Here is a 55,257-nt window from a genome sequence, read left to right as displayed (position 1 = left end):
TGTTGTATTCTTAGCTTACCTACATTTTTAATTAAAATTATCGGCAAAACAAATTAATATAGTGCCAAAAAAAAAAAATAATAATAATATTAATTTATAAAACAAGCCATGTTTGCTGGTTGATATGTGAAAAAATGTGCCAAATACAAAAATTATATATATATATAAATATATATATATAATATTATAAGATGTAGCAATAATAAATAATATATTTTATGAAAATTATGAATTAATGACCTTACTGGCATTAGTGCATATATTATATAGCGATAAATATAATATTTTCCAATAGATCAATTTTGTTTAGAAGCTTTAAACATAAACGCTATTTAAATATATATCTCTTAGACGCACTCTATTTATTAGCAATTAGCATTACGCTAAATATAAATATAAACGTTTTGTTTTTTATATATTATTTTTTAAAACAAGTTTATATAGACACCAAAGTCTTACCAATATGAGGTACATAAACTGTACACTGTGTTAAAATTCAAAGGACAAAGGCGAAAGGGTATGCCACCGGGGGCAAATAAAAGGTTAGTGAAAATGATTACAAACTTATCGTCAATATAATATGTTCTTGGCGCGCACAATTTTTTTTATCTTCAACACAAGTTATGTTTTATTTTATTTTTCATTCAAATTATATAAATGTAGTTAATTAAAAATATTTTTTGTAACGTATTCTTGTAGTTTAATATATATTTTTTTTTTTCATAAACTAAATAAAAACAAATAAAGTGTGATATAATAATTAGTCAGGGACGCATAAACTTTGGTATCTTGACCCATAGTTCAACAAACGAAATGCAGCACATATTATATTTTAATAGATTTTCATACAGAATAATTTGGACAACATTGTAGCATAAATAGCATGACATTTCTAATAATCGTAATAAACGTTAAAAAAATTTAAATAATTTAATCTAATTTTTAAAATTTAGAATAATGTAACAATAATAATAATATCGTTTATTATCATAAACATTAGAGACAATCATGAATTTTTATTTTAGATATTACTCTAATTTTTTTTAGCCACATAGAAAATTTAAAAACATTTTTAATTCGCAATATTTAATGAAAAACTGATTTACGATCAACAACATTTTTGGGTGTAAACAATAAATTGTCATCTGAACAGTAACCGTTGATAAAATATACATAAATGCATAATTTTTTTTTAAATTTTTTTTTTAAATGTTTATGTACAAGATAATATATGCATTTTATATTTATAAACATTTATAAACTATTTAAAGTAAATTAAGCGCGTGCTAAAAAAAAATAATAATAATAATAATAAAAATTTTTGTGAAACACAAAAAGGGTAAGAATTGTTTTTATAATATGTATAAATAGATGTATACATATTTGTTTTGTTTGATCTCATTAAATTAATTACAAAAAAAAAAAACAATATTCACACAGAAATGTAAGAGAACTTATTATTTTATAATTATTAGTTTTGTTATTATTAATCTTGATTTCAACAAAATAAAATAAAACCATATTTGAGAATTTAACATATCCCAAACAGAACCCAACTGAGTGATGACCATTATCACGAATAAATAGCATATCGCGTATACCAGCATATCCATTTTCCGCACACGACCATATCATGACGAATCGAGTGAGTTTGTTTTTTTCTAATTTGTTTTGTGCCCTAATCTGATCAATCTGCCGCTATCTTTAGTGGTGTTTAGGAATCTAAAATAAAATGTTAAAACTTACAGATCACTGTTATACCTAATGCCAGCAGCTAACAATACGATGGTATATAGGATTATTGTAAACCAAATTATTTTATCACCAAAACATTATTTATTATTGTATTATTATTATTATTATTATTATTATTATTATTATTAGTCGTAGCATTGTTAACCACCTATTAACCATAATTATTAGATTATATTGATTGTATACCTAGTTATTTTAGTTAGATACTTAAGTTTTACTGTTTTAAGGATATTTACGTTAATCCAGTAGTCTAAGTATTATTGTCATTGTAACTCCTAGAATTTGGTTTTTCTAACCTTTTGTAAAACTTTCTCTCTCTCCTCTCTTTCCTTAACCCCCTCTCTCTTACTCTTTCTCTCTCTCTCTCTCTCTCTCTCTCTCTCTCTCTCTCTCTATCTCTCTCTATCTCTCTCTCTCCCTCATTCTCTCTTAAAATTACGATATGAATATACCTTAAAACTAATTTACACGTCTTACATTTAAAAAAAAAATATATTTATTATTAAATATTGTGAATTACGATTTCAATATTGTCACTACTATTATAATATTATAGTATTTAGTCTCTAGTCAAGTTTACCATTTAATCCGTAGTATTTTGACAATGCTAAAATATAAGCTATTGTATTTTAACTTTGTTTGTTCGATATTGTATATCGCAGGGTTTAAAAAAAATAACAATTATTATGCTTACACAGTTGTATTTAAATACATATTATATATTATATCCTTGATTGTGTTATTAATCATTTACCTATATATAATATATACCTACATCACAAAATCACAAACTGTTTTAAATACGTAGGTACCTACCATTGTATATTGTGTTACCTGCAAGCTGCAACAAAGTTGCATCTACATCATAGACGTAATTTGAAATGTCATTACATTTTATAACTGCAGTAAAACCACGAAAGATCGTTATCGTTAGCTGCAAGCTTTTAAGTTACAAAACACTTCACGGCGCTATCAATTATACACAATTTTTTCTTTCACTAGCGCATCTTTCATTGTCTTACCAAGATAGCGTGACCAAGATACTTCAATATTTTATATTATTTTTTTAAATACCTAGATGTACCTACTTAAACTAATTATTTAAGATTAAGGCATTATTGACTAGCCAGCTGACCAACAGACATTAGACGATAGTCATGCGTAGAGTCACGTCCAAGATTAACAATTATGACGGGATCGCTTTTAATTAGGTACCTACATGCTTCACATACAAATTTATTTATTTTTAACAATTTTTTTCAATTTATCGCATAGTTGCGTATTAATAACAAAACCTATTTATAACTAAATAATAAAGGATGATTTTTTTACAATAATAATAATAAAATTATAATATAAAATACAGCGTGTTCAACAATTAAATAAAGGTAACACGAAATATTTCGAACACATGACCCTAATTTTTTAACTATATACATAATATTATAAAGGAATAGTAGATATACTTATACATTTTTTTTAAAAATGTCCACGCACGCGAAGCCAACCAATTTTTTTCTTTCTCTTTTAAATTTAAATTTAATTAATTTTTAAAACAATTTATACTTACAGACTTGAGAATGTGTTTTTAAAGTGAAAATGAAATTTCAATTTATGAATGTTGTATTTATCTTCTTTTTTTTATAGATAATTCAAAATGTTACAAAGTTTCATGTGACTTTTTATGACTTTATTGAAAAATTAGGGGTATTGTTGTAAGTACGAAATCGTATGAAACTTTGTAAAGTTGTAGGTTTTGTTAAAATTACTATAAATATAACATTCATATTTCGTAAATCAAAACTTTATCTCTATCAATTTTTAAGATGACAAAAAAAAAACGCCATGTAAAAGTAATTTAAAAAAATGTATTTATTTCAAATTTAAACACATAAATGGAGAAAATAAATGTAAAATAAAATCCTTTATACAGTTAAATAAACCAGCATTCAATTCAGCCAATTCAGGCCTCGTGGTCACGCATTCGAAATATTTTCTGTTACCTTTATCATTGACCATACTGTAGGTATATTCAATCCAAGAGGCGATAATATATTATGTATTTATGTTTTATTCCATGGTTATTGGTTATAACTTTAATACATTTTGAAAACTACGTAGTTTACCATGCATTTTATAATTATTAATATTAATGATTGACAGAACTGTTTGGACATCGTAAATTCGCAAATCAAAATTCAAACTTATATAAGAACATGCTTACTTTTGCATCACAGGAATACAGGAGGACAAACAAACATTAGAATTGAATTCTCAATATTTAATTTTAACGTTTTTAGATGTGATTGAATAGTTAATCTATTATAATATTGATTTCGAATAGTTAATTCACAATTACCAGTATGGATGTGTATGAGAAGACCAAAATTATTCAAGATAATTATTTTAATAATTTACAAACATCTTTTCCGAGTGAATATTATTGTGTCCAGTTTAGAAAACATTTAAGAAATTTACGTATAGAAAACAAAATGTAAATTGAATTTAAATCATGTAATATTTATCAAAGAAAATGACTCGACTAAGATATACCTATCCATTTATTATTATTGCTTTAAGAATGATTTTATATTTTTATGTAAATATTAAATCACCAAGCAGTTATAATTTGTTTTAGGTATCAAAAATCTTTTTCAACTTTTAAAAGAATCAAAAATATTTGATCGTGTATTCGTATATTGGAAGGTAGATTACGACCGATCTTAGTGGGCAATGGCAAATGGCATTGTTGAATATCGAAGCAGATTTAACAATATCATTTAAAAACTATAATGATACTACCTATAAAATTTTAATCATTGGAACAATCAAGAAAAAAATGTAAAATTTTTATATATATTATATTCTATGTACTTATAACAATTAACTAATAAATTTTAATTAATAATTATAATAATAATGATCAACTCTAAAATTTATGTGTGCAATAAGGGTTTAACATTTTTAAAAAGAAAAAACACTAATGGCGGCTGGGAGGTATCAAAATTGTCTTCTCCAAAGGACGAAAATCTTAAACGTACCCGTCAATATATCATCTATAATACAACGAGTGCTAATAGCGAATGTTCAAATTACAACTAGCTAAATAGATACATAAATACATTGTATTAGTGTATTACAATTGGTTTTATTTTGATATTTAGCTCGTATCATTTGTTATAATTAACATTTTACTAAAAATACAACAATTATTTGATGTCAGAAAAAAAAGTCAGGACGAGTCAGTTACTGAGGTTGTACATTAGATATAAGTGGCCTGCGAATGTAAGGATAAAACATATTTAAAAATATAATTTTTTTAATAAAAACGTTGTTTTTTTAACAACTTATGAAACTGTGTAAAAAAATGTTTTCAAAAACATGAATACTTTTTGAAATAATGAGTAAATAAGTGTTTTATGATAAAAGAATCACCCTGTATTAGTATTACCGTAAAACCAAATAAATACTGAATAGGTTCATACTTTTATAGGTAGTAGAAATAGATATTATTTATAATATCTTAAAATTAATTAACATATTTTAAAAATATCTTGTGTAAGTATAGTAAAATTCAAAATATACCTTTTTATTTATAATAAAATAATTAATATCTATAAAATATTATATAGGTAGGTTAGGCACTACCTATAGGCTATAGCTATACAATCTTGAATCTAATATGTATAATATTATATCTAAATATATACATTATAATACATATTCATAATTAAAAGCTATTCATATTTCATAGTACAAAATCTCATACGACGGCTGAAGAAAAATAACTTTTAAACCTTAACAAAATTGTGTGCGAACATTACGACAAAATGATATATAAAAGGTACTGTTGTACAACCTAAATATTTCAGACTATCTAAGAATTAGGAGCATATTCTTGCACTCAGACTTCAGAGATAATGCCTATGACCAGGTACCCAAACATAGGTAAGTATTAAAACTTACCTTGTTATAAACGCAACAGTATAGTTTTATTTAAAGACTATTGAAAGTATTACCTACAGATTTAATTATTGATGTAATTTGCATCAATATTTATTTCTATAGAATACCATAAATATTATTGTGATTATTGTGTTCATAAATATTATATTGAGTTTGATCCTGTGTCTCAAGGGTGATTTACAAAAAAAAAGACTCTACACAAAACTCTAATTTTTCATGGTAGTCATTACATTTTTATTTAATTAGGTTATTACTAATCTACTGATACTAAGATAAGTTACAGTAGTAGCAGTCATCCATTTTTTTTAATGGGTATTGGGTGAGTGGGGTATGCATGTTATGTACCTAAATGGTATGCAATAATTTTGTATTGGTCATTGAATTCAAATTTAGCCCATCCATTACAATGACCTACTCATTGAAGAGATACAATTAAAACTTTGTTTATTTTTAGGTATTGCTGAGGTTACAAGTATACAAGTAAACAAAATAAAAATTGCATTTTAATTATATAAAAAAAAAAACTAACTGTATTTAAAATAAATGTTAATACACTTAAATGTTTAATAAAAATAATTATAAACATGTTGAATTAATAAAAAAAAACAACATTAAGGTTAGTAAATAAAAAAAATATTTTAAAACATTTATACAGAATGATTGTTTTTACAAAATATCAACTAGTGTTAAGACTTGATAATTTATTAAAATTACTAAATGCTAAACGTCTTTGTTTACAATCATTTTCAAATTCATCAAGTGCTTGTTGAATTTCATTTTCTCTATGTGTCAAAAGCTCATCAGTTTTGGTTTTAAGTTCATCCAGGAAACGAACACAGTTTATCAATAATTCATTGTAAATAAGATGTTGTTTTTGGTTGGCATGTTTATAACCCAATGCAGCGTGTTTCACTTTTGTATACTTTGCCTGTAACTTTTCCAACTCGGATACTGTTGAAGATAATTTATCTTTCATCTGACGCATCTAATTAAGACATAATATAATACAATAATTAACAGAATTCTCCAAAATATAATTTTAATATATTTAAAAGCTTATGATATAAATCATAAACATAATATTGTAAACTATAAAGTATAAAGTACACTATTTTATTATTCTTTATAGCTGAAGTTACCTCTTGAGACCAATTGGTCATTATTTGTGCAAATTTTGACCTTTCTTCTTCAATTTGTTGTTTGAGCATATTTATGTTTGATGAACTAGTATGCATTTCCTTAAACTGTTCATACTGACGAATCTTATTTGAAAATTCTGTTTTGGCATTTTCTAATTTAATTTCAAGTTCTTTAATCTATTTCATAGAAGATATATAAAAAATACAGAGGTAAAAAAATAAATATTAAGCAAATGTATTCTCACATGATTATTTTTTAATGTTATAATCTCTTTAGCTTTTTCAAACTGCTGTTTATGATGAGCAACTATTTGTATAATTTCCTGTTTTGCATATTCATCTGCATTCTGTTTTGCCACAGTGTTCAATGTTTCTATCTCAATCTTATGTTTGCTTTTAAGCTCTTCAATTAATTTACCACAAGCAACTTTTTCCTCATCTAAACAGTGATAAAACAATTTGATACTTTTAGTTTAAATACCTAAATAATTTTTGAATTTTTTACATACTAAATTTTTTATTATAAATCATCTCCAATTCATCTAATTCATTTTTGTATTTGAATGACATTTCATTCATTGCAAGTTTATGTTTCCTTTCTATATTAGACAATGCATTTTCATAATCCAATAATTTTGATTTCAAAGTTTTTTCATCATCAATTACTTTTGAAGAAGTTTGTAAATCAGAATTGGTTAACTTATAAATTATATCTTTTGCTTGTTTTAATTCATTAACCTAAATAATTTACAACATATATATCACTTAAAATTTTAAAATTCAAACATAATAAATATATAAAGCATAAATGTTGACTTTATTTTGTTTACCTTTTCTTCATACTCTATTTTTAATTTTTCTAATTGATCAATATAAGTAGCGACTTTAGAATCACACTCAAATTGTAATCGCTGTTCCAAAGACAATACTCTTTCTTTAGATTGAATCAAATCAATTTTTAATTTAGCAATCATCTCTTTTTGACGTTTATGCAATATTAACTCATTTTTTAAATCTTCAATTTCTTTTATCAACTTAAAAAAAATAAAACCATTTGATTGTTAAATAATAAAAATGTGCATATACTATATACATTACTATTGATAAATAGCAATAGAATTTAACATTTTCTGTTTAATCAAACTAATAAATTTAAAAACTTACTGATTGTTTTTGAAAAGAATCTTGATCAGCACTTATTTCTTTTTTTAAACCAATTAAAGTAATTGCTAATTCTTCTTTTTCTATAAAAATTAAAAATTAAAAATTGTTATTTTATTCAATTTATGATTAATATACCTTTCACTACAGTGCCGTATTGTTTATCTAGTGTTTCAAATTGAGAAGACAATTCATCAAAACGTTTTTCTAATCTTTCTTTTTCATTTAAATTATTCTCCTTCTCTGAACACACTTTAACATAGAGTTGTTTTAGTTCATCAATTTCTTTAATATATTCTTCCATTCGATTTCTAGTACATTTAAATTATAAACATAATAAAAATTATTTTTAATTATTTTCATAACACTCTGAAACATACTTAAGTTTTTCTATTTCCTCGTCTTTTTGTTTTGAAATATTTTCTAATGATGACTGATGATAATGCATATATTCCTCAATTGAATTATTGTTTACTATCTTATCATTTTCAATCATTTGTTTTGAAACTGTAGACATTTCTTCTGTTCGAATTAGCTTGCACATGGTATCTTCTAATTGCAATTCTAAAGCATTACGTAGTGTTTCACAATGATTAGAATGATCGCCGATTTGGCTTTTATCACAAGAATATTTCTCTAATTCTAACTGAAATATTAATTAATATCATTATAAATAATATATATACATTTTAATTTTTAATAAGATAATCTACCTGGGACAACTGTAATATAAAGTATATATTTACCTGTATTTTACGTATACAATGTTGGTATGTAATTTCTTTCTTTTCCAATTCAGCAATGCTTCTATTTTTGACACTTAACATTTCTGTTAAATTTTTTACATCATCTCTTTGTTTTTGCAACAATTCTAAACTTTTCTGATAATCTTCCTCTAAGTTACTTCCATCATTAACATTTTGCAAATTATTACCAACATGTGAATCATTCAAATTAGTATGAAGTTTTTCGTTTTCAACCTAAACATAAAAACTAAAGGATAAATTTAATATTATTAACTAATACTTAAAAACTTATTTTTACTAACTGTTAGCCTTTGCAATGTATTATTTAGCTGTTCATTTTGTTTGGAACATTCAATAAGTTGACTGTTTAAATTTAAAATATGATCATAGTTATTGGAAACTGATAGTTTATTATTTTGTGCTGCATTTAATTCTTTTTTTAGATTATTAATCAAACCATTATTTTCTGATATAATACGATGGTGTTCTTGTTGCAGTTTTTTTAGCTCATTTGTTAACAATGTACAATTACGATCCTATAAAAAATATACTAAATAAAACAATACATTTTAAACTAAACAACCAACCATACTTTAAAATGTAATTGTTCTATAACACTTTTGTATTGATTCTGTAAATTAATAACTTCTTGACTATGCTTTTTTTTCAAATCATTTACAATACAGTCCACATTTGTATCATATTGCCTTGAACCATTATTACGTGAGAGATTGGTAAGTGATTCTTCGAGAGTTTTCATATTAATGCGAATTGTTTCTAGTTCTTTAGTTAGCTATAATCAATATTGAACAATTTTAAACAAAACTATAAATAATATATAATCAATTTATAAATTTTATTTAAATAATCAACCTTAGAATTCATTTTATCTTTTGTTTCTACATTAAGTTTCAAAGCTAAATTTTGATTTTCCAAATGTTCAATATTTTCTTTAAGATTCTCTAAAACAACATAAAAGTATAATATTATTTATTGCAAGATAATAGTAGATTTAAAATTTTAAAAAATTCATAAAAATCATAAAAATTCACAAATTATTTTGTTGCTACAAATTTATAACAAGTTCAATTTTTATAACTAAGATTATCTCCATGCAAATACATTTTTTTTTTGTATGCCATGATTTATAATAGAATTCAAAGTTGTTACATTCATTACACTGACCTACTCAATGACAGGGTCACTCTATATTTACAATTTAGTAGAGCGAGCTCTCTAAATTTTATCTTTTTTCATACCAGTACAAATACACATTAATTATATAAAAACAATTTATTTTATGCAAGAGTTTTAAATTAAATAAAATATACTTTTTTTATGTATATTTATTTATGAATTTCAATTAACTATTCTAAAAGAAGTACAATAAATAATAATTTTTACACTTATATTAAATATCATGGTTATCAACAATATAAGATTCCGTAATAAAAATTGTTTCTATAATGATTTATAAATTATTACCACATTGATGCTGATACTCCAAGACTGTCCTTTGACCTTCAGATTCATTGATTAACAATTTTTTTCGCAAATTATCAATTTCTGCTTCAGCTTGCATTTTAAATTCAGATAATTCTTTTTCTAATCTATTTACTTCACCACGCCTCATTTCATACAGAGCTTGCAATGTTTCATAATTAGCTTCATTTGAAATTCCTAAAAAAATATGAATATTAAAAAAAAATTTAATTAAATACCTAATGTTTGATATTTTATTTAAATCTAAGATTTTAAACAAAGCTAGTAATGCATTAGTTTTACTAATAATTTTTTTTTATGATTCCTGTCTTGGATAAAGGAACAGTTGTTTCAAAAATAGGTTGAGACTTTGAATTAATAACTTTTTCTTTTACTCAGTATTTTTGTAAAGCATTATGATAAACTGTTGATATTGTTAGATAATGTTAAAGAAATATCAATGAATAATGATTTAACAAAGCTTTACTCAAAATCTACTAGTAACAACTCTTGATCTTTTATTTATAAATATAAATTCACTTTCAAAACAGATAGTATTCTGTAATATACTATAATTTATATGTAATAATAATAATAATAATAATAATAATAATAATAACAGTAATAAATAATTTAGTGCAATTGATATAAAAATATTGATGTATAAAACTATAAGTATTCATTTTCATTATGTTAAAATAACGGAAATATGCAATATATAGTAATTAAATAATCATTTATTTTAATTTCAGTAATGATGTTTGAAAAAACATAATCATTAAAATCAACATATTATAGGAAACCAATAATCATCGGATTCAGTTCACATTGTGTTGACTTCATTAAACCTCATTAATAACACATTATAAATTATAATTTATAAATGTACTTTGTTAGTTTGTGATACAATAATTTATTGATGTTATTATTCTATGTACATGTAATTTTGTATTTAGAGTATTAGTCCCAGCAAACTAAAATTTTTAATTTATTTGAGATATATTAAATTTATGTTACCTTCATAGACATACTGTTTGCTAATATTTTGTGCAACGTCATTAGATGTGATATGTTTATCTCCGTGTTTATCACTTTTGACTTGGGGGATGTATTGTGGTATTGGTGATGGATATGAGCCTAAAATATTAAAATGAGTTATTAGAATATTACAAAATCAAGAATTTACATTTACCATCTCCATGAAAATCAGGTTGAAAGTTTGTATTCATATAATGTTGTAAATGTTGAAAGGTTGGGTTAGAACGCATTGAAGCTTTTTTTCTCTTTGATTTGTGAATAGATCGAGAATGACTTCCATTACTTTCAAGTTCTGCAAGTTCTGAAATAACATGATTTATAATGATATTATAAACATATTATACCTATTTTAATTAAAGCATAAAATAATGTATTCATTATATTGGTATGGTTGCCAAGTGACAAAATGTGGGTACACAAAACATTAACCACTATTCAAAATGTGTAAATTCTCAATACTGTTATAAAAAAATAATAAGCAATTACTTTATTACACATAAGTTAATAATCTAAGAATTATGACTAAACTAAAAAATAATAAAATATTTAAGTTGTTACACAAAACAAATATTCCAATAATTTTGATTTAACAGTTTTATGAATAAGATTTTTTTTTTATTAATATAGTATGTTCCAGAAGTTTAGTACATTCTTAATATTTTCATGGCATATCAATATATTTAAATAGCTTTTTTTCATAACAATTAGTAAGAAAATTCCAATAGAATGACATTTCAATTTTTTTATGTAATTTGGTTTTTTAAATATTCAAGATGGACATTATTTTAAATATTTTTTAAAAATAATGTCATTCATTGGAGTTTTCTTACTAATTGCTATTAAAAAAAAATATATATATATTTAAATAAATTGATTTACCATGGAGATACTAAGAGTGATATAGGACTTCTAGAACATAATACTATATAAATAAATGTAATTAATTAATTGTTTCAATAAACCTATCAAATTTTTGAATTAAGTTGGATAATTTTAATACAAATTATCAAGTTGCCTCACCATACCTAACTAACTGTAAATGAACTCTCATTTCTCAAATAATTTATTTATATAAGTAATTAAGCATATAATACATAAATTATTAACATATTATTCCTTAATCAAATTTTTAATTACCTTCATCAGAAGCATCACTACAATGACTTGAACTAATAACACTCATATTAGCTCCACTTTCGTTAAAAACTTCATCCAATTCTATTTTGAGCTGAAACAATATTAAACATTTTAATTGTTTAAAAATTTAAGTAGTCTTGTTTAAATCCTTGTTCTGTGTGTTACTACTAAGTCATCAGTAAAGTAATATATAATCAATGCACATTAAATTATACTTGCTAAAACTAGGTGTTTTACCTAATTTAACATTAAAATTCTCTTGTATTACCTCGTTTGATATTAATCTGTCACTGATACAATGTTTTTAGTAACTATTATATCACATAACATAAATGGTGAAGGTGTTAAGTGAATTTATTAATGTTTTAGATAATATTATATTTAAAGTAATTTTACTATACAAATATTAGGTATAGTACTTACATTTTAAGGAATGTTTTGGTGAAAAAAAAAAATGTTTTATTTTGTATTAATATTTTTATAATATATTTGTAGATAGTTAGTAAAGATTTATGGATTTAAACTAGCTATATTTGATATTCCTATACACAGTGATGAATTTCAAAGGTATAAATTATATTTGAAAGCTTTTCATATTATTTAACATATTATTACTATTAATAATTAAACCGAATTCACTAATTTGTAGCATATAAACAAAAAGTATGTTTGATAATATTTTGCACTATCAAAATAAACAAAAAATAATGTAAAATTAATCGTATGAAATTTTGAATAAGAATAATAATTTTAAAATGCATAAATAATATAAGCATATAAAAGCTTGTGAAAACATACAAATATAACTGTAAACACACATATTTAAAAACAACTGTACCTCTTGATCGAGTCTCTGTATATCCAAATGATCTTCATTGTCATCTTGGAAGTTATTATTCACCTGAATACTGGCCAAATCAGAGCCCTGGAATATACTCTGACCGGGATCATTGTGTTCAAAATTATTCATTTTTTTAATTTATGAAAACTACGACACACAACCACTGTTTAAATTTACAGAATATGTCCATTTACTAATGTAAGATATAGTGAAGTAACATTGTACACATTTATTATTAATATTTTCAATTAATCTAGTTGTTGTAATGGCTATTAATATTATAATTATAATTATATTAATGTAATCTTCAAGTGCAGTATAGCAAAATGGAATGAACAAAAAAAACAAAAAAAAAAAAAACGACGACGTCGTCAAAAGTTATAGAATTTTTAAAACTATGTCAAAAATTGGAAAATATCATAACACGAAATCATAATACATAATTTTAAATTTAGTAATTGCCTGTAAATCTTTGTTTATCAAAAATGTAAAAAATAATAACGACTCACCACGACTAACGTTATCAGTTTATCATATTCAACTTGTCGAAAATGGCGGGAAAACTAGTAGAAGAGGAATAATATTTATATTGTTATAACGTAACGATCAATAGTTAAAAATAATGAAAATATTCGTAAACGTTTTTCTCCAAAGTCAAACTAACAGTACTTACACTTTTAACATTTAACAACCGATCCACAAAAATACAATGATTGTTCAATTACTTCAATTGTAATATCGTATAGACAATTATAATATTAGCAATAATACTAATAATAATAATCTAAATAAATATTGATATTTATAAATGAAGTACCTACTTATTTATTTTTGGTATGGGTATGTAATCCGTTTAAAAATAATTGCAAAAGAGAAGAACAAAAACCGTGACGGCGTATTTTTTAACTTGGAGAAGTCAAATCAATTCATACTTATTTTTTTTTAATACAAAATATATCGACCAACTGTAGCAATTATGTTCTACAAAGAATAATGTTAAGTGTACTTAGTACAAAAATATAATTTAGTCCATATAAAAACAGTCAAAACTTTTTTTACTTTGTACACAATTTTCCCTAACTTATTTTTTTATATATACTTAGTATACCTACCCAACATTACATCCATTTCAATATATAATATTATCTATTATCTATTGATGTAAAAAAAAAAAAAAATGAAAAATAAATAAATTAAGTTAATAAATGATTTCATTTGAGAATAAAATATAATCGGCGTCAAAATTAAAAACGTGCCATTTGTGAGATGCGTTTAATATATTTAAGTGATAAGTTTAAAATAAAGTCATAAATCGCAAGCTCGAGGCCTCCACTGGTTCGTCATTTTTGCGATAAATTTATTTCAAATGTCGAACAGCCGTATAGAGTACTCTATGATCAGCCGTCATGACCTGCCGGTACCGGCTCGGGTCGCCGGTATTGTTTTATCACGAAAGGGTTAATCAAACTTTTGGTTTTCTGATGTGCACAACCTGTCCCATTAATTGCCTAGTGATAAAAAAGTCTATACAATCGGTCGTACATAATATATATATATCACTATATTATATACAACACTACTACTACTAATACTACTACCTTTACTACTAATACTACTACTACTACTACTACTACTACTACTACTACTACTACTACTACTACTACTAATACTACTACCATACTATTACTACTACAGTTCACTATCTACAGGTCGTAGTGTGGGTTCTTCTCACATATGAATTACACACACACACACAAATACACACATGTATATATATGTATGTATGTGTGTGTGTGTTGTATATTAAATACGAAAAATTATTATTATCATTATTATTATTATTATGTACGTTACCTGTGTACATAATATTTTTTCACGTTTCATTTCAAGTTAGTGTGTTCGTTTCGTAGGTAGTCCGTGTGCCGTGCCGTGCTGTGCGCCTGTATGATGACTGAATCATTTTTTAAATTTTCATTATTATTACCTAAATTTTTATTAAAATAGTGAGTAACCGAGATAGTTTTTGTGCGATTTGGTGTATAAATAATATTATTGTATAGTATATCTCGTATTGTTGTCCGGTGTCCTAAAGTCGAATGAGAAGAACATGACTGATACCTTCGATGTCTACACTCGGTATTCCCGACGACCAACCAGACTGCTGTCCTAACGAGCATCTATTATTTTGTTTCACCCTAACACCTCCCATGTTTGAATATTTTTCAAGTGACTTATGTCATGAAGCACTGAACCTCGTTGATACTGCAGTTTAAAATAAATCAAATCTATGAAAATCTATCCTACTTTAAATCTACTTACATGTATGTAGCAACGTGAAATAACAAGTAAAAAGTATTCATCTTTAGCAAGTTTTCAAGAAGATAGTCATTACAAATTTATGGTAAGACCACACTATATTACCTATATTATATTTTCATGATCATTATTCGACGTATGGTTTCTTATTTTCCAAAATATAATTTAATTTTCAGTATTGAACTTTTTAAATATTTTTTTAATTAAAAATTAATTACCTATGATGTACCTAATAAATAATTTTTATTTTATCTATTCTTGGATATTATGTAAATCATATAATACACTTAGATTAATTAAAAGATAATTAATTAATTAATATGCATGTATATTGGTATAAGGTGGCAATGTTATCAAGCACCATCATTAGTTCAAAACTCAGTGCCAACTAATCTATAGTTTAGAATGCAAGAGAAAACTATTGAAACTTACACTATCCTAGTTAAGCAAAAATAAACATAAGTAGATAATTAATTGTTGTACTGACTAATCTTAAAGTTTAATTGGTACCTACTTTAAAAAATATTTACACATTAGGTTACTTATAATATTTTATTTGATCATCTGCTTACAGGTATTTTAAAACTAAATTAAAGTTTTTAGATTAATTTGTTAGTCAAATTAATCATATCTATCTATTCTATCTTATAAATGTTAACACGCGGTGATTTTATAGTATCAGTTCTAGGTGTCTATCTATATACAGTATAATTAGCTTCAGCTATGTATTTTTTTAACTAGAATACATTGAATATTATTTTCATATTGATGTAGGTAATACCAATGGAAACAAAATCAAGTAACATGTTTTTTTTTATCAAATTGTAAAAATGTTTATTAAATTATTACAAATTTGTTCATTGTGCTATCAATGTTTTCCCATGTTTCCTTTGGTAAAATTAGACTGTCAAATTTTTTTTACATACCTACGAAGTAGAAATGTTGACTTGGGGCTATTATATATTAATTTGAACTATTTAAGGGTTTAGGATTTTAGCGCCCCAGAGAAGTACTTAAGTAGGTAATATAGAATTATATATTATATTATTCATAACATGTAATAGACATAATAGGTACTCAGAAATCATAATAATCATAGTCTAACCGTTAGACTCTAACTGTACATTGTTTCATTATCAGTTATAACCTCTTATATTACTTTTAACCAGACTTTTTACCGAATTTACCTATTATATTAATGATAAAAAAAAAATTGTTTCATAATTAGTTTAAAATTTTAATAATCACATGTTCACATATTTGTATCGTCATATCTATCTGTCCAACGGTGGTAAAGTACCTTTAAATTACCATAGTGTAAACTATTTTTAAGTGATTCCATAGAGCGTTTTATAAATATAGCTGTCATAAAAGGTTTACTAATAAAACAATCATGTACATTACAAATACTTTCTATATTCAGAAAAATTATATTTTAGAAATAGAATGTTGTTGAATTTTTTAAGTCAAATAACTATGTATGTGAAAATTGACCATTTTGAAATTATATATTATATTTCTGTATATTATGGTCATGAAAAAAATAATATAATATACAATTTGTTATTTAACAATTTAATTGAATATGCTCATGCAATTAAAATACTGAATTAGTGGTAATAAATGCTAAAAAAATTTAACTTTTCTTTGAATACTCTGGTTGTATTTTGTAGTCTTATTTCATGCAATATATTTTTATATTATTAAACTATTTACATATGTTTATTTTTGAAGTCTACTACTAAAGTTTTTTATAGTAAAACATTCATAAATATAATATATTGGTTACATTTCTTTATTTGTGGATAGGTACTATCTCAATTTATATATATTTTTATTTATATCTTATAAGAATAGTAAATCAAAAATTATTATCATTCTTAAATAAAAGTTAATATACATAAAACAAATTTTTATAATTAAATAATATTTAAAACCAATAGTTTACAATATAATTTTAGAATCTAATTTTAATCTACTATAGAATAATAATCTAAACCCAAAATAAGTTACAATCTCAAATAATATAAGAATTAAGTATTAATATAAAGCTGCTAGATCTCTAAGTAAAAAAATCTTTCTATGATATGATTTTAAGTGACAACAAAAATGTATTCATGTGAATGCCAAAGATGTTAGCAAAATAAGGTATATTTTATTATTGGTGACTAATTACTATTAATCTTTCAGTATATTATGTTCCCTCAATTAGAATTTGGCTTGATATTTTCTTTTCCTTATGAAGTTAAAAGTCCATGCTGATTATACACCATATTTATCTATGATAATAATAACTATGGGTATTTAATTAATATAACACAATTATTTAAAAGTATCCTTATCTAGTTGTCTATAACTTATTTGAAGTCATTATGTTTTAAAATAGTTCTATAATTATTAATAAATTAGATACAGATTATGGAATTATTTTTAAAATAATACCAGATCATTATTATAACTTTTTAAGGTAGTACATATAAAGTTCAAAAAAAATAATTAAATATGTTTTGTCACTATTTTAAGTATAATGTTCAATCTTTTCTTATTGGTAGGTATAGACATAATTTAGTGTTAGTTTGAATATTTTAACGGGTCTTTTAAAGTTTGTGAGTTAATAACAGGTATATAAATAAATATAAACCACTTGTGGTATTTTTTAAAAATTGTATTCTCAATTAAACAATTGTTAAATACTCTAAATGCATTTGAAATATTTTCAATAAGAAAAAATAATGTTGGTTAAATTAATACTCATTTTTAACTCAATATCCTATGTGATATTAACCAATCTACACAATTTAAACAGCAATAAAGTTTAAATAATTGTTTGTTTCACTTATGATGTATCAATAAATATTATAAATATCTAACAAACATTAGATTATTTGAACAAATAATAGAAAATATTGTGTAAAGTAATAAAATAATATTGTATGCAAGGTGCTGAATTGACTATTTTTGTATAACTATTAAATTATACTTTATAACAAAGTTATTAAGCATAATGATAATTGATATACTGATATAACTATATATTTACATAACCCAGAAAAGTGGGTACATATTCTATCATCATATTTAATTAGGTAACGGAAATGAGTTTTTTTTTTTTTGTATCTTATCAATGTTGAATAAATCCTATAATATTTATTAAGATAATCTATTTGTTTTATAGTATTTATAATATATATATATATAATTTCATTAATTTACGGTAAAATGAATGTTCAACATCAACATGATTTTGATAAACAGTGCTCTTAAAGTAGTATTAACGTTAAAAAAAAAAAAAAAAACAGGAGTAGATAAATATTTAATAGTGATATGGAAAATTATATTGAAGAGTTATATAATGAACATTAGTTCAGATTTTTTTGGTTAAAGTCCAAATTGAATTATTGCCAAATAACTTTTTTTTCTGATGACAATAGTTTCTACATTTTAAAAGCATGGTATTATGTATAATTTTATTTTTTCAGAAATTCGACTGATTTTATATGAATTATATGTGTATAATAAATAATTTTGATCATAATAGCTGAAAAGTAATACATTAGAATTTGGTATAATATGCAAATCTTTGATTTTTCATCCAAATAAATAATATTTATTTCTATTATGTTATGGTCTTAAGAGGTTTGTTTCTTTAAATATGTGTATAGTTTTCATTTAAGTGTGGAAATGAAATGTATTGTTATATTATGTTTATTTCGGAGTATCGCCATTGGATGACTTCCCCCTCCTGTCAATCAAATCTCAATTTACTTATTATATAACATGTAAATACAAATTGTAAATATTTCAATAAAAAAAAAAAATGTTTATTTATAACTATTCCAATATACATACAATTTAAACTAGAATAATCATTTAGTTATACAGACATTGATATATTACTATCTTTTTCTACTTAAAATCATAATTTATACTGAAACATATTCTTCTTTATTATATTTTATTTAGTTAAATAATTTATAAGTAATACTAGACATAATGGATCATATGTATACTTTCTTTTATATTGAGTGACATAGAATACTAAAATTATCACATAAAGTAAAGATAATTTATGTACAATGAAAATTCCATAATTTTATTTATCATTCTTATCATCAATTAAAATGTATACAAAACACAATTACATTCTAAAATTGTAAAATAAACTATATACCTTACATTTAAGTCAATGTATTTAGCAAATACATATAGTGATTACAAATCATTAGATTAAATTGCCTGATAAAGACGTCTTAATAATATTTATAATATAGATATAGATTTAGTTATGTAAATATGTCATAAGAAACTTATAAATATACTGTGAATTCCAGTGTGGATAGATTAAACTTCCAATTCTATAGGTAATAAATTTTAGTATTCAGAATCATAAATAATAAACATTATAACTTTCTAATTGTATTGTAAACAAATTCCATCAGTGATAGATACATTGTGCATACATTAAAGTAATTGCTGATATAAACAGAGTGTCCTATGAAGATTTACCCATTGCGATATCTCCTGAAATAATGGAGATATCATGACTTTGATTTATTAATAAGTTTCACAGGGACAAGAACTACAAATATTTCATGTTTTAATTTATTTTAATGTTTTGGTAAAAAAGTTAAAAAATATATTTTTTTATTTAATTATTTTCAAAACAATTGAAGATAGCCATTTTGTAGAGTTCATTTTTCTGAAAATATTGACTTTTCAACATTCTAATTTAATTAATCTCCTGATTTTTAATATTTTTTCTAATTTCAAAATAAACTACGAATTATTAATACGATATAATGGTATCAATGTATCAAACATGTGGTTAGGTACGGCCGCCGAACGTTTTCAATGTAATTCACAATTTTCTCAAAGCAGATTAATGAAATTAAAATGTTGAAAAGTCAATATTTTCAGAAAAATGAACTCTACAAAATGGCTATCTTCAATTGTTTTGAAAATAATTAAATAAAAAAATATATTTTTTAACTTTTTTACCAAAACATTAAAATAAATTAAAACATGAAATATTTGTAGTTCTTGTCCCTGTGAAACTTATTAAAAAATAAAAATCATGATATCTCCATTATTTCGGGAGATATTGTAATGGGTAAATCTTATATGTATATATATAATGATTTAACATATAGATTTTATTAAAATATCCTATTTATATTTTAATGTTTCTCAACAAAATATCCTTGATATTCTTTAATGTTTTTAAATTAATGTTAAATGTGATATTGTCTTTTTACAGTAAATATTTTTTAATGTTCATGTTCATACATTTGTTTAAGTTTAAAGGGTACATAACTTAAAAATGAATACACTATTTAAGAGGATACTACATCCATATGAGTTATCTCTGTAAAACAAACATACAACATAGACAATTTGCATTCAGTAGAACTAATTATGTGTTGTTAACTTTAATATTAATGTGAATTGACCTATTATTAAAGTTAAAGGTATAAACATTACCTATGCCAAAGCACAGATATTTTTTTTTACTAAGATAAAATGTTTAATTACATAGTTAAAATAATGCATTTCATTAACTTAGTATATAATATTGTAGCTATGGTAAGAATATATAAAATATGGTTTACAATTCCACAACGGTTAACAAGTTATATGTATGTTAACATTTTAAGGGAAATAAATTTAACTGTTGAAGTTCTTATATAGTTAATTAAGCTTTTGATAGTATCATTTAATTTACAATTGTATTGAATATATACGTTTTTCCTTACTACTAATTTTAAAGCTTTTTGATTGAGAAAAATAAATAAATAATATTTTATTCAATACTAAATTAATTTTGATTATTATTTATACTTTTATAATTATTACAAAACAACTACCTATTTTAATAAAAACTGGTTTTGCGTTAATATTCCACCGTATTTTTTTAAAAATAATCCCTAATATTAAAAAAATATATATTTATTTTACTTTTGACCATCAAAGTAAAGCATTCAAGCTTTTTTACTGCTCTCGCAGTTTACGTCTGACACAAAAAATCCTCACATCGTTGTATAAGAAGTATACATATTCAACACTTCACTGTGTATAGTGAATTATGTTTGTATATTTTAAGGTATACTAATGGATAAATCTTATATTACAATAAATAAGTACATATTATGTATTCATCAAAATTATATTTTACAATCAGAACAGAATAAGGAAACTGTGGAAAAAGAAACTATTTCTTCAATCCTTAATATTGAGTGATTTTTAGAAAATTAGAGAAAATTATATCTAGTTTAAAATAATTGAGAAAAAAACTAAAATTTAAGAAATAAAAATGTCGTTGAAAATTTCACTAAGAATTTGTATTAGCATATTCTGTGCATGACAAATATCATTTTCAAAATATTTTTGTTTTATTTGAGATTTTTATTTATAAATATTAAATATGCATATTATATGTTTTTAACATTTTTAACTTATACATTTTAAGCAGAAGGATGAATGTATAATGTATTGATTTTATGATGTGTTTTTTTTTGTCTGTCATCACTTATTATATTCTAGAGCAGTAAAAATGATTTGATTTTTCAAGTTCAATAATGAACTCTAGTAGCAAAAAATTCACTATACTTATAAAATAAACAAAAAAAAAAAATAAATAAAGTAAGAAAGTTAGAAAAACGGAAATTTATATGCAAAACTATTTTTTGTCTTAAACGTGAAGAGCTGTTTTGAGGTAGTAAATTTTATTTTTGTGTTTTTTGTAACTAAAAATTAATAATTGCAGTGACATATTCATCAAATATTTATAAAATCATATTAGTAGACCATGTAATAATTTTTGTCTTTAAAAGCTTAAAAATATAATACATGATTCCTCATAAGTTTTTCTTATATTATCATCTTAAAAGTACATAAGACTATTTTTTTCAAAATTGGATATTTAAATAAAGATTACCGAATTTAATTATTTTGTTGTAATTCAAAAATATTATTCGAAATAACTTAAAACTTTAACATTATTATTATATTTTATGTACACAATTACATTCTCGAAGTATTTAGATTAGACTAATATTGTAAGCTATTGCCTCGTATTTATACCACGATCTTATTCATACTATTTTACGGTAATTTTCTATTTACTCAAAAGATAATAACAATAATATGTAATATAAATATAATATAATATAAATTCATTGTTTTTGGTAAGAATAGGTTAGGTTATCGTATTTATAATAAAATAAATTACTTTAATATAGCAAAAAGTACATAACTATTAACTAAGTATAGCTGTTTAGGTACTTAGTAATATAGGCAAACAGACTGAGACTGTCTTCAATCGTTTTTCGTATCATTGATGAATTCAAATTTAACACATTCATTACAGTGGCCTACACTATGACGAGGAACACTCGGCTCCGGCTCCGACTGTAAAGCAGAATGGTTACCTACTTTCCTCCTTCTTAATATTAACACCTAAGGTTTTAAAATATAATACAAGGTCCCATGTTATATGTTTTGATTACTAGAAATATGAAAGCAATTTAATGTAATTTTACAAATATTTTTTATGAGCGCTTAAATATAAGAATTTTTAATTTCAACTAACTGCTATTTATCAGAAATCCGCGGTTTCTCATTACTCGTTTTTTATTTTTTTTTATGTTATTCAAAATGTATGTACTATATCAAAACAACCATGTTACCTAAATTATCATTTTTATATTCATTAAAATTTTCAAAATATTTAGACTACTTAATTTTTATTTATTTGTAGGAAATCGAATTATTTAATTATTATGTCAATTACAAATTTTAGGCAACATCAAAATGTTTGAAAATGTAATATAACATCCCAAACTAAGAAGTTCTTTTAGCTATATAAATTTTTCAAGTGCAGAATTTTTTTTTTAAACATTTAAAATGCAAATTTTTATAAAATTCGTCAAAATCACTAAACTTTGCGTATTATTTTTTAGTTAAAATTTTATCCACTTTTCATTTTTTATAGCTTAGGCTTTGGAATTTAATTCAAGATTCCTCATAAGTAGTTCTTAATGAAACCCTAAAATCTTGAAAATATACAAATACAGTTTTTTTCTATAGATATTTCCATTCTTGATCCATTACAATATTTCATGTCTCTCTGTATTCCACCAACTACTAGTCAAATGAGCCTATTAAACGTATGTTGTATAATACCAACACGGACCCCACATTTTTTTTAACCACCTATTTAGTTAGCATTTCGATCATTTTCATTTTTACTGTTTTTGGGGGTATCCGGTGAATTAATCACGAATACAATTGGTCACCAGGATAATCGACCGTCAAACAAACATTTTTAATTTTTTAGTTACTTTATTGCCCTAGGTATATTTCCTAGTTATATTTTTATTATTTTAGAATATTAAAATATTTTTATAATATATGTTTATTCTATTTTAATAAGAATTAAAATATTCATATTTATTTATTTATTTTTAAATAATAACTGACAAATTAATCCAATTTACAATATTATGATATTAATATTAAAATATTTAGTTGTAAAATAAAAATTTAAAATTAAACCTTACATTATTAGTTGTTCATAATTATTAATTACACATAAAATATGATAATAATGTCAGTTAATAAAATTTAAAAAATATAATTTGAATTTAAAATCGAAGTTGTAAATTATTCGAAGTTATTGTCATACCAGTTCAATTATATCGTATGTATATCATTATAAATTGGATTAACTCTTCGTTATTTAAAAATAAATAAATAAGAATATTTGAATATTCTAAAATAACTAAAAAACTAAAAATATTCGTTCGACGATCAATTATCCTGGCGGCCAATTCACTGCAATCCATTTTTTGTTGTACGTAATATTCTTAATTTATATATTTATATCTTTGTCCTTAATAATTTCATATTTTTTTTTTATATAAACAATATTCACCTGTTATTCTTACGTTTAGTGTACTGAAGGGTTCAGCCCGTATAATATGTTCTAAAATAAAAATATATTTAGAAATTATTGTCTGACAGCCCGCCGCCTCTGCTCGATTTGTTTTCGTATGCATTGATTTATTATTGAATTCAAATTTAACATTTCCATTACTGTGACTTGCTCAATGACAAGATACACTCGACACCAACTGTTTAACAAAGTGGTTACTTACTTGCCAAGTTTTTTAATGTTTCCAAGTTCATAAAACAAAGAATGAATCGTATTTTTTTAACAAAATCTTGTCCATTATATTAGTTTAACAATATTCATAATTATAACATACTTGTTTATATTTTTTTAGTAACTTAAGTTTTTTTTTTTGATAATATTAATTTGTTTATAAATATTAGTTTTTTGTCATAATAAGTGTAGTTTTGCAATTCTATAAAATATTATCTAAATAATGTGTAATTACTAACAATAATTGTATAATAATATGTATATTCTATACCTACCTTATTCTACATAATATTTTAGATTATGAAAATTGCATTTCAATTTTAAAACATAGATATTTTAATTGATCTATAAATAGGTACGTTTTTAATTATTTTTAAGGTCGATAAATGTATTGATAAATGGTAACTGGTAAATAATTTATTATGTACATAGAAGGTATAGAGTTCATATATTTTATGTATTTATAGGCAGATAAGTAATTTAGAATTAAGTCCCAATGTTGTAGTATAAACAATATTATTTTAAGAGTTGGCATATTACCTATCCTCCAAATATTAAACTTATAATTTATATGTAATTGATAATTGTATTAAAAACTGTTTTAAAATTCAAATGTTTCTAGATATTTGATAGATATTTTTCCACGTATTTTGCTTTATAATTTATATTTTAAATGTTATTCTATTGTACTGTACACTAAAGCCTTTCTCTCTTATTCCCTAAAGCCTTTATAATTGCCATATTTTTACTGGGGTGTGAAATTAAAACTATATACAGTTGTCATAGATAACGTATTTTTTTTTAACAATTTAATTTTTTTTTTTGTATATATTCAAACCCTTGAGACCACTCTTTGCACATTGACGTGTATACATTTTCACAGACATAAATTAAATACTAAATTAAAAAAATGTGTTGTATTAAATACAATTAATTGGTATAGGTGATTCTGATATAGAATACACTATAGTATACAGAATGATTCCACAAACACGCTGGCCTCATCTTTTCATTTAACAATTAATTTATTTAAATTCTAATGTTTAGAATATTTAAATATACTAAAATCATATTTTCAATTTTTTTAGAATTTCCGTACTACTTTAGGAGTGTCCTGTATTTATACAAACTTATGATTTTCAAATAAAAACTGCCTTTTTACTTTGAATTATTTAATGAATATTATATTTTTTTCAAATGTCTATGTACCTAATTCAAATTTCTAACGAGTAATTAAATATATTTTTAATCGTAATACTTTGAATAATTATCTGTTTAAAAATATAAAATAAAAAATAGTAAAAATATAATTTTTTTTCTAATGATGTTGTTTTGTCATATTTCAAAATTGTACAAAAGAAATATTTTCACAACTGAGACTCAATAAAAGCGTTTAGAATAAACTGAGTCGCATAAAATTTAAAATACAGTACTTATTCTACGTTTTAATACTAACCGAATCCTGTCGAACTTTGAAGAACCTATACTCATATTATAGTGTATGGTTAGAAATGTTTGTTTTTTTATGTTGATTTGGAAATATTTAATGAGTGTGTTTAATTTATTGTATTATTGAATTATTTAAAATATTAAGGAAATACATTTAATGTCGTATATCCTTGATAAAAACTTGGATTATATATTTTATTTTTATTAGCTACATTTTTTCTATAATTTAATTTATTTTAATTATGATATAATTATTTTTGGTTAGTTAATGTACTAATTGTACTAATTCAGTATTTAACAGGACGTCACACCCGCATGATGTGTTATCTCCGTCTTACACGCGTAAGACATACTTATAGTAGGTACATTTTCGTTTACCAGTTTCAAATTTCAATAGCGTGCTTATAGTTTTAATATTAGAGTGAATTGACCTATTATCAATTTTTAGGTAAGAACATTATCTGTGTTCTTCCGTTGATTTTTTTATATTTTAATTTTTAGGTGAGTTATGAGTATGAAAAATATTAAATATTTTTTAAAATGATCATAATTCACTTAAAAATTAAAACATCGTAAAAATCCAACGAGAGAATATAGATAATGTTCTTATTTAAAAGTTTGATAATAGGTCAATTCACTATAATATTAAAACTGATGAACGAAAATTTACCATGTCGTACGTGTGTAAAACAGACAACACATGCGGGTGCGACGTCCTCTTAACAGTGTTGGTATTTTTGTTTCAACCCAAACTATAAAAATGCACAATATAACAATTACAATATATAAAAAAATCCACGATCTTCTCGTTACTTTTACCAAGTGCAGATTCAAATAGTATATTTTTCCTATAGTTCTTAGTTATTTTAAGTGTAACTTTCGTATTATTATCATATATATTTATTAGTATTCATATTAATCTTATATGTATTATGCGTATCTTAATAATTGTTAACATACGTTTTGTAGTGAAAATGGTTATTTCTTGGTGTTTACATAATTAATAAGATACATTTAAGTATTACCAGTAGGAGTTTCATTCAGCCTTCTTATATTTTAATTTTTAGCATCCAGCCTAAACATTAGTTTATTCTATACTTTATAATTTAACAAATAATTTTTATTAGATTTTGTTTAAATTCATAGAAGCTTCAAATGTGGATCTATTATAACTGATGAGGAATCTTATACAACAGTTAGTTTTATTATAAACGATTTAGTGTGATATTTATTGTTATTTAATTAATTAATTTTTATCTTATTTTAATTTTAGTTGTCATCATTCTATTTTAAAGATAACTATTGACTATATGTATGATGCTATGATGCATTCATTTCTATAGGTACTCATTGAGTATAATAATGGTGACCTTGCGTTAATCAACAATGTAGGCCTGTCATGCAGATGTGGGTTTGGATAATTGAACCAACCGTTGATAATAGAACTTAAGTTTTTTGTTTTTTATCTTTTATTTTTATTTTTAATGTCAATGACCCATTTGGAAAAAAACCCTACACTTTTACGAGTCTATAGCAGGTCGCTAAGTTTAATGAGCAACTAACGATATTCGCATGTGCAGTATGGTAATCCACTTTGGTTAATAACTAATAAGTCATAACCATCCCCAATTGGTCAATACTAATGTTCAAACCTTAAGTAATCAGACGAGGGAATGTTGTGGTAATTCTTTGTAATGTATTACCTATTACCACTAAATAAATATAGGTATTTAAGAAATAACGTATTAAACTCCTAAGTATCTGGTAAATTAAAGAAATGTAGCAATGATATACATTATTTTAAATACTGTTTCGTAAAAAATAGTGATGTGCTGTATGCTAACAGTTTATAACTTATGACAGATTTTATAATTGATATTAATTATTTTTCGGACCAACTATTTAAAATAAATTTTAAATGAGCTTTTTTTAGTGAAATTAGTATAATATGATTTTACTAACAATGAGAAATATGAACCTATTTATTTATAAAAGGTATATTTATTTATAAACTTTTATAGAAACCGAATAGACAATAGTTAAACTGTGTATTATAAATTAATACAACTTAAATGTCATACAATTAAGTAAACATTATTATAAATTAAAATTGAAAATTCATACATATTTACCATTTGTATTATTCACGATGAATTAAAAAAAAAAACCATTTATAAAATAATTAACTTCTACAATTGTGCCAAACTTTTATATGTAAATAGCCAGTACTTAAACGATCAAATTAAATTAACCCGGTCATCTTTATTGGTGATACTTTCTCAGTATTCTATAATTAAAGGACGATTGGCTTTCAAATCAACATAATTATAAAAATTAAAAAAAAATCAATAATGTTTTTGGGTTTGTTAACAGTGAACAATATATTCTTAAATAAAGATGGCAATTTAATCACGACATTTTCTAGAGGTCTTGACATGGTTTTAGAACTATTAACTAAGACCCGCCCAAATCTACCTATTACGTCAATGATAATCGTCAGACACCTGAAATATTTAACAGTTCAACTATTCAAACACTGTTTTTTAATCACCATAAACTAGTCTTATGTTATTTAACTTTATCCTTGATTCATACTACTTTTAGGTATAAGTATATTAGTTATATTAGTAAATATTTTAATTTATCATAACGTGTAAAGTATCTATATTGGAATAACTAAAGTATGTGATGATAACTAGAAACATTATAAAAACGAGTTATAATTTTATGTAAGTTAATATTTTGTGAGGTATTTATAATTTATTTATTGTTTTGTTCCTGTATTGGCCATTGAGTATTAAAGATTTATTAAAAAAAAGTATAATTTTAACAGTAATTAATAAATAAAATAATGTGGTCTTTGTTTTTTTTGCATTAAAAACATGTTTTTAACATGTGTTATTGTTTTTGTATGGTTATATATAGACATATTGTAATTTGACAATATACGAGTATTATATTATAATAAAATAAATATTATTAAATACGCTGAATTTTAACAGACTAAAAATAAATAATATAATTATATATAATATATACTATTGACTTGTTTGATTTTAATCATAAAACTGATTTTATTTTATTATTAAATTACTTTCGTATCTTTTTTTAAATTGTATATACTGTTAATACCTACTGGCTACTTACTAGTTTGTACCTATTCAGTCCTATATAAAAAGGTCTTGATTTTTAGTCAATTTAAAGAAACTTAAAAAAAAATCAATCATAACTTATTAATCAAATAGATTTTTATAAATGAATAGGAATTTAGATTTTTAATATTCTAAATTGACCTCATGTTTTAGAATTTTAAATTAAGTAAGCTAAATAACAACGGAGTTTCGTATTAACAATTTAATACGTTATTAATTATGACTCATTATTATAATATATTTAAAAATGGATAAGTGACCCACATAATTCTAAACAAGTATGAAATGCGTTTTATAGTGTTATAGCTCACAACACAACAAATATTATGTCTGACAGAAACAACTGATTGTAGTAGTATGACAATTGACGACCTCTTAAAATTAAAAAGAGGATTATATTGTTATAAAAGATCTTGTGATATTATATATTCTACACATCATTTTTGACGCATTGTTAACGATAGTCATTTAATTTTATATTTATACATTTTACATAGTATTATATTGTATCAAATCTATTTAGACATTTTAATTAAATTTTTACCAACTACATGACATATTTGATGAATAATACTATGCATTATTGATATCAATGTAATAATAAGTCACTCAAAATAATATTAATATGCTTTTATAATTTAAATGTTTCACTCCCAGAAAAAGGTGAAATCGTAAAAATTTCTTAGATTGAGACAAGAGATTTTTGCTTCGGGCTTCACTTTTTATATGGACATATTTCCATTAATAATTATTAATAAAATATTAAAACATAATATTATAATAAATTATTTCTGTATACTTTCTAATTTCTGTATTAATTACTATTGCTTGATTGACATTTTATAAATAAAAATTTTGTTCATTTATTTTTTTATTAATATTGGTTTTTTTATTTAAATATTTAACATAATATAGTGTATACTCTTAATTTGTATTGCCATATTATATGTATTGTATTCACATTGATATTTATTAAAAAGGAGAGAAGATTTGACAAAAATAGAACCTAAAAGTGAATTAAAATTCTGAAAATAAAGTAAGCTAAATTTAACTAAATAATAAATATTTCAGAAATAATAGTTTGAATAGTTATTGATATAAAGTATTAAATGGATTGATCGTGCATAAAAAAATCACCCTGTAAACATACCATATATGAAAGCCAATTACATATTAAGAATGATAAAGTCGCTTGAGAGGCACTCTCATCAACTTTTGGAGCAGTAAAAATACATCTTCTATCTTAAATTTGAAGGTTGGTTTCTGGTAGGTAATTAAATATAGTTGATACGTTAGAGAAGGTGGGAGTAACCAACCTAATCTAACCTAACCCGATTGATTTTCAGTCATTTTTTAAAGATTAAATAAATGTCAAAGGTACCAAATTAATAATAGAATCTATGTATATTATATAATTATGTTTAATTGTTCTTAAACAACCTTTTAATGATTCCCCAATATCAATGTAGGTCCCAAATATTTCAAACATTCACAATATTAGTCATTTGTATGTTATAAATACATTTTATCTTTTTATGTGTATTTTATTTAATATCTATATTAATAAAAAAAATATACGTTTACCTATTTTTCCTCAAAATTAAATTAAAAACAAATAACAACTAGTGTCACGTAAATGCAATCGTAGTGAATGTCGTGTTATTGAATTGGCCTGGGTGGACTCTCTCTCCCTTTGACCTAGACTGAGGAAGCTTCCTGTGACGTCAACAGGCTACCCCACTTGTCTCGTTGGCATTTTTGCTTGTTGTGCGGCCCAACGTACCTTAGTATAGCCAATGGAAGTACATAATATATTATGTATAGACAAAAAATCAACCGTTTATATTATTTTTTATTTAAAAGTATAAAAATGAAGTACAAATAATTAAAATATATCATAAGTTTTTGTACATTTGTATATTTGAAAATTGAATTATACGTTTCTATAAATTATATTATATAAAATTATTATAAAGTTTTTTTTTTTTTAACTAAACTACAATATACAGTATGTACAACCAATTTAGGAAACATTCAAGTTCTCGGTCGAATTTCCTAAAATTGAATCCGAGACTTTTTTAATAAAATATAGTTAAGCCTACTTTTGATTCCATATTTGAGTAAACCATTTTTTATACTTATTTAAATTTCATAGCTATTTTACTAAATTTAAAATTGATTGAATAATAGTTTATTGATTGGTATTATTGTTATATTTTGATAAAATTTCTAAGTAATAGTATTAGGCTACTTAGGCTAGGTTCTATGTATTATTTAGTTCTTATAACAAAAAAAAAAAAAACGTAAATATTAAAAAACAAACTGATATATAATAATGCATAATAAACATGTTGATAAATTGAAAAAATGTATTTATGTGTTATGATAAAATTTGAATTGGCTCTCATTCACCCAATTGAAATTCTAGAGCTATTTGTTTATTCAAAATGACATAAAAATAATACTGTCTAATTAAAGCAAGCATATGAAATGTTCTTATAAATGCATATTGTTAAACAATTTTGGACTTAAAATTAACGTAATCCGACATTATCTTTACTTTATTTTAATAAAATTACAAGTGTATAATAAAATATTATTTTTAACAATTTATACAAGTATACATATTTTTCTAGTATAACTCTGTTTTATACTTTATAACATACATATTTACTTATAATATAGAAATAATAAATTATTATTAGAATAAATAATTTTTTTCTTCGTGGTTAATGCGGTTAGACATGCAAAAACCTTTCGAATTCATTAATATTTTAACGAAATAAAAGTGCATTCTGCCTTATCGTGGATCGTAAAGTATGTTGTGTGTATTGATTCTATAGCTTATTATTAATTTATTCTACAACTACTATTGGGAATTTCTATCATATTGTCCATTGTAAGCTTAGTTAAAATATTTACACATTTAAATTTAATAAAAATATATTTTGTTGAAATTGATAGAATGATAGCAGCGATTTGTAAGCTTAATATTTATTGCTCAAATATTTTGTTTACAACATAATTGTTTATGTTTAATTATTAGAATACGTCTGAATACAGTAGTGTAATAAACTAATTAAAACAATTAGTGCATTTCGCAGATATCAAACTTTAGATGTAAAAACTATAACTATATTATGTACCCATTAAATATACCTATCCTAACCTATATATATAATATAATATATGACAAGTCGTAATAATTTAGACAATTTTTTTTAATAAATGTATCAATTTAAGTAGTTTATGAACAGATCATTTAAATTTTAAATGCTTAAAATATGACCTACAGGCTACAATTTATGTATACATATATACGTAATTAAAATGTGTTTATGTCAAGTACTAAATCGACTACTCTTAATTGAAAGTTTTATTTATTGAAAACAAGTTAAAAATATACGTTGTTAGTGTTGTTCAAATTTTATTTTATATGACTGAATGGCCTTTTTAAGTTTGATTTTTATCATTTGTCTAATTGCCTTTAACAAAACATTGAATTTAATGTATAACGTACATTTATAAAATTATATTATTCACTTGCTAGTTTAAATTTAGTAGTTTTGAAAAAATAATTGTAAACTAAAAAAGAAATTTAGAACTAGATTAGTTAATTTTTATTTCTGTTGATGTAACCTATTTTATCATAACGAGAGCGTTTAACAAGCTGATAATCTCTTTAATGTTATATACGCAACTCTTCGTAATAGTTGAATAGTCTACCAATCACGTGTACCTTTGTACATTTATCAGTTTCCACTGTAAAAATAACCGTCCAGATTATATAACAAATTATGATAATAATTACTAATTAACAGCAGCGGACTGGCCAGGTATTCTAGTGAGCTATAGGACACCAGGCCGCCTGGTCCGGGCCTCCAGAGCCGCTGAATATCTGATGATATTATTAATACATTTATTTTAAACACTAAACAAGTTTAAACACTTTAAATCACGACTATTGAACTAATATAGGAATAAGTTATACAATAAGCTCATGATCAAACCATAAATTGTATAATATAAGACTTATATGACGTATATGTGTTATAAACTTATAAATAAATCAAGTATACATTTTATTTCTACAAAACGTACGATTATATTATATTATTTTTATTTTTCTATAGAAAGAAAATATCTTTGTTAAATTAATAGATAAAAAGGCCAAAATAAAATGGTCTTAGGTCATTTATATTACTGTAAAATACTGGGGTATATACCTCTGTTCCAGCTAATTAGTAATTAAACACGTCCTATAGATATTCGCTAATTTATTATTTAATATTTTAATGATTCTAGTACAAGTATTATTGTAGTTAGTATTAAGTTTTTTTAGCATTAATATGTTGTTTATGAATTATTATCTTACTGATAATATTATTAAAAATGTAGAGCAAACTATTAGAAGTATCGTGTCTATAGTGCCTAAATTATATACTTAATTCTTTCCTAAAACAATATAATATCGAAAGAGCTACATTATAAGTAAAATAAAAATAATCCACTAGGAATAAGTAATAAAAGATTTATTAGTCCTTATGCTGGTTAAGATATTATATATAAACAATAAATGAAATTAATTTATCATATATGATATTAGACACTTACCTATCAACAAAATTAGTAATTATAACAATAATTATGAATAGAATTCTAAATTACATATAAAATATTTAAATTTTTTAAGTATAATATTTTTTTTAACTCAATGATGGTAGTACATTTTTTATCAATTATTATAATTTAGATATATTTTTATTAAAATAAAATGTTTAATTTGTGTTCTGTTTTCAATCCTCATTATGATATGGTATTATAATTATTCTAGAAATGTAGAAAAGATTAAAATTATTTAGATCTGAGTAGTGATTAAATATGAAGAGTATTATTGTTTATTGTATTATACCAAAAAATATGTTCTATACGTATTGAAATATTACTTAATATTAACATATTAAGTAATTTAAATTTTATAGTACTTAATAAATAATAAAAATACTTTGTATACCAGAATAAAACATATATTAGTACCTATATTATTTTATTGAATTAGATTTTTATTAGAAAACTAATTAACAGTAGGTTCTTATATTTTTACAATTTTTTTACTGTTTTTAACTTTTTTATACAAGAAAATGTTAATTTTTTTTTAAACATATCATATTTTGAATAATATAGAAAGATTAGGCCTTTGGGATACTATATTAAAGATCACGCATACCCCAGACTCGACTGTATTTGTATTATTATAAGTACATTATTTTATCTTTCTAGTATTCACACTAAATTAAACAATCTAATGTAAGGAATAATTTATGTATAATTATTAAAATATATCATATTTCTCTAAATAATTTAATATTTTTTTATCATGTATTATAAAAGTACTCACTTGTTATTTTCACAAATACATAACATTTATAACACTAAGATAAATATATGTGTAGGATACTTAAAAAAATGTAACAATATTTACGAATAATGAGAACCAAAAATATAAGTATAACTACAATCGGTATTTCAATTTATTTGAATCATATATTAAAAATAAATAATTTTTTTAATGGTTCTAAAATCCAAACTGACTGAATCAGAACTATTTATTTATAATAATGATATACTAAATATCATAGTTATCATAATAAACAATTTGAAACGAATACTGTTTTTGTTATTGCCTGCAAGGCTGCAAAAAATTAAATATGTTTATTCGTAAATATTTAAAATCAAAAGACTACGAAAAAATTGAAAATTCGTAGACAAAAATTGTAGGTATGTATTTTTAGATTTCAAATAGATATAATTTGCTACCAGAAACAATCCTTGTAGTTATTTTTAAACATCCCTGTTTTATCCTAAATTGTTCATTGTTATTCTCCAATATTTTGAAAAGAACTATTTTTTCTTTTTTGGCCTTACATAGTTTTTTATATTTGGTTACATAGTAATTATGTACAATTTTCTACTAAATGAATCATACTCAAAGTTGAAAAATCAGAACATTTTTATTACTCTTGAAATGGACGTCGACACTAAACAATTATACTCATCATTATAAAACCAATAAATCATTCATTGCTCCTCTTGCAGATTCTCATGTATTAAATTCTCAATATGGAAATACTATTTTCAAATAAGTTATACTGCGTGTGTTCTCGGTGATTAAAAGTAATGTTCATAATATAGTCCCCGTTTTTTGTAGATACTAATTAAATCCCTTAATATTTAAATTACAATGCTAACTGAGTCCCGTCAAACTTTGAAAAAAAATATTTTTCTTCCCATTTTTACTACCCATTTTAATAATTGTGTAAATAAATATATTGTATTATTAACTATTTAGTTAGATTTCAAGTGGGTAATTGGGTCACCGTAATAGATATGTTAAATTTGAATCAATGATATATATTATTATATACAAAATACGATTCTGTACAACAATATAACTCGGTATATTTCATGTTTTTTGATATTACTATATAAGTAATTTGTTTTACTATTAGTATTAAAGTAGATTGTTAAGTTTTACCGAAAATATTTATTATAATATATATTTAATAAATGATACGTGCATACTACATTGTCCATATTATATTATTATTATTATTAAATTTTAAACGGGTCCTTCCATAAAACAGTGTAAATAGGTTCATGGTATAAATAATATAAATAATATGTATCTACATATTTTTAAATGTTATTACATTTATGTAGTTTATATACATTTTATATACGTTAAAGTTTTAAGTCTTACAAATAGTTTAAATTAATTAAAACAAAATAATTCACTATGTTTCAATTTTCTTTTTTTTCTTGATTATTTTGAAAAAATATTGGTTATTTTTAAATTTTACCTTTTAAAAAGACAAACTAGTTATGATTTTCTATTAAAAGCTACTCCTAGATGGAGTTCTAAGCATCGTTCTACTACTTACCGTGTTATTATATACAAAACACACAAATACGGCATCGTAAAATCAACACATTCATCGCTCAGCTTAAAATCTAAAAAAATCTACAATCTTAATTGATGTGTTTTACTTTTTCCAAGTACTGGCTCAGTTGGTATAATTTTCTTTAATACCGGGACTCAAATAGTAAATTATTTTTTTCCCCGTTCGTAGTATTCAGATACAGAACTCAAAGAGTATTAGATAAATAAAACTGTGATACGCATACTTATTACCAAAGGTATAATTATAATTATTCTAGCTAGATACACTTATAAATAATATTATATTATGTATAATATAAAATATACATTAAATAATAAGTGATTTAGAATAATATGAAGTTTGAATATTTAATAATTTTAAACATTTGCTATTTTTCTGAACGTTTAAGATATATATATATATATATTATTGATTAGGTATATTAAAATCTTGAAATATTTTAGTAAAAGTTAATTAATAACTGTAGGAAAAATTAAATCATACGATTTAGTACGCCATTCTTATTAATGATATATAAACTATTTGCATTGACAGAAATGGGGTCCATGTTCAGGAGTGAGGAAATGGCCTTATGTCAACTTTTCATACAGCCAGAAGCCGCTTACGCATCTGTGGCTACAATGGGTGAAGCAGGAGTTGTACAATTTCGAGACGTAAGTAGCACAAGTTTGATAAATAACAACTACAGAAATTGTGAATAATGATTAAACTTTTTTCCCTTATACAAGTAAATGATACTATATTTTTTTACTTCACGCTTAAACTACAACGTTTAAAAAATATATATTATAATAAATAGCTATGCATTGATAAAATAATTTACTGATTACCTGATTTTTTGCCAACGAATTTTGTCGCCATATTTCCATATTTTCATAGTTATGTATTTTACTAAGTTTGCTTAGTTTTAAATTGTATACATAATTAAATATCTATAAGGTAATGAAACTTGTGTACGTTATTTTGAACACATATATTATGATTATCAAAAATGTATTGTGCTTCGCTTTTAATTAATTATTTAAATTGTCTTGATATTAAGAACAGCTTAATTTTATTTTAAATTTTATCTAGCTGTGAATTATCTCTAAAAAATATTTTAATTGTAAAACAGGAATATATTCCTTTTATTAATTTAATTGGCAGAAACGTGTATTACCTAAACCACAACAATTATAGCAATAAGACGGAATAGAATAAGATTCATTTCTAAAATATGTTAACTTAGTCTAACTTTTTTGATTAATTTGCCCATATTTGACAAATAATATAAGATATAAACCTAGAATAAGCAAACGACACCATTGCTCAGAACGCTGTGAGCACTTGATCGATTTTTCAGTAGTTAAATCTAGAGAGACTGTCTTATTTAACTTAGCCTAGAGGCTAGAATATTAGGTTATTAGAATACTCCTATAGGAGTATATGTGTCTTATATTTAATATTTGTTCAACCTTTTTTTATACAAAAGAAAACCATACAATTATTTATTGTATACTATTACGTATGTTGTTAATTTTATAAGTTCTCATAAATATAAATATTTGCCTGTTTAATCATGGACTTCTCTTCATGCGTACAGATAACAGAGATTCTACTACTTGACTAAAATTTCTTACAGCTTTATATACTAAACACCTTTTATAATAAATAATGCTTATTTCCATATTCTTCGTATAAAATGTATATTATAATTACACAATGCATCATTAACATGTTGATATAATTTGACATTTCTGCCAATATTCATTATTTAAATTTCAACCATTATTAATAATTGTTAATTTAAGATGTTTAACCTCTCTTAGTAAATACTAAATACCTAGTTAAATTTACTAAATGGGACATAATATACTAATCTTTAACTCATTGAACCGGACAATATGTGTATTAAATTTTATGAAAAATAATAAATAAATGTAAATTTAATTATTTTATTGTATTTTTCGTCATCATTATATTAAATGAAATGTTTTTAATCTTATGAATTTTATATTACTTAATACTTAGTTAGGATTTATTCAAGCAATTCGAATCAATAGTATATATAGGTAAAGCATTCATGATGAAAATAATTTCCGATTTAAATTCGTTGTAATTCAAATTTTAAATATATTTTCAATATAAAAAAGGTCTTTTATCGATAATTATTCTAGCTAATTAATCTTATATTCAATGCTACAACAATTTTAAATTTTAGTCATGATTGTAAAAACTTAATCTTTATTTTCGAATATAATAAATGTTACCTTAATCTATATTTTAAACGATTATAAAATAAAACCTGACTAAACGATTTTTCTAGGTACTACTTACGAAATTCTATATTTGTATTTGATTGCTTAAGCACATGCTTAAATGTACCTTTTAATTTTTTTTTAATTTCTTATATCGTTGAAATTATAGAGAACCTCAAAGTGTTTTACTTACATTTTAGCGTTGATAAATATTTATCTTCCATTTGGCTTGTAATCAATTTTACATCATAGAACAAACATTTACGTGTTTTTTAATGTTTATCTCTCTTTCTTAAGTTTGCTTTAAACTGTAGATAGTCACAATTAACTTTTTTGTTCTTAAAGAGACTATCTAATGGTGTTTACTATATTGTACACATTAGTTCATTTTCAAGGACTTATTTGCATATAATATTATGGTTTATTTTTTTATGTCATCACATGAAAAAAAAATATCTTATAGTGCTTTACTTACTATATCCGTATGTTTATGTGATAAATATACCTTCTAAAGTTGATTATTATTTAAATCGATTAGGAAAAAAAATTATATTTATGTGACATTTATTTATTATTTGTTAGCATATATTTGATAAACACTAAATTATTTGCCAAAGTTTAATATGCATAATATAATAAATTATAATATTACATTGTAAAATACCTTCTATATTTACTATACATTCAAATACGTGTATTTAATTTATTAGTTTTAGATTTAATTCTCGATTTTAGTAATCGAAGTATTGAATATTTTACAATTCATGAGCTTTGTCCACATTTGCAATAAAACAGCTTACGAGAAACCTTGTATTACATATTATGCAAAAGAAATTAATCGACATAAATTGAAAAAAAATCAAAAATTTAAATTATATTCGTATCTATAAAATATTAAAAAAATAAGCCAAAACAAATCGTTTGTCAACAAATCTGTTATTCACCGGCGAGTTTGCGGCAAAACCGATAGTCTTTTGAATCAGATTTTAAGCTTATGGGCGGAGTAAGGGGTAGCCAAAACCTAGATACTAAGATATTTGTAATCCATCCAAAGTACTTCAAAATTAATATTCAACATTTTGGATTTACTAAATACCATCTAGTCTCCCGTAACAGATGTATAGCGATTATTGGTCCACGACCATGGAAAGGTCCCGAGCATCAGTATAGACAGTATAGTCAACTTCAATGGTTCGTTTGACCAACTTAAAAATACTATTATTAACTTAGTGGTTCCTAACTGTCATTTATATTTTATTGTATACAATTATATAATAAGATAAAATAAATGTATTAAAAAATTTAACGTTCTAAAATGTCATTAAAAATATATTTTCTGAATCTTTGGTATGATATAATATTTACATTATAGGTATAATTATATAGCACGATTATAATGTTGTTTTAAGATCAAAAATTAAACATGTAATATCAATCATAATTATTGGTAATCTACCATAAAATATAAAATGTTCTCATTTTTTAAAGTCAATCATAATACGTCAATATTTATTTATTAATGATATGAAGGTCAAAATGTATTAATAATATTACATGAAACCATAACTATGTTGTAATGCATTTTTAATATGATATAAATACGTGATAAAAGTACCTACTACCTATTGTTTATTCTTTATATTACTAAATTAAGTAAATTACACATAGTTTTAAACATTTACTTAGGTATATAATAATACAATAGAATTTAATGTCCTCGTAATGATTTGGGTGATTCAATATTTGAATGATTCGTGGTTGTTTACTTTTAAATTTAAGTATAAATTATTCAATATAAGTGATGCACACCTAGTACATCTATATAATGTAAACAATGATTAATTTAAATTTCAGACAATACTTTAAAATTTATTTCCATCTTTTTCTATTACACGTAAAAATATGTTTTAACTTCATATATTACTAAAAACATATAAGTGTTTTGTATTATAAGTCTTTTAATTGTATAAGTAATTGTATTCAGGGGCGTCATTTAGGACATTACAGGGTATGTTTGTGCATACCTAAAATTGATCAAGATTGCATTTCGGCATGACTAATTTTTCTGCGCCGGTCAAAAATAATGGTTTTTTTTTTTTAATTGGTCTTATTGGTCAGGCATCAACAACTGTGGTCATAAGCTGTAGTTGGTATGTTATAATATAATAATATATAATATATATGCAGCATTATTATGTAGTATTAAAATACGATTTATATACAAATAAAAATTTAAATAATTGAAGTAAAAACTTAGTATTATTACTTATTAGATAGTAGGTACACCGTACACAATATTCATAGATATTAAATATCTAATATATAAGATCATCAGATGTAAATCTAAAGATACAATTTTTCGAACGTTGTGAGAAAAAACATTTTTTTGTAATAATTCTATAATACCTACCTACAATATATTGGCCTGCTAAAAATGTTTTTTTCCAACCCAGTTGTTAGCATAATAGCATACCTTTTTCAAAAAGTCTAAATAATGCCCCTGATTGTATTATATATATTTAAGTACATTATCAGTAATAAATGATTTATTATTTTATTGTACAGTTAAATAGCGAAATGAACGTCTTCCAGCGAAAATTTGTCAGCGAAGTACGACGTTGTGATGAATTAGAACGTAAATTACGCTACATTCAAGCTGAAGTGCACAAAGACCACGTGCATGTCCCTGTACCCGAAAGCAGCGTTTTCCCATTCGCTCCTAATCCAAGGGAAATAATTAACCTAGAGGTTAACATATTTTTAATTGTTGTACATAACTTTATATAACATAAATATATAATTTTTTTTTTTTTAGTCACAATTAGAGCGCACAGAGAGCGAAATTTTAGAGCTTAGCCATAATGCCGTTAATCTAAAGTCTAACTACCTCGAGCTCACAGAACTTAGACATGTTCTTGAAAAAACCCATGCATTTTTTGAAGAGGTAACCATTATAATATTAAATTTAACATATATATTTATATATATAATTAATATTTATACATATTATAAACTGGTTTATAGAAGCCAAAAGCCAATTCAGCCTAATAATCTAATTAATAATAAATATTAAGTTTGCCTTTGGAATAATTATTTTTGTACTTTTCTTTATTGTTTATTTGATTTGATTTCAACTAGTGTATAATAAGATAAATTGAAAATAAATGTTAGTTCATCTCATATATCTTTCTTTATATACTTAAAATATGTTGTATCCAAAAAATACATTTTTATGATAAATATGTAGTATACATTTTTCACATTTAAATATTTTTTTTAATTTCATATTATATTATTAGAGCTAGAAAAATTGCTATTATAATCAAACTAAATTTATAATCTAAATACCTAGGTACCTATTAAATATTTTATTATTATTATTAATATTAAATATAGTTACACTTAGTAAGTTATATACATTAGTATTATGACTATTAAACACAACCAACTATATATAATTAATTGTATAGTATAATTTTATTAATTTAAATATACACTTTTACAACAAATATGATTAAATATTTGAATACCAGTATATATTATATATTGATTATAATTATATTAATTCTATAGATATGCATTTAAAATTATATAATTTCATGATTAACTTATTTAAAAAAAAAAAATGTTTTCATTGTGTATTTACTATGTTTATTATTTAGTCAAATTTGGTACACAAACATTACCATAAATCCTACTAATAATCAATTTATGATACTTGTCTAGCCAATATTGAACTATACAACATAGTTGTGTGTATTCAATACATTATAACAAAAATATGTTATAAATAAATCTATCAATATTAAATATAATTAATAGCCACTAAGCATCTATTTATATAAATAAACAATTGTGTATTCAAAACTAAAACATATAATAATTAATAAATAAAACAATTTTATAGTTTTATTATACAGCTAATTTTAGAATAAAAGAGAACATATAGCTTAGAAGTTCTGACCTTTATAATTAAAATACTTATATTATTCAAACACAATACAAATTAATGGTAAAATATAACTTATAATTATATAAGAGTTGAAGTAAATTTAAAAACATGATTAAAACAAATATAATTTTATTGTTTGTAAAAAAAGTTTGTCTAATAATGTTATATAGATAACTTAAGTAAAAAATAGATATAAATATTTATGCCAATGTGATTAAATTGTACCAAATAAGATAAACATTTTTTTTCTCAAATGTCTCTAACTAAAAATGTTGTTTTTTTCTTGTTCATCCATTGAGCTTGATATGGATTTCTTAGACGTAAGTAATTTTGGGTTTAGCTTTATTGCATGTTATTAGGTCTTGATATATTTTAAAGCTGTTAGAAAACATATAGTTTAAACAATTAAAAAATGCTTATATTTTGCTATTAAATATCAAAAATATTTTGTGTACCAAATTTGAATTGAACACAGTTTAATTCGTTATTTTTTTAGTTTGTACATATGATCTATTATCTTAAAATACAATAATTGTTTTACTTATTTTATTTCTATGAAATTATTGTAGAAGGCATTTTAACTGCTTTATTTAGTTTTAATTAAATGTATATTAGCATATAGATTTGATACATTAGTGTTTGAAGTAGACATAGATTTCCTCTTCTTATTTGTCCTTTAGAGTTTCTCTTTTCAACAGCAAGATGGTGTCAGTACATCAGGCACAGATTCTCTAACAAAAGCTCTAATTAGCGATGAAGCTCTAAATAGTCAGTCCCAAGTCACTCGGGGCCGTCTTGGGTAAGTATTACATTTTATTTTTATTATTTTTTTAATTTGACTAATATATAATTCATTATGCGATGAAGAGTAAGTTTAATATTTGACAAACTTGGAAAAAAGAAACAAATACTTTATTAATGATATTCATCATTGTCATTATTTTATCAAAAATATCATATCCAAATTAAATAAATCATAGGTAAGGTCAAAATAGAGATTTCTAAATTATTCTAATAAGTACATACTAGACTATGTTTAAGTATTCAATAATTATAAACATTGAGTTCATCTACTATTTAAATTTATTTAATATATACATTGTAATTATAATATACATTTAGGACCAATACCTTTTATATTTTTAACCAAAATTAAGTTTTTCTATGTTTCTCTATCATAATACTAAATAATATTCCAATAATCCGAAACTGTATTATTATATTATTATAGTTTGGTCATTGACACTAACAATACAGTATTCCTCTCAATCTTGCTTCTTCAATAGTTAGTTGGCCGATAAGGAATAGATACCTGAGACATTCCAATATTAGGACCCTTATAAATGGGACCACAGTTTTTTTTTTTTTGTTTTTAGCTTAATAAACTAGAAATTTGATATATTTTTCCACTTTGTTTTTCTTATTGGATCATGAACTTTCCTATGTATTTTTTTCTCAAATTTTTTAAGCATTTCTTCATCACGTTTTTTTTTTTTTGTGATTTATACCTTTAAATTTGATAATTGGTATTTGGTAAGTTCATTCTAATATTAAAAATAACCAAATATAAACTAATTGTTCTAAACATTAAATTTTCTATTTCATGAGTTAATCAGATGAAGATAACATTTGCAACACAATATATTAATATTGTCATTTACATAGAGACGTACTCAGAATTTTTGAATCTTGGTGATAATTTTTACTAATTTATCTTTTCATAGGTCAACGTCCTTTTAATAATTAATGCAACATAAGTATTATATCAATTTTTATTTTCATCAACATTTTTAGTTAAACTAATAGTAATTTAGTAAATATTATACTTATTTTTTATTTTATTTTATTAATTACACCCAAGAAGAGCAAAAGTTACAGAATATATTATTTAGATTAATTCGTTGATAAATAATATAATAAACACGGTGAATTATAAAAAAATCGAAATACTTATTAATCAATTAGTTTATTATACAAGTTAATAATATTCATAATGATATTTTTAGCTTATACTTCTTTAAAATATTCAATCAATAAATATTATATTAAATTTGATTGTATAAAGTTTCCTGTTTGACATTTTCATCTTGGACCATTTTAATTTAACAATAGTATATTGTTGCTGTTCAATTTATTTCTCGAGATGAAGACCAATTGTAGACATAATAATACAGTAGGTTTTTATTACCAATTATAAACGATTATATTTTATTGTATTTCTTATTCATTTTAATAATTTAAAATTGAATTAAGTTGAATTTATATGATATATATATTTATATAATAGAACTTTAAATAGTAACTACTCATCTCATATATGATATATACAAGCTAATACTTTTTTAAATTTTATTTGATAAACAATTGTTAAAATACCTACATCCTATAAAACCAAACACAGTTTACTTTTTTTAAATTCAAACATTTTTTATGGACTGAAATTTTAAACATTTATTTGAAATTAATTAATAACTTTATTGTTATTATTATTATTATTGTATTAGGTTTGTTGCCGGAGTCGTGCCCCGAGAACGAGTACCTGGTTTTGAGCGTATGTTATGGCGTATTAGCCGAGGAAATGTATTTTTACGGCGGGCAGAACTCGAAGATTCGCTTGAAGACCCATCTACAGTAAGAATTAAACCTAATCTGTAATACAAAAAACATAAGTTCAATTAAACGATTTTTATCATTAATTATAATATAATTAATTAATAGGTATGTTATTAGTTCAATGCTATTTTTATTATCCAAATTATTTTACTTTGTAAATACCTCAAAAGGGATAGTTATGTTATTACAGCAGAAGTTCCCAAACTTTTTATTGTACGACCCATTTTGGGAATTTTTTAAAATTTGACGTCCCACGATATCAACGAATAACCCCTTTTTTTACTGTTTTACTGAATTTGAATATCAACGAAAAGTAATAGATTAAAAAATGTATTACCTATTTAAAAATATAACACGACCCACCTTTTGGGTACCTCTGTATTACAGTATAATTTATACTTCTCTCTAAACCTTTCAAAAGTACAAAACAGATCGATTTTATAACCAAAAACACCCCCGTTTTTGAAAATCGAAGCATTTTATAGGCAACTTATCGTGCACTTTTACATATACAAATAAAAAAAACATAATAATATATGGGTTCCTATAATTGTGTATTTATCAAAAATATCGTGATTCAAACCAGCCAAAAAACAAGAAATCCTCTAAATCAGCGAACACTATGTATATTATAAACAAATAAATATGTATCATTAATTTAGGGAAACGAGATTTTCAAAACTGTATTTGTTGCGTTCTTCCAAGGAGAACAGCTCAAGTCACGGGTTAAGAAAGTCTGCTCGGGGTTTCATGCGTCATTTTATAATTGCCCAAGTGCACATTCTGAGAGACAAGAGATGTTAAAGGGCGTTAAAACAAGACTAGAAGATTTGAATATGGTAATATATACCATAATATTACCTTTTTAATACTGCTTATTAACTTGCTTAAGTTAATTTACCTTTTATTTGCTTTCAGGTGCTAAATCAAACAAGAGACCATAGACAACGTGTGTTGACAACTGTAACAAAAGATTTGCATAATTGGGGTGTTATGGTTCGCAAAATGAAAGCTATCTACCATACCCTTAATTTATTCAATATGGACGTTACCAAAAAGTGTCTAATCGGTGAATGTTGGATACCAATAAAAGACTTAGCATTCATCAGACACACATTGGCTGAAGGCAGTGTAAGATCATTAATGTCTTATAAGTGTATTTATCAACTGAATTTATTTTAATTGCTATGATTATTATTTAGAAAGCTGTAGGAAGCTCAATACCTTCGTTTTTAAACATAATCGACACTAATGAAAATCCACCAACGTTCAATCGAACTAATAGGTTCACACAGGGCTTCCAAAATTTGGTGGATTCATACAGCGTCTCTGGTTATCGAGAAGTTAATCCTGGTGAATCAAAATTGGTTGATCTATATTTATATATATATTTATTGTTGTTAATATAATTTTTTTCTTTTTATTTAGCCTTATACACTATAATTACATTTCCGTTTCTTTTCGGGGTAATGTTTGGTGATGCTGGCCATGGAATAATTTTAACAGCATTTAGCGCATACATGGTCATCTATGAACAACAATTGTCTAAAACAAAGTCTTCTAATGAAGTAAATATAAAAATATTTAATACTATTATATGCTTTTTGTTCCATTCTGATAAGCATGTATATAAAATATGAATACTAAGACCTAGCTTTACAAAAAAAATTTTAAAGTTAAGTTTTTTACTGCAATTAAATAATATGTGGATAGTTGCAGTAAATGTACTTATTAATATTATCATATATATAATAATCAAAAAAAATTGTACATCATTTATACTTTGAATTTTTATTATTCTTAAATGTTAGTTCCCTCCCCACATACTCTAGCTCTAATTAGGCTCAACAGAAACACCATATTCATAAGAAATTAGTGTAAATCAATGAAAAAAATATGAAAATTATATTAGCTAGATAGAAGACGCTCTGGTTAGTCCCCATATATAAGCAAATGTATGTTTTTTGCAATAAAAATTAAATTAATTTGGGCTTATGGAATACTAAAATTGAGATTATAAATTTTTTCCAAAACATCGCTTTCCGTACCATTGTTGCAGCATGACGGATTTTACACTATTTATTATGGTGTCGGTATGGTCATCTCCATCTAGGATGAGATTATTAAGTTTTCCAGTAAACAAGGCTGTACCAATACACCAATTATATGCGTAAATTGGGGTAGGCCTAGACCGCTTAGGGAGGCTTGGCCCCCTGCATTTTTTTAAGTTTTTCAAGAAATTTAAGGTTATTTATTAGAGAAAATTATAAAATGTAAAACGTAATTCCTAATCAGAATATCCGGTAGGTATGTGTTATGTGAACATTTAAGCTTCATGTATGTATATTGTATTTTAAATTTGTAATACAATTAAAATGATTGAGCTATAGTGCTATACGTTAATATTTTATAACGACAACGATAAAAAGTTATATATTATATACGCCGTTAAATAAATAATTTTGAAGGTCTTAGATACATTTTATATAATAAATATTACAATAAAATTGTAAAATTTATATCTAGGGGGTGCGGAGGCCAAAACCCTCCGCGGGCCTGTTCATGCTTATAATTTTAGCCCCCCCCCCTTCTAACAAGGCAAATTTACGCCTTTGACACCAATACTGCAGTAATAAAATTATTTTTAAAAATCTTAAAACACTAACGCTGAGATCATTTTTAGTCTACTTAGTTTAATCAGAATGAGAACATTCCGCTCGGAATGATAATCCTATACATCTTGTATGTAACTACTGGAAGTTTGTATACATCTTTAAAATTTGTATTATTAATGTTTGTTTTTAATTGTTAAAAATTATGATTAAAAAACTCTTCACGTGGTTTAATTTTAATACTATTAGGAGATATAGGTGACTACTTTGCTGTACAATATGTATCGAGCGTACCTCGACTCGTTATTGAGTATTTATATCACTGTAATGTCTGTATATTAAATTTGAATTCAATGATAAATCGTTGCGTACTAAAAATGATTCTGAGTTGAAACAGTTGGTCAGTCTATAATAAATATATTTAATATGTACGATATTTTGATATGAATATTTTAGAATTACAACAAATTAAGTAAAATTGTTATTCTTTATTCAATATCCAATTTAAATTTAAAATGTCTATAAAAAATTGTGCTTGTATATTTTTTAGATTTTTTGGTTTCTGTACAAACTTCCTATGAGAAACCTTATATTAATTTCTCAAGCTTAAAAAAAAATTAACATTTTATATATTTTATAACTTTTTAACTACAAAATAATTTGCAAATATTCGTAGTTTTGACAAAATTTGTACCTTAAAACCGTGGTTTATAACAAATTAAATATATTAACTATACAATTTAAAACTATTTATCCGTATTTGTTAGATTTGGAACATATTTTTTGGCGGTCGCTACATAATCTTGCTCATGGGATTTTTTTCAATATACACTGGAATTATATATAATGATGTGTTTTCAAAATCCATAAATTTGTTCGGCTCCAGTTGGTCAAATAATGAAAGTCCAAGTTCTATCATTGGAAACAAAAGTATCACTTTAGATCCTGCTACCGCAGATTATTCACAGAAACCTTATCCATTGGGACTAGATCCAGTTTGGCAGGTAATTTTAACTTAAAATTTTACTTTATAACAATATATCAATAATTATTTATAATAATATTCTATTCTTCAGATTGCTGTTAATAAAATAATATTTCTTAACTCGTACAAAATGAAATTATCAATAATTTTTGGAGTCGTACACATGATGTTTGGCGTTGTACTCAGTGTTGTCAATCACGTGTATGCACATATATTACAAACAATTTTTAATGGTACAATAGTTCAAGTACTTTATTCAATTTTTTTTTTCATAGGCATTTCAACAAAAAAATCAACATACTTTTACAGTTCATACCTCAAATGTTATTTTTGGTATTGTTATTTTTGTACATGGTATCTTTAATGTTCATGAAATGGATCTGGTATGGTCCTAAAAATCGTAAGTGTATTTAAATATCATTATTATTGTAAATGCTGATTTTAAAAGTATGAATTATTATAGCCTTAAAGACCAGCCCTAGATGTGCACCATCTGTACTTATTATGTTTATTAATATGATGCTTTTCAAACACACAAAACCATTCGACGGATGTGACGAATATATGTTTGAAGGACAAGTAAGTAATTTATAACTGGCAGAAAAACAATTCATATTGTATTCATACTTAACACTTTAAATATTTTAGGATCGTTTACAAAAGATCTTTGTTATAATTGCTATGCTATGTATCCCGGTAATGTTGTTTGGCAAACCATTATATATAATTTTGTATGAGAGACGCCATAAGAAACATACGGTTTGTGATTTGTGTTAATACATTACTATATAATATTTTAAATTATTATAGCGTGTTATTGCAAACCGCAATATGTAATAAAATTAATAATGTATATATGTTATTTATGTATTTTTATAATACGTAGTCGGATAGCTGCGGAGAGTTGAACGGAAGCATTGAACTAAAAGAAACTGAATTAAGTGGCATGCTCAGCGAGGCTGCTGGTCACGAGGAGGAAGAACCGGCTTCTGAAATATTCATTCATCAGTCCATTGAAACTATCGAATACGTGTTGAGCACAGTTTCACATACAGCTTCGTATCTTAGGCTTTGGGCGTTATCTCTAGCACACGCACGTAAGTTTTTTAATTAACTATATGTACTGTAATAGAAAAGGGGAAAGATTATGACAAGTCGAGTTTCGTCGGTAATAATAACAAATTATCAGTGGCGTACATAGGTCCTAAACGGGCAACTGCCCTCGTAAAATTTTGAGAGGTAACCCCTTTACCCGGCACCACTATATTTGTGGTCCAACATTCCTGTATACTGAATTTTTAATAATGCAAGAGAATGTGGGACACTTTGGGCAAACCAAAAGACTTTCATTGATAACATTTGATACTGAAATTGTGTAAATACAGAAAAAAAATATTGACAATTAATAAAATTGATACCAATATCAATTAGCGGAATGGGGGAGGTCTAAAATATGTATTTGTCCGCAATCGATGTATCACTCCAACGCCACTACAAGTGATCTGATGGTAGTCTTGGAGACAGAGTTATGTACTTAAAGTGATTCATTTAACACTATTTTTCTGAGTTAATTTTAAAATGTATATATATTTATGGAACCAATTAATGTGCTCCTAACAATACTAATATTTTTTGTAGCCTAGTGTTTTTCTAGATTTTATAATTTTTTAAATATCAACTCGTTATATTATACGAAGTACTTTTCTAAAAAGTCTTCCCAAATTTTTTGTATATTATTTATGTAGTGTAAAATAATTGATATAACATACATAAGTCATAAATGTATAAATAAAAAATAATCAAGACAAAAACAATATACATACATATATATTAGAATTTGATTAATAAAAAAAATTGATTAAGAAGATAAGTTTAACAGGGGTTAAATGGGCCACTCTGGTGTCGCGTATGTATTTCGCTTACCGTTATAATAATACGATACCTATACAGATTATTATATTATTGTACTCATCATTAAAATGCAATTTTTCTACAGAACTATCTGAAGTATTGTGGAACATGGTTTTGAGATTGGGCCTGACCAGCGAAACGCATTGGGGTGCTATCAAATTATATATAATGTTCAGCGTGTGGTCTATGTTCACCCTAGCGATATTAGTCATGATGGAAGGCTTATCGGCTTTCCTACACACTCTAAGGTTGCATTGGTACGTGTTTTTAATTTATATAATTTTTGACTACTTTCATTTAAAGTCTTCATTACTATTATTATTATCAGCTATCATAATTGTACGATCATTCTCATTTTTCACCAATCTAAGGATTCAACTACAGGTTTATACTTTACGCAGTCTACACTAATAGGCTATCTATATTATTAATTTAGGTATTAGTGGATTATTCTTTTATAATTCGATTTCTTATCATTATATCTTTATGGTGCAATAATACATACCATTCAACCTCTGGAAGCAAACATGTGACATTTATGGTTTACCCATTTAATTGTAGATATACCTAATATTTCATCAATAAAAAGTACTACATTTTATAACACAAAAATTAAACATTATTATTATTTTAATTATTGTTTCTAAAAATAATATAATACTACGTTTTATATCTAATATTATTATGTTATCCTAAAAAAAAAAATATAAGAAAATGAAACACATTTTTAATTGAAAACATTAATGATAACTTATCATCAATTTTAATAAATACTGAATATTTTACAATTTTTATTTCAAAAGCACAAATGATTTGTTTTTGAGATCCATATCTATCAAATGTTATTACAGTCAGTCGTGATAACTCGAAGTTGAACGGAGATACAAATTTGCTTCGAGATTTATATTATTCGAAATATTTAACTCAAATTTATATATATAATTAATATTTCTAAGGGGAATTAAAAAAAAATTCAAGTTATCGTGACTTGACTGTATAAACAATTGTGATTTGTGGTGATCCTTGTTAGTTGTTTACTTTAAGTTTTCTATATTACTTTCGAATCTAACTTATAAATAATATTTATTATGACATTATATTATATAAATCTTTATTTTCATGTTATAATTGTTAGGGTGGAATTCATGAGCAAATTCTACGTTGGCAACGGACACGCATTCCAGCCATTTTGGTTCAAACATGTACTCGAAAACGAAGAAGCTGTCGAGGACTGAAGTTTGCTTCTCGTATAATACTTAATTGTTTCACCCTGATACTTGAACTTCTTTTTTATTTTATACCAGTTAGATTTTTAAATGTATAAAAATAATTTTTAATTTTTTTGATTCGTTATTGTTATACATAATAATATGTTTATCGTTGTTAAATACTATGTTGTATCGAGTTTGTTAAGGGTAGGCCTTCTCTATATATTGTATTTTTATTTTGCACTGCCACTAACTTACTGAAAAACGCCTTTATTGCTTGTATTCTGTGGCCATCATATTATTGCTAAAATGATTTCAACATTTTTTTATTGCGTATATCATAATATCACATTTTTATTATCCATGTCAAAAATTCAAGGTAGCTTATATATATTTATAAATAATTATATTTAAAACTGCTACTCTTCGTAATTAAGTATACTTGATACAGGTGGACACTGTATGTCGCGGTTATTTTTCTCTTTAGTTTTTATTGTTGTACAGGGTCCTGACTTATGATACATCTTTATACGATAATAACTTGTTAGGTAGGTAACTTATATAATTTACCCTTCGTGTTATTTTTGCTATCATACCAACACTACCTACACATCTTTTTTATGTATGGAACAAAATGTTCTTGCATGGTGCATACTATAATTATTGATTCAATAGTGTAACATAGTTTGTCTATAATTCATAACAATATTTTAAAATACAATTGTGAACAATTTAAAATTTACTTGACAATCATTTTACATACATTTTTGAAATAATATTCAGTGCCTTAATATATTGCTTCAAATATTTAAATTGTATATATAATTATACCCATGTATACAGAGTGATTCACTAAACATGCTCAATACTTTTGTGATTAGATAATGGCATTTCTATTACCCCCATCACTATTATTATATATTATACTATATTATAGAGAGCGTGTTTAGCAAACCACATTGTGTAAAGGTATTATGTATCATGTACATCGTTAATTTTTATTAATTCATTACATTCGATTAGTATTCTAAATTAAGATTAAGATAAATTTTGCCAATTACTTCATAGGTAATTACTATAATAAACATAACATTTTTAGATTTAATTAAAATATTTTTATTTATTTTTGACAATCGAATTAATAGGACGTACTACTAGGTGCTTTTATATTGACCGTGTGTATCTAATAATTATTCACACGGAAATTAATTAGTTTCAGAAAATAAATTTATATATTTGTGTCTGACAATCCACTTTTAAACTTCGAACATAATCATGCATTTTCATAATATAATACGTCGTACATATATTTTTTAATTTATCTTATTTTAAACAGATGTTATACCTTATGCATATGAAGCAATACGTTTTAAAATTATTATTATTATTGTTCATATAATCATTTATATTATACAGGTACATATTTAATTATAAAAATATCTATATTTTATAACAATCGCAACGATGGACTAAATAAAAACTAAAAAAAATTATTTATACATTGTATACAAATTATGATCGAATCTTTTTAACGTTTGTGAAAATTTAGAAAACGTCGTTTCGCTGTATTATTTAATTTTGAATACACTAAAATGGGGTTCACCGGGATGTTATATGAAGCATACGATGCAACACTTAATGCTGTTTACAACTCGATGTCCTTGTCTAATTTGTATAAGCACCTCAACTATTTTTAACGGTCCACCGTTGCCCAATTGTTTTTTCTAGCAATAATATTAATTATTTATTAATAATACATATTCTAAATATAGATTTTATCTTGTTTTTTATACAAATTATATGTTAATTCTATATCGATTACAGATTATTATATATATTATTATATTATAATACATATTTATATAGTTGAGTAGGATCTTACATAATAATAATAGTATAATTTAGAATTATTTAATAAAGTTATTTAAACGTATATATTGTTATTTAAAACATAGCTATACAGACATTTACCGTCATTCGTATATACCTAATGCTCAATAATCAGAATTTAATATTAGATAAATTCGAATTTAGATTTTATTTTAACGACGAAAAAATATTAGGTTTAGTTCATTTTCGTGTACATAAAAATACAATATATTATAATTATTCGATAAAAAAAAAATAATTGTAATAACATATAGAATGTACCTTATACGAATCATTTATGACATCAATATAAAATATTATATTATCTTGTAAAGCTTATTTGTTTTTGTCGTATATATGCCAAGTGATTTGTAAAATACGAAACGTAAAAATCGGATTTGAAAACAAAATTGTGATTTAGAAATAATATCACAAAACCATATTAAAAATAAATAAGAACCTACGTGTTAGACTGTGACCATTTTGAATGACAAAATTTTCAGTTTTCGCAGATGAAAATTTTCATCCACATGGCAAAGAAATAGAATTTTTTTTCTTTATTATTAAATCTTAACTATTATAACTATAGTTTATAGCTTAAATCGTATCTATTTAAACGTGTATATATATACACACATACACAATAGATACGTAATATTGTAATTTTTCTTCAGTTTTCACTACCTACCCATTTTTCCAATCCGCCCAGTCGTACAATAATTAATTATCGTTATAGTATTTATATTATATTGAATTGAATGTCAATTGAATACCTACAATTGACCATATTTTTTTTTACCTATACAGATACCTGCATAATATACGACCATATAACACTTAAACGTACTTAGTTAAAATATAATATCTATTGTATTTATTTATTATTATTATTATTTGATTTATTTGTTGTTATGACACTTTAGTGGGACCAAAATAATATAATATTCAGTACCTAATCGTTTTTATTGTTACCCTATAGAAGTAATAATTTTCTTTTTTTTCTTCTCTCTTTTTTTTTTTTTTTTGTATCCTGGCGAAATAGATATAAAATCATATCAAAGTATTATATTGCAGTATATTTATTTGTTTATGTATTATATATGTAGAGATCTATTTCGACGCGGTACAGTCTAAATATTATTTTTCGTAGTTATAATATTTGGCACGCATTTCGTCATATTTATTTTTATTGTAATAAACGACCGTTGTTATTTTACAAATCTGTTACTTTATGCTTAGAAAAATAGAATATTAAATTGTTTTAGAATATCTTGATTTGTTTTTATTATTTTTAATTATCTGTTTTTGTTTTATTTATTGTATTATATTCATTTAAAACTTCAAAAACGAGAAACAAAAGACGTTGACTGAAGTATCAAATAGATATTCGAATGTATAGTGCATTCATATTATGTAGAATACGAATTTTGACTTGTAATTGCTCTATGTGACTAAAATTCTAATAAATATATTGCAAAAGTTGTTACAAAAATGTATTTTTATTTCCATGTACACTACACAGGAGTAGAATGCCTTATTATAATATTGCTGCATACATTATGT

The 55,257-nt window shown here is 23.9% G+C and overlaps 2 protein-coding genes across 5 annotated transcripts; one reads left to right on the top strand and one right to left on the bottom strand.

Moving 5' to 3' along the window:
• Window positions 1-6,350: 6,350 nt before the first annotated feature.
• On the bottom strand, window positions 6,351-13,604 carry LOC113556832 (protein PFC0760c-like). The gene is made up of 17 exons (XM_026962001.1): window positions 13,263-13,604; window positions 12,425-12,515; window positions 11,442-11,588; window positions 11,267-11,386; window positions 10,253-10,447; window positions 9,641-9,729; window positions 9,360-9,560; window positions 9,070-9,303; window positions 8,768-9,001; window positions 8,402-8,667; window positions 8,160-8,332; window positions 8,025-8,104; window positions 7,691-7,894; window positions 7,370-7,598; window positions 7,106-7,299; window positions 6,861-7,037; window positions 6,351-6,706 (listed from the first exon to the last, which is right to left on the bottom strand). Exons 1-17 carry the CDS (start codon window positions 13,392-13,394, stop codon window positions 6,398-6,400), a joined length of 3,075 nt encoding a protein of 1,024 aa, XP_026817802.1. The 5' UTR covers window positions 13,395-13,604; the 3' UTR covers window positions 6,351-6,397.
• A 1,487-nt stretch (window positions 13,605-15,091) lies between these two features.
• Window positions 15,092-54,662, top strand: LOC113559427 (V-type proton ATPase 116 kDa subunit a). 4 transcript variants are annotated; one of them, XM_026965247.1, is made up of 19 exons: window positions 15,092-15,666; window positions 36,842-36,960; window positions 41,110-41,292; window positions 41,360-41,488; window positions 42,796-42,816; window positions 43,195-43,295; window positions 45,001-45,127; window positions 45,772-45,948; window positions 46,028-46,240; window positions 46,312-46,462; window positions 46,538-46,677; window positions 48,489-48,725; window positions 48,798-48,907; window positions 48,982-49,106; window positions 49,170-49,285; window positions 49,355-49,465; window positions 49,593-49,803; window positions 50,703-50,874; window positions 51,753-51,891. In XM_026965247.1, exons 2-19 carry the CDS (start codon window positions 36,844-36,846, stop codon window positions 51,850-51,852), a joined length of 2,541 nt encoding a protein of 846 aa, XP_026821048.1. In that variant the 5' UTR covers window positions 15,092-15,666; window positions 36,842-36,843; the 3' UTR covers window positions 51,853-51,891. The 4 variants fall into 4 exon arrangements, with proteins under 4 accessions (XP_026821048.1, XP_026821047.1, XP_026821050.1 ...); XM_026965246.1 differs by lacking the exon at window positions 15,092-15,666 and having other exon boundaries at window positions 36,844-36,960; window positions 51,753-54,662; XM_026965249.1 differs by lacking the exons at window positions 15,092-15,666; window positions 42,796-42,816 and having other exon boundaries at window positions 36,844-36,960.
• Window positions 54,663-55,257: the final 595 nt, after the last annotated feature.

Source organism: Rhopalosiphum maidis, chromosome 4 (assembly GCF_003676215.2).
Source record: "Rhopalosiphum maidis isolate BTI-1 chromosome 4, ASM367621v3, whole genome shotgun sequence".
Taxonomy (NCBI): Eukaryota; Metazoa; Arthropoda; class Insecta; order Hemiptera; family Aphididae; genus Rhopalosiphum; species Rhopalosiphum maidis.
Note: the sequence above shows the minus strand (reverse complement) of the source record. Positions and strands in the feature narration are given on the sequence as shown.

Excerpts from the sequence above, each read along its gene's own strand:
- LOC113559427 (XM_026965246.1), top strand. The coding sequence starts at position 36,844 with ATGGGGTCCATGTTCAGGAGTGAGGAAATGGCCTTATGTCAACTTTTC. Across the intron at positions 36,961-41,109 it reads GAGTTGTACAATTTCGAGAC|TTAAATAGCGAAATGAACGT; the intron begins GTAAGTAGCACA and ends TTTATTGTACAG. Across the intron at positions 45,128-45,771 it reads CGCTTGAAGACCCATCTACA|GGAAACGAGATTTTCAAAAC; the intron begins GTAAGAATTAAA and ends TCATTAATTTAG.
- LOC113556832 (XM_026962001.1), bottom strand. The coding sequence starts at position 13,394 with ATGAATAATTTTGAACACAATGATCCCGGTCAGAGTATATTCCAGGGC. Across the intron at positions 9,002-9,069 it reads ATACATTGCAAAGGCTAACA|GTTGAAAACGAAAAACTTCA; the intron begins GTTAGTAAAAAT and ends TTTTATGTTTAG. Across the intron at positions 6,707-6,860 it reads TGACCAATTGGTCTCAAGAG|ATGCGTCAGATGAAAGATAA; the intron begins GTAACTTCAGCT and ends TGTCTTAATTAG.